This window comes from Saccoglossus kowalevskii, chromosome 7, assembly GCF_978046115.1.
Source record: "Saccoglossus kowalevskii chromosome 7, keSacKowa6.1, whole genome shotgun sequence".
Classification (NCBI taxonomy): Eukaryota; Metazoa; Hemichordata; class Enteropneusta; family Harrimaniidae; genus Saccoglossus; species Saccoglossus kowalevskii.
The window spans coordinates 34,249,906-34,320,305 of record NC_140647.1 but is presented as its reverse complement, the minus strand read 5'-3'; the positions used below and the strand labels follow the sequence as shown (position 1 = coordinate 34,320,305).

Here is a 70,400-nt window from a genome sequence, read left to right as displayed (position 1 = left end):
CGCACAAATGCACTTGGATGCAAATCTGAATCACTCAAACACGTTAAGTCGTTTCGCCGACAAGCATTTGTTTTATTACGCAACGAACATATAAATGGTGTAATCAATATTATGTTTGAAGGACGTGCATATTCTATATATATATATATATATCTAAGGATTAAATGCGTTACTTTCAATGAAACAGACTGGTCATGTTCGCAAAAATTGCCCAAGCAACGTGCATGAAACTATTTGTGACATGACCACCATGAATGAAACCGAAAATGAAAACTCTTTGACAACTTCAAATAACACTTCTATTGTTGATGCTATAATCGACGACATTATATCATGCAGCGTTGACATAGCAACTGAAAAAACAAGCGAAAATGTTGAAATAATAACAGAAACTATCTCTCACCGAAATAAACGTACTAAAACTGGCAAAAAATTACAGGACAATACTGATAAAAACAGTGAACACTTAAAAACCGATCTTAAAATTGTTATGGATACACAGGGCAGTGACAACGACGTCAATGACAATGATACAATGGAAACAACTGAACACATCAGTGCTAACATGAGTAATATAAATTATAATAACAATAATAATATGGAAATACACGACACTATTATAGACCCATTTGAAAAAAATACAAACGTTACTACTGAAGAAGAGAGGGTACGAACCCCTCCTTCAACTCCCGCATACTCCTTTACTCCACCAATCGCGACACTAACAAAAGCAAACTTAATGCGTGTTGGTGGTGACTTGTGTGATTCTGATCATGAAGACGACGCTCGTGTGGCTTAAGAAACTCAATCTATTTCAGATTTATCGGATCTAAATGTTGATTCCGAATCTACTTGTAGACGGGATACAGACACTATACAACTTGACCAACTTATGAAACTGTTGGTAGATATTAAAGGTTCAAAGAAAATCCTAGATCGATGCTTAGACTTTTGTCCCGATGCTAGGAAATTGTACAATTCGTTTAAACAGCTGCGCACCCCTGGCATACCAAGTGCACTACAAAAGTCTCGTATTCAAAAGGTGTTAATCAAATTGCAGAAACACATCAAGTCTATAAATTTAATACATCCAAAACAGTGATGGGTCTCGCATTTCTTCACTATATATATATAATGTTAAACTTATTCCTGGTACAGTCAATACTTTTGGCTACTTGGGAAAATCGCGCGCATCTGCAATAATATTTCTACTCGCAGTCATCTCTTTATTCTGTGCGAATAAGCAAACAGGATCGAACATAACAATCTTGCGTATTATAAGAGTTATAGAGTATACTGATTTTATTAAAAATGAAATGGATTCCATATATACTCACATGAATCTTTATTTTCTAAGAACGTTACATTTACTCGTTTCTATGGTGATTCGGGTTCCCTTGAATATGTGCACGAGTCTTAGTGTGCCAAGTCTATTCACTGTGAACTGTGAAACTGTTATAAAAAACAAAATATACCACACAAACACAGCTGCCAACACACTATATTTATTTATCTCACAATGCTTATACTCGCCTGTTACTATGGTGATATCAAATACTGTTTATTAATCTGATTATACTATGTTTGCTTACTACGGACTCTAACCGCTTTGTAAGCGCTGAAATAAATAACTCGTATTCTCTCATAATTCTATTTCACTTATATGAGATATTTGAGATATATCAGCAAACCCATAATATGCTAATATCGGCATCCACATGCAAAAGTCCGATTACCCCAGGTGTACATATCCTACTAAAACTAAGCCTACGCGCTATTAATATAGCGATACGAGTCTACGGTTACAGTAGCCGTGTCTTTCCAAGTGTGCTCATTGTAGACGCTAAACTCTCTATTCTTATTACAACCATTCATGTATATATTCATACCAATAAACTGTATTTGTTCATCCTATATCAGTTACACCATCATGTCATTAAAATGCCAATACTAGTCTCTAAATACAGTCCGATTTTTCCAAGTCTGCTTACCGCGGACTCTAAACTTTCTGATTCTATTACAATCATTCATGTATATATTTATACCAATAAATTATGTTTATGCATCATATATGAATTGTATTATCATGTTATTAAAATGCCAATATCACTCTCTAAATGCACAAGTCTGATCTTTCCAAGTTTGCTTACCGCGGACTCTAAACTCTCTGATTCTATTACAACCATTCAACTATAATATATTTAGATCAATAAATTGTGTTTGTGCATCTTACTCGAGTTGCACCACCATGTTATTAAGATGCCAATACATTACACAAGTCTGCTAACTGCGGACTCAAAATCCTGTGCTACTATCATAACTATTTATATGTATATTCATATAACCAAATACTTAACAGAGGTACGTTTACATATTACCACTATGTCAACACCAGTATTTAAATACAGTAGTCAGAGGTTTTGCATTCTGCTTACTGCGGTTTCAAAGCAACAACATACTTTTCTATTTTTTACACGTTATATACTCACTCATAATTGCTGAACTTTCTGCTAGTATACCCACCAGTATGCATACCGTGGATTGTAAACGCTTTGCTGTAATATATAAAACAATTAATATATAAAACAATTATGTTTATGATTTTAAGCACACATTACATTTTTATATTATCATCGTCATTACTATTGTGGATTTTAGAGAATATGGGCTCAAATGTCACAGATCTAGACGAGTAATAATGAATGAGTCTGCACTTATTTTCCATTTCTGCCATTATGTCACGTATATCCATAACAACATGGAAAGTTAACGGTTGTCGTGATTCTCTGAAACGTCATGATTTGTTCAACTATCTAACTACCAAATCTGACCTATATTTATTGCAAGAGACTCATTCTCTCCCGGGCGATGAAGCCAGGTGGCAGGTGGTATGGTGCGCGCCATTATACTTTTCACATGGTACCAATACATCCGCTGGTGTAGCAATCATAACACATCCAAATACACAAATTGACGTGCACGCAACACATAGTATTGTTGATGGACATTTATTACATCTACATGTCACAATCAATGAGTCATCATACAACATACTCAATGTATATGCACCGACCTATGGCTCTGAGCGTCTTTGATTCTATAAAATCTTCAAGAAAACAATACACGACCTAGGCAATAATATTCCTATCATCATTGCAGGCGACTTAAATTGCACGCTAAACGCCACAATAGATCGCAATAATGGAACCGAGCCCACCCACAATCTGCTCGTTTTTAAGCCGCTATAAATTGATCGATGCATGGCGTCGTATTCACGCCAACAAAAAAGAGTTTACTTGGGAAAGAGGTAACAGCTGCTCTCGACTAGATACTTTCTTCATCAATAAAATAGTTCTGTCTAAGGTTGTGCAAATATCAATTGATCCGTCTTTTCACTTCTCTGGCCATAAGTTGGTTACTATTATGATATCACAACGGAAAATTAATAACCGCAGTCCCGTGTGGTGTTTTAACACAAGCCTTATTGAAGACGAAATATATTGTGATATAATTGAAGACTTTTGGATAATGTGGCAAAAGCAAAGAGAAATATATAATTCTATACAACTCTGGTGGGATATTGGCAAACACAAAATACAAGAACTAACAAAACAATATTGCTATAACAAGTCAAGTAATTATAAAAAAATGAAAGAAACACTTGTTCAAGAAATATAACGCTTAGAAGGTTCTTCCAACAACTTGAACCAAGCACTAATTAAAGAACTTTCTCTAAAAAAGATGAACTAAAAGGCATAGTAAACAAAGAAGTACGTGGGGCGTCAATTCGATCTCGTCACCAACTTTTTAATGAGTCTGATAATTGCTGTAGTTTTTTTCTCGACTTAGAAAAAATAGAGGTTCACGAATATCAATTGCGCAACTCCGTGACAATGACAACAAACTAACAGAGGATACAAATGCAATATATCACTTAAAAAGACAGTTTTACTCAGATTTGTTTTCACCATCTCCAATTTCCAAGGAAGCTCAAAATACAATTCTTCAGAATCTTCCCCAGCTTGACCCTGAACTGTCTTCTCAATTTTACAATCCCATCTCTTATGAAGAACTCTCTAAATCAGTGTACAATATCTCGAACGGAAGAACCCCTAGCATCGATGGACTACCAGTCGAGTTCTATAAAAATTCTGGTTTTTACTTGGTCATGACCTGCATAATGTTTTTCCACCTCTGTCACTGATGGCGCACTACCACTATCTTGTTGTAGGGCAGTAATAACTCTTCTCCCTAAAAAAAAAGGAGACAACACTCTACTGAAAAACTGGAGACCAGTCAGCCTCCTATGTGCTGATTACAAAATTCTCACCAAAGCCTTATCCTTATGCCTCAAACTAGTACTAAGACAAATCATCCATATTGCTCAGAGCTACACCATCCCTCATAGACAGATATTTGACAACATCCACCTGCTACGTGACTGTGTCACATACTTTAATCAAGCCAACATCCCGCTAGGAATTGTAGCTCTTGACCAAGAAAAAGCCTTTGATAGAGTAAACCACAACTATCTTTTCAATACACTTTCTGCATTCGGCTTTGGTGAGAATTTTATCTCTTATATCAAGTTGATTTATACAGATACTGAAAGTTTAGTACTAGTCAATAGTGTGTTAACTGCACCTGTATCATTCTAACGTGGCATAAGAACTAAAAGTAATATAAAAGGGCTAACTATCCCAAGATCCAACAATCGCAAATGCCAACTTACAGCATTTGCAGACGATTTCAGCTTTTTTGTGACTGAAAATAGAGATTTTCAGAAACTGTTAGAATGGCTTGAAATCTATGAACGTGCAAGTAACGCCCGTGTAAACTATGGTGAATCCAAAGGATTATGGGTAGGAAGTTGGAGAACCTGTATTGACTCACCATTGGGGATTCAGTGGAATAGTACTTGATTGAAAATGCTTGGTACATACATAGGCAATACCACAGGATGCAACCAACAAAACTGGGATGAAGCAATCGAAAAAATTACCTCAAAACTTGAATGGTGGGGGCGCTATGCCCATGCTATCTCATATCAAGGGAGAGTCATTATTGTCAATCAACTTGTCGCAACCAAATTATTCCATCGTCTTGTTTGTCTGTGTCCTCCAAACTCTGTAATCAATGACATTGAAAAGATATTCCTTGAATTCGTGTGGCAAGGGCGCCACTGGAGACCATCCACCCTTTTGTATACACCACTGAAATATGGAGGACAAGGCTTAGTACACCTTTCCAGTCGGATAATATCTTTCCGCTTACAATACATACAGCGATACCTCTATTCTGGTTTAAATCATCCATCCTTTTCCTTTACTGATTACTTTCTAAGCCAAACAAATATATGTAAATACACAAAACAATTGTTTATAAATGACCTTCACAGAACTGATCTGTACTGCAATCAAACATTTTATCATGATCTACTCAACTGCTGGTTCCTCTTCAAAACAATTCGGCGTGATCGACCTGATACAACATCAATTCTCAGTGAACCACTTTTCAATAACAGCTTAATCTTGCACTCTCTACGAAACGAGCCTTTTGTCTTCAAACATTTTGTCGATAGTGGTATATCAAAAAATAGGAACTTAATACACTTCACTAAGAAACGCTGGAAAAATACAGTTGAAATAAAACGACAAGTTCCTGTCTACGCGCTTTCTTGGCAAGTCACTGGCAATCCTGTTTAACTCAATTTCCGAGTCTTTCAAGGAAACCATCGACATGCACTTTGCAGATACACCAACAGAAACAGAGAACATTAATAAGAACGCTGAAGCTAGTTTATATTAACGCAGAGAATGAAACAGTTTTAAATTGCCCGTTATATAAAAAAGAAAAATATATACAAGTGCTTGATACATACACAAATGCTTGAAAAACAGCCCGACCATCTAGACACAGTGTGGAGAGATTTGCTGTCTCTTCCCAATGCAATACGACCTGACTTTAGTGCTTGCTACTTACCTCCTATTTCAAAACAGGAAGGCGACCTTCAGTGGCGTGTCCTACAGGAACATTCCTTTTCAAAAGCAACTATCGTCCCAACTCAAACTGCATATTTTGTCAAGACAAAGATGATCTAATTCATGTTTTTTGCAGTTCACACGCCTTCAACCTTTGTTTAAATTAGTTGCAACAATATGAAAAAACTAGTTGGAGGTAGCTTCATATTACCTTATTGGTGGTTTGTTCTTGGAACACCAATTAACGCCCTCAGAAAAGAGCTTAGACATGTAAGACCGCTGATGAATTACATCCGAACTTCAGCGAAGCTAGCTATTCACATTTCAAGGCGAAACGCCATCAATGATGATTTACCGATAGAATTACAAGAAGTGTTTAAATCAAGACTACGATCAAGAATTTGTGGTGAATACAACTACTTCAAAAACTACATGTACACAGACTACTTTATAAGTCGATGGTGTATCAATGAAGCACTTGCTAAGTGTGAAGAAGGACAATTGATTATTGCAAGTTATATCATGTAAAATGTTGTTAATGTAAAGTGGCATATTCTAATACTATACAGTTTTTAAACAAATGTACACATATAGATTTTTATGACAAAATAATATGTTCCTGGTCTAAGTTTTAAAAACTTGTACTTAACTGAGAGTTAGTATTTGTAATGTTAATGTTAACTAATTGTAAATAAATGTTCATGTTAAAATCTAAATCTAATTTTCAAGAACAAGTTGTTGAGCTGTCGGCACGTAGTGGAATTTACGCTGTTAACACGTACAGAGTTGTTCAAAGTGATTGCAAAGTTGTGAAAAGTTATTGAAAAGTTGGTAGATGTATTTGTATATATGACCTAAGTTGTTGGCATATAGAAACGCGCAGTTGTAAAGTCGAGAAATTCAATAAAAGCCAATTGAAAGCAGCCTATAGATGTTGCCATGAGGTGAGGACAAAATATTTGAAAACACCGTGCAATGTTGGAAAAAACGAAGGAAATGTTGGCGGAGTTGCTTATATATTTAACGTAAGTCATTTTCATGACAACCCCGCAGTTAAATTTATATAAACAGGTCATCACAACAGCCAACCGAACAATCGAGAAGAAACTGCTTACAAAGTTGAAAAAAAAAACGATTGCAAAGTTGGTAGTTTCATTCGGGATTCTTACCTGTGATATCATAATAACAAGTGCAACAGCTAAAAGTTCGAAAATGTGAATAATTGTTTCGTTAATCGGTGTTAAATTATCGTCGTGTTACTCAAAGTGTGTTGAGGTCATAGGTCAATTATAGGAGGAACATGCGAAAGCGATATCGTTTTTGAAGCATTAAAAAGTCTGAAATAGCCGTCAATTCGGCTGAGTTTCAAATAATCAATGCAGCTGTGTGGTTAGGTGTTTGACCAATGTTTAAAGTAAAGCACGTCGAAGCATTGAAACAGGGTACTGCAAAATACCCCATCGATCGATGCGTTATGAAAATCGCTTCCATCCCGGTTGGTACAATGTCATTAAACAAAGATATTATATTCCTCGGTCAGTTGCCCAAAAAATCATCCTGTGTCTGGTACAAATGAAATGGGTCAAGACCAAGGAAACGGCATCACTCGAGACGAATATCCCGAAGTGTACACAATCTTCGCATTTGACCTCACTCCCGACGAATCGGCCAGCGATTATCGCCTCAATTTGATACAAGAAGGAAAGATTGGTCTTGATATTCAGTTCAGACAAGCATTGACTGAGACTGTGTCCGTTTTGATTTATGCTGAATACGACAACGTTATCGAGATTGACAGAGACAGAAACGTATTGACCGATTTCTAGCTGCGATGGACACGAATCAACTGAATCATATTCTGTCGACTAATCCGTACACTAGAAATGTGTTCTTCGGCGTTTATGCTAGAGATCAACTGCCTAAGGCAAAAGTGTTGGAGTATCCCGCAGCGTTCGTATCAAACACCGATGACAATAGCGGAGGCGGGACACATTGGGTGAACGAAGTGAAATTTCTTTTGACACAGTGCAAAATGTGTCAAATCATAGCGCTTTGCATAGAAATCTATCGTAAACTTCTTTACAAAAACAAAACTTTGCACAAACCGCGCGAATAACATGGTTCAAAGGCATATATTTGTCATAATAACCGTTCCACACTGTACACTACCGGTAGTAAATTTCCATTTGCTTGCATGTAAGCGACGTGTTCAATAGCCCACCATGCTCGCTGGTATTGAGAAAATAGGTTGGCTTACATGTAAGCTGACCATATATAGACATGGTTATCTTGCATGTAAGCGACGTGTTAAAACCACTCCACCATGTTCACAGGTATAATGGAAATAGCCTAGCTTACATGTAAGCTGCCTATAGTCAGTGTCTATATAGACATGACCGGCTTGCATGTAAGCAGCGTGTTAAAACCAGTACACAATGCTCACTGGTAATGTGGAAATAGGCTGGCTTACATGTAAGCTGACCATACATATACATGGTTGGCTTACATGTAAGCGGCGTGTTAAAGCCAGTCCACAATGCTCACTGGCAATGTGGAAATAGGCTGGCTTACACGTAAGCTGACCATAGATAGACATGGTTGGCTTACATGTAAGCGGCGTGTTAAAGCCAGTCCATAATGCTCACTGGCAATGTGGAAATAGGCTGGCTTACATGTAAGCTGACCATAGATAGACATGGTTGGCTTACATGTAAGCGGCGTGTTAAAGCCAGTCCACAATGCTCACTGGTAACATGAAAATAGCCTGGCTTACATGTAAGCTGCCGATAGTTTGTGTCCATATAGACATGGTTGGCTTGCATGTAAGCAGTGCGTTAAAACCATTCCATGTTGTTCACTGGCAATATGGAAATAGTATGGCTTACATGTAAGCTGTCTTTAGGCAGTGTCCATATAGACATGACTGGCTTGTATGTAAGCGACGTGTTAGAACCACTCCACCATGTTCACTGGAAACGTGGAGATATCCTGGCTTACATGTAAGCCACCGATAGATAGGTTCCAATTTGATATCCTTGGCTTACAATAAGAAATTCAAGTTTAAAATGAAAGGTCAAACGATTTAGCAACGATTTATATACGCACTTTATTGCAATGCAAGACGTTTGTAAAACATGATTATTGCCGATTGTGGCAACGTGAAACTACTCTGTGGACACATAGCAATTAAAACCATACAAAATACGATACTAAATTTAAATAAAAAAAAAACTTGACAAGGATAGAATAGAAAGCGTCAAATAAATATGGAAAAATAATCACGTCAGTAAAATGTTCACATATGTATCAAAATTGATTGAAATAATGGATTTTAAAATATTATTTAAAAAAAATATTTTCATGTTAAATAGGTAAATAATATGCATAAATGTCAACTAAAAAGTAATGTATATGCATTAACCTAAGAGTGTCTGTAAAATCATTTTATATCATTTCGCTATGTGTTGAGGTTTTTTTTATTAGAACTGAAAAATAATCCATTTGGTTACTACATAATGTGACCAAGGTTTACCGCTTACAATCGTCGGAATGTATTCGTCCGTTTTTGTATACCATTGGATGTCTATAACCTTATCGCGGCACTCCGTCGTTTTTCCGGACCATGTTTGTTTGCCTGTACCACGAATGCGGAAGAAATCACCCACGTGTTTAGTCTGTAAATATAGATGTGTGAAATTTGTGAAAATAAACACTTTATTATTCAACTTAACCAGTTATGACTGTGCCAGCTATGCAAGGGGTCGTTGATTAATTCAAACATTAATACACCAAAGAGAGCTACCGCATGCACTTCCCATCATACATCATGCGACCATGAAAAAAAGTGTTGACAATGATGAAAATGAGTTAGTAAACATTGTGCATGCGATACTGACCATCATAAATTAGACATAAAAATGACAGAGCAAAATATTTACCAGAAAAAAATAGTTATTATGCTTGCCTCAAGCTCTGCATCCAACGGGGTGCCTTTCAATTACAAAAATGAGAGTTTAGTGCCGAAATTAATTCGCATGACAAAAACTCATATTCTCCTTCTGTCATGACTACAGATGAGACTATAGCTGCGACTTACGACTCGGTTAATATGCCCATCCTGATTTCTTCTTCAGTTACGTAAATGTTTTTTCTTCTTCTTTCCATTTCTCTGTACAAAATTCATTATATCCATTATGGACATAGATGACAGGTTCTATAAATAACAAAATGTATTATTTATAATGTGCATGGAGAGATACCGTTCATTGGAAATATGCGGAGGATGGGAAAACATTTTTTACAGAAGCGTGGGTACTGAATCATTATGTTGGAGGGCAGCCAATGAAAAACTGTTAATTCACCATATCTAAGTTATATTGGTTAATATACGTTATACAACATATGCAAGTACAATTTAGTATATATATATATGTGACCTTATACTGTCAATGTAGACTATATGGAGCAGGGTAACACTGTTTTATGTCTTGATGGCATGAGGATAGTTCTCTTCCAGAGCAATAAAAACCTGGGGCATAATACTAGATTTTAAGTTTTCCGCAAAGTTCTCACTGACCTTACTGTCGAACACCGTAGATTATCAACTCAAACATGAGACTTCTGTTAACATCACTGACAGTGCAAAAAATTACCATGGCAAAAATTAATCCAATACCATTCATGTGGGTGGGAACATAAGAGTACCTATTCCTGCTGGTTTATATCATACTACATTGACATGTTATTGGCGTAGCCCCCATTAAGCAACTGAAATTGCCCTTCATAGTTAATAAAGACCACGTTAACTGTTCATTTTGATGCCATTGACCGGCAGCGTAACTTACAAAACATGTGTAGCTCAAGCAGTTCTGTTGGCTGAGAGCATTTTTCAAACCTATGTGTATACAAGAAGCAGTGATATTGCTCACATTATGCCAACACTGCTTTAAAAATACTCGATGCGAGACACAAAAACTATAATCATACATACCGTTACGCTAGGGCGTTAGGTCAATGGTGTTTTTTTTCAAAGCGGGATTAAATTGATAGACATTCAATACATAAGTAAAGTACAGTATTATTTTGCCAAATGTGACTGTAGATCAATTATTTTACTTAATACTTTATCGGTTGATATGAACATTTACCATCGATGTTGGTATTTCATCGAGGTCTTATCCGAGGTAACATTCCACGCATTATTTACATTGTGTGTACTTGTTGCTATGTACGGGAAACGCGATAAAACAAATATCTTTGATCATGTCGGGCTGACTCCTGTGTCAAACACCGCGACACTGTTTCTTATACCAACGCTGTAAAATTAAAATAAATAAAACTTACCAGGTTGCTCGTTTATGCTTTCAATACCACCATCACATATAACATAAAGTTCCTTGCAGACTGAGCTTTTCTTGAAACTCCACTACATTATTTTAAAACTGTTTTCCCGTATCTCATTGGCTACTTTAACAGCGAAGTCAAACATATCCTTCTCTGAAGATAATAAAACACAGTGCAGTAAAGTTGAAATAATAAAAACAAATTCAGTTCAATGTATACGATGTATAGATATATGACACATACATTAAATGATTACCTTAATACTTGTTCTTGGGCGGCAGTAAGATAACTTCTGTATACGAAGAGAGTTCATGAAAATAAGACGGTTGGCGAGATTCTCAGCTGTGATCATTAATTTTATTGGCTGACAGTGCTGTCAATGTAGGCGATTGCGGCTGCCCTTGAAATTGTATTCATCTATACTTGAGAGCTAAGTTTGTTTTGATTATAGTGCCATGTGTTTATTCGGGAAACGCTTCCCAGATAAATCGTCCACTCAGTATCGACGCTTTAGATCAGTTTAAATGAGCGCGAGATTAATTCAAACTTAGCTTAAAAATGTAGATGGCAATGTTTCATACACAATTTGTCATTACGTATATTACTGTATACAAATAATTGACACATGGGTGTAATAATAATGTTCTTTTTAACAAACGACTAAATTGGAAGAATTTTAAAAATGAGGTAGGGTGGCATCATATCAATTAATATATCCGTGCTAAAAATTAATTAATTGTTTTAAAAGTAATTTTTGTTGTTAATGTCAAATGTCTGTATTGTGCAATTATTTTATTGTTCTCCGGCCTATAATTGGGTTGTTTTGCCTGTCAGCTGCAATTTAATAAAATTATTTAATTTGTTGTTCATTTATTCATGTGCAATTGTTTATTTGAGAAAGGTACCTAACATTATAAAAACCGCGATATTTAATATGATATGGTGAAATTAAATACTAAGTATCACATTTATAAGGGAATATGAACATCAAATTAGCAGATCACATTCAACTCATTAGCTCTGGCTACATTGTAACTTTGCAATGTAGAAGGCGATTTTTGAACACCCGAATCACACACTTAGCACTTGTTTGACCTCTGTATGCAGGTTCATATTACAAATATCACATTACAGCGATTGGTCGTTGACTACTAATTGCCATTTTGAGCGGCAATTTTGAAACCGTTATATACCAAGTAGAAATCAGCACACTATAAATACATGTTGTGTCTAGATGAGCGGTGATTCATCACAGTTTGTCCGATTGTGAACACCGGCGTTGATACACAAGATAATTATTCTAGTGATGACCATTCGTATTAACCCTACGATGATAGTGTCTATTTTGAATCGCCCAATACAAGCAAAGATCACCTTATCGACTTGTTTTCCGATGGTAACGACGATCGTATGGATATCACATCATATAATGGTCGAGATACCACTGGTATGCACGATGAAACAAGGTCACTTGCAAACGTGAAATATGACAGTTGCACAAACTCTACACCAGTTTATGAAAGCTTTATAAACATACAGTTCGACACCCACGACAGCAATGCTAACCATAGAGACATCTCGCATCGGAAAACAAACTAACTGCAAATTGGAACTTGCGAAATGGGTAAGTATTCGTCACATACATATATTATGTTCTTCGATCATATCGTAGCGTTGTGACCGTGTCAGTTTGAAAACACGTAGATATATCCGATTTACACCATTTTGTAGTGATGCTGCCAATTTATAAACACAGTAGCACAGCGTTGTGGCCGCACCAGTTTGAAAAGATATTCAATAAAATCGTAATAATAATATTCGTTGTGAAAATAATATTCATTGTTTATTGTCGAGTAAGTGTGTACATGTATAAACAAAATACAGGGTGCTTTAATTGTGTCAATATTTTCAGATCGAAGGCCCAATTGTAAGCGGTGAGCAAACTCTGTTTTGTGGTGATTTTCCTCATCTTCGCCTACAAGCATTATTCATATGACCGTGAGCAAAATGATGCACAGCGTTGATCGCCAAATTAGCTCACCGTAAATTTGGTAATTGGAATTTGTTCGCATTTTACTTACTCTCAAAAAACATTTGTATCTTGAAGGTTTATGAAAGTAAACGGCAATTTGGGAATATTCTGAATTGGTGAAGATGGTACGCCAGTGATATATTTGGTATTCCAAATATTGTTGAAAAGACAAATACCATAAAAAGAGTTAGACGCAGTCGTTTACACCAATGTAAACGAGCGAGATTAGTGAACTATCTCTCTAAAGCACTCCGAGGACTCAAATCAGTGGTGGTATTCATATTGACGGGATGGTGTTATTGCTCGAAGGAAATAGGGCAATATAAAAAGTCATCTGAACTACAAACTTGACTCAGTGCGATTAAATATTATTGAAAATATAAAGTATATATGACAAAGCACAAAAACAAAATTCGCGGGTAAATATAGTTAATACTATTACGTTTCGGATTATTATTTAGTCACGATACCATTTTGACTTAATTGTAGTCACGATGTTAATGTTAGTAATGTCATTAATCATTTTCGTTCATTTTAGATTGTAACCAAACAATGGAGGCATCGAGTTAGAATAGCAGTGACCGTGAAGCCACAGTCGTCAACCGAATTTGGCAAGATCAACTTTCCAGTAATGGATGTATTGACCCAGCAGTATGAGGTCAAATAACCAGACATAAGTCATTATTAAGTTTAAATGAAGATTTATAACCAGCCTGCACAGAGTGTGCGACATCGTTTCGGAATCCTGACAAAGTCACCATCAGCCGTTAAAGCATACTTAACAACACCTTACTAAAATATTTGTTCGGACATATATATTGTATCTATTTGTTAACTACAGCCTTCGTAGTTACGCTGTCTGGGCGTGCGTGTGTGTGTGTGTGTGGGGGGGGTGACTTAGTATTATGATGTCAGCCTAACACACTTTCATCAAGCATGTGTGTACAAAACATATCTGAAAACATTTTTAGGTGTAAAATGAATTACACACTGTTTTTGTTTCACACATACAATAGTTCTAACTGCACTGGTATTACACACCAATTTATTTTAAAGTGTTATGAATATTTGTTTGAATAAAGTTTATTTTTCGTCAGAATATTTGTCACTGGACGAAATAAAACATAAAAATACCGGTCAAATGCAGTGCTAATATAATTAACAGTGATTATGAATTATTTTCTTTTAATATGTTTCATTTCAACACTTAACTAAATGTTTCACTCAGGCTAACTAAAAATGTAAAATTACATGGCGATAGAGCTTGCAAATTTATTTAATATGTGAGTGAATATGAAGACTGCCAGAGACAACATGTTTTTTGTCGTTTAATTGTTATGTACACAGGGAAGCTTATTGGACGAAAAGTATGAGTGAGATGTTTTGTTTATACGAAACAGCATTGACTTGTGAAAATATGGCAAAATGGACGATTTGGGACTGAGAAACCGAATTCACTTACATGCACAGTAAAATGTTCATATTATCATTATGAAAATCATCTGTATGGTCAGCTTACATGTAAGCCAGAATATTTACATGTTACTAGTGAGCATTGTGGACTGGCTTTAACACGCCGCTTACATGTAAGCCAACCATGTCTATCTATGGTCAGCTTACATGTAAGCCAGCCTATTTCCACATTGCCAGTGAGCATTGTGGACTGGCTTTAACACGCCGCTTACATGTAAGCCATCCATGTTTATCTATGGTCAGCTTACACGCAAGCCAGCCTATTTCCACATTACCAGTGAGCATTGTGGACTGGTTTTAACACGCCGCTTACATGCAAGCCAGTCATGTCTATATGGACACTGCCTATGAACAGCTTACATGTAAGCCAGGATATCTCCACGTTACCAGTGAACAATGTGGAATGGTTTTAGCACGCCGCTTACATGCAAGCCAACGAGGTCTATATGGACACTAACTATCGGCAGCTTACATGTAAGCCAGGATATCTCCACACTACCAGTGAGCATTGTGTACTGGTTTTAACATGCCGCTTACATGCAAGCCAACAAAGTATATGGAAACTAACTATCGGCAGCTTACATGTAAGCCAGGATATCTCCACACTACCAGTGAGCATTGTGGACTGGTTTTAACACGCCGCTTACATGCAAGCCAACATGGTATATATGAACGCTGTCTATTGGCAGCTTACATGTAAGCCAGAATGCATTTATACTATGTTATTCGCATGGTTTTGTGGATGATTTTGATATTGTGAAACAGTCTGAGATAGTTTTCCATGGAAATCCTATGATTTGACACATTTTGCACTGTGTCAAAAGAAATTTAACTTCGTTAGTGGCTTTTTATCTAAAGGATCCCCACCGCGGAGAATATTTTGAATCGTACGGTTGTCAACCTTATTACGTGGAATTTAAGAGGTTTCTCGATAAAAATGTTTGTACATGGATCTACAGTCATCAAATAATACAAGCTCCGTTCTCTACAGTGTGTGGTCATTACGTTCTGTACTACTTGCTGCGCAGATGTCAAGGCGAACCTATGAAGTCCGTAACTGACTCTTTTACACGTGATAGACATTTGAATGACATTTATGTGAACAGATATATCGAAAAGGTGACCAGACTCAACCTCCCTATTTATGACAAATATTTGTTTCCTACGCAGTTTTACTAGATGACTTATACTTTTGAAATTCCACATGTATATATAATTTTCGTTTCATTTTCGATGGTTACGCGACAGAAATTCGAACGTTTATTTACCCAAATGTAAACAACGGTTATGCTGTAAAACACGTTGCTAACCCGGCAAGCAATTACGAAAGAAATTCAAATTCGCATACAGTGTGAGAATATTCTAAAATGTTAGTATTCGTTACTACATTATTGTTTGGGCATTTTATTGTTGGGTTACGAGTAACATAACTAGTTTCAATCGTAACTTTAGACAATAACGCTTTTTGTTGAGGTTACCGACGTCAGCAATTGCTGAAAAATTGGATTGAATTATATTTTAGTACAACACATTGTTAAATTAATGTTTATAGTTTACATTATTATCATTTATGTGGGTTAAATACTAGGTTGATGTAGAACATTTTCATCATTTCAGTGCATCTTCATATGCTGATGTCAATACGGCGACAAAGATTCGTACCCCCAAAATGCATCTTTGAAAGTTTTATAAGTTTATTTTGTACATTGAATTATAATCTGCGAGTTCTTTTTGAGAACACTATGATAGTTCAAACAATGTTAGTTTCATTTTATCGAAGTTTGCAGACATTTTACTTTCAGATAGCAATGTTTGCCATCTTTATTCCTTGACTACTGCCGTGTAAGTGGTACAGGAAGTTGTATGGTTTCATAGTGCAGTTTTAATCTTAATATATATATTTTTATTTCAGTGTTCATATTCCTAATAAATCCTAACAATGCTGTATGAACTTGCTACGAAAACAAATTACAGAAAACCCCAAACGATGGAATCGTCTTCGAATGAATATTAATTTTATGCGAATTACGATCGCCGCAACGTCGGCAGCATGCTAATTCCCTTTGTTTTAAATGTTTACCGAGATACGCATTCTAACAAAAGAACCGAGAGAGTTTCCTAACCGTTCTAGTAACCGTGTATAAACCCACACAAGTTGGAATTTCTGCTTCATTTGCCATTGATAAGTTGTTTCTTGTCCTATTCCCAGCCAGTTTATTCAAATTAATGCATTAACTTTTCGATAATATTGTTGTATTAATCACAAATGAGTAACACTGATTCTCTGAGTTAGGAAAGTTGGCAAAAATGAATAAGTGACAGCTGCTTTTGTAATCAACAATTCTTGAAAAGCTTTCAGAGATATAACAAATCAGTATTTAATTTATTTGAATACGATTTGCTGTGTGAAATGTTAACATGCTATCATATTTCCCGCACACTGTCACCAATGACTCACAGACTGTTCTACTAGCGTCTGTAATTGTAAAAGTTAGTTCCATTCTTAAATATTATTGATCTGTCCTCAAAACCAGGCAAGCTGCTTAAACAGAGTGTAATGAATTGTGTAGTTGTTTGTAAAGCCAAATGTATTTGTGTTAAAAATTATAAACTTCTACATGGCCTACTTTACTTTTAGCGATTTTTGTATTATATAAGATTTACTTAAACATTGTTCAGTATCTTATCTTAGTACTTGGTGTCATTAATGAGAAACATCTATAAAGATAAGAGCATAGTAAATGTGTTAGTTGTGCTTTTGATATGTTTACCCAGCTAACCACACAAAGCTACAATCACTGTAATAGGATTCTAGGACACCATATTTAAGCTGTGGAGTACATTGGTTGGTATAAATGTGAACCAAATTGACACGATGGTCTATAGCGTATCTGCAAAATAGTATTTTGCATTGTACGTGTCCTTTATAAATTGTTTGACCTCGTTTTAAATAAATTAAAACCCCCAATGATGAGCAAAGATCAAGTTTGGTGGTAATTGTACATTAGACTGCTAGTATTTGTACCGTAGGCACTAAGGGTTGTCTGAAGGGTTGCCACTGAGGATAAATATATATACTATATAATAGTGCCATATTTTGTAGCATTGATGTCTTTACTGAAGTCATCATTTTGGAAATTAGTGTAACCTGTTAATATCTTCATTTATTAGGTGATGCACATATCACATCTATATGCAATATTTAAGATTGTAGAAAACAACCCGTGTGTAAGTCGTAGCAGCAGAAAGGTTATTTAGACTTCAAGTTAAACCAAGTTTTAATGTATTTTTTTCAAAATTAGTCTACTAACACATGTGTTCACCTTGAGATTATGTAATATCTAAATACGTTACTGGCACGTGTCAATATTCAAATTTGTCTCTTGAAATTGAGCACAACCTGTGTGTAGTCAGTTAGTTAAATCTTAAATTTGCTTCACTGAGCAGTTTTGTTGATGTATGGATTCTCAGCCCCGTTTGTTTTGTTTCCCAAAATTGCTGAATAGTTTGAGGTTTTGTAGATTGAGTAATAGCGTTTTTGATCAACTTAATTATATAAGATTTATAGTTATATAGTTATAAACAAAAAAATTCAAAGCATGTGAATGTTTTTGAATGGGTGAAATAAAAAAAAGACTAGCTGGTGATCAATACAAGAGACCCCTTAGAAATTTAATAGGATCGAAACTGTTGAGCTGCAACAAGTTTCAGAGAAATCAATGCCCAATGGTAAGAGCCATAGAGATGTTTTGACAATTTATAGCACTGTGTGATTGGGACTGTCCCTGTGGTTGCTTACATGGACATATAATAAATAAACAGGAGGTTTGTGTTCTTCAGTATTTCAATATTTTGAGTTTCATGTATAACTAATTTGTATAATAAATCAAACAATTTAAATTGACTTCAGACATTTAATGTCAATCACACAAGGTCTGTGGAACACCTTGTACTGTCTTTTTGATGACTTTCGACTATTTCTGAGGGTTTAGTAGAAAGATTTTCAGTCCCGACTTTGTTAGAGTACACAGGCAAATTGATAGCAATAACAATGTTACTGTGATTGAAAACACTCCTTCCCTTCAGCAATAACAGCAATTTACGAAATATTTATTCACATTTTCGAAATTTAATTATGGAACTTTTTAATATGATATCCCGAATGAAACTACCAACTTTGCAATTGCTTTTCACAACTTTGTAAGCAGTTTGATGTCGATTTTTCGGTTGCCTGTTGTGATATTCTGCTTATATATGAGGTGTTCTCGGAACATTCACTTAATGTTTTCCAAATTTGACTGCGGGGTTGTCATGATAATGACTTAGGTTAAATATACAAGCATCTCCGCCAACATTTCTTTTTTTTTCAACATTGCACGCTGTTCTCTAATATTGTACAGTCGGCTCATGTGAACATTTATAGGCTGCTTTCAAGTGACATTTATTATTTTTTTCGACTTCACAACTGCGTGTTTCTAAGTGCCAACAACTAAGGTCATATATACAAATACTTCTACCGACTTTGCAATCACTTTGAACAACTTTACACGGTGCGGTAATAGCGTAAAGCCAACTACGTGCAGAAAACATCAACAACTTGTTCGTGAAAAGTAAGAGGAAGTTGAAAACTTTCCATTAAATTAAAGGTTACGAAAATGCCACGATTTCCCACTATAAATAATTGACATCGCAGTAAGCAAAAATGCAGGAACGTTGCCTTATATCTTTTCCTTTTGTGTGATGAAACCAACAAAATCAACAAATCGTTTACCCATGCAAGTACTCATCAATCCGAATTGTGCTTTACTTTAAAAATTCGTCGGTCACCTACCCACACAATTGCATTGGTTATTTGAAATTAAGCCGCTATTTCATAATTTTGGATCAAAATCGATATCGCTTGCACAAGTACCTTCTAGAAATGACCTCTACATACTTGGAGTAACACTACGGTAATTTAACTGCGATTTACCAATTTCATTTTACATTTTCGAACTTTTAACTAATGAACTTGTTAATATGATTTCACAGGTAACAATCCCGAATGAAACTACCAACTTTGCAATGGCTTTTCACAACTTTGCAGTCAGTTTATTGTCGATGTTTTGGTTCGCTGTTGTGATAATCTGCTTATATATGAGGTATTTTCGGAACATTTACTTAATGTTTTCAAAAATTAACTGCGGCGTTGTCATGAAATTGACTTAGGTTAAATACAAGCAACTCTGCCAACATTTGTACGGTGTTTTAGAGTCACCTCATGGGAACATCTTTAGGCTGCTTTCAATTGGCTTTTATTAAATTTCTCGATTTTGCAACTGCGCGTTTCTATATGCCAACAACTTAGGTCATACATACAAATACATCTACCAACTTTGTAATAACTTTGCAAAACTTTGCAATCACTTTGAACAACTTTGCACGGAGTGTTAACAGCGTAAATCCCACTACATGCCGACAGCTCAGCAACTTGTTCTTGAAAATTAAAAGGAATTTGAAAACTTTCTATCAATTAAAAGAGTTACACAAATTCCACGATTTTCCACTTTAAATGATCGACATCACAGTAAGAAAGAATGCAGGAACGTTGCCTTATATATTTTCGATATGCGTGATGAAACAACAAAAATAAACTCAACAGCTCATTTACTCAGGCAGTCTCCTATGCAAGAACTAACCACGCCCGTTTGTGCTTTACTTTAAACATTGGTCGATCACCAAATCACACAGCTGCATCGATCATTTGAAATTCAGCCGCATTGACGGCTTTTTCAGATTTTGTAATGTTTCAAAAACGATATCGCTTTCACAGGTACCTCCTATAATTTACCTATGACCTCAACATACTTTGAGTAACACTACGATAATTTAACACCAATTAACGAAACATTTATACACATTTTCTAACTTTTAACTATTGGACTTGATAATGTGATATCACAGGTAACAATCGCGAATGAAACTGCCAACTTTGCAATCGCTTTTTTACAACTTTGTAAGCAGTTTCTTGTCGATTTGTCGGTTGGCTGTTGTGATAATCTGCTTATATATGAGGCATTCTCCGAACATTTACTTAATGTTTTCGAAATTTAACTACGCGGTTGTCATGACAATGACTGAGGTTAAATATATAAGCAACTCCGCCAATATTTCCTTCGCTTTTTCCAACTTTGCACAGTGTTTTCTAACATTTTACCCTCAGCTCATGGGAACATCTTTAGGCTGCTTTCAATTGGCTTTTATTACATTTCTCGATTTTGCAACTGCGCGTTTCTATATGCCAACAACTTAGGTCATACATACAAATACATCTACCAACTTTGCAATAACTTTGAATAACTTTGCAAGGAATGTTAACAGCGTAAATCCCACTACGTGCCGACAGCTCAACAACTTGTTCTTGAAAATTAAAAGGAATTTGAAAACTTTCCATTAATTAAAAGAGTTACAAAAATTCCACGATTTTCCACTATTAATAATCAACATCACAGTAAGAAAGAATGCAGGAACGTTGTCTTATATATTTTCGATATGCGTGATGAAACAAAAAAAATAAACTCAACAGCTCATTTACTCAGGCAGTCTCCCATCCAAGAACTAACCTCGCCAGTGTGTGCTTTACTTTAAACATTGGTCGCGTATGGTGAGAAAGAACGGGAACCGAACAACTGCTTTGGCCCTCATCCAAACGGAACATGAAGACATCATGAAGAAACTGTTCCCTCGAGTAATCAGGCGAGAAAACCTCCGTCTATTTTTGGATACCGATGGTCGGTGTCCGGCTCGACTGTGTGATTATTTTGCTCCGAGTGAAGATATATTCAAAATGCATTTCAGTCATTCTCTGTTAATGCTGGCATCGTTGGTCTGTGTAAGTACCACTTATATATTATAAATATTTCTCATTTTATTACAAAACATGAACATACTGTTATCGTAATTTCCACCACAAAAATAAAATGATGGTAAAAGCTTGAATGTGTTAGCTAGTTTATATTAGTACAGGTTATCACATGAGTCAGTGGATGGTGATGATTGTATAATCTGTAGTTGTTAAAACTAGGTATGTATCAGCTAGTTTGCGTTTTTACAGGTAATCCACTTTTTTCTCTGTCTGCCGGTCTCCAAATATATTATAATTTCAATAATGATGACTATTTTTATTGCAGTTGATTACTCTTTCCAACGGCGATTCAGCGACCAGTAAGTGTAGTATATTCTATCATTGTCCTATTCAGTTACTGTTTGTCATACATTCATTCATATTCAAGTTATTGCAATTCTCCACTCAATTCAATTACTTTCGAAATATCCCCTAAAACAAAATGTTCAACCACCATGTCCAAAGCGTGTGTATCTCTACAGTACAACATATAATAATATATGACTAGCAACGGTCCATTACACATTGGTCAAATACTGCCACTCGTTTATTTGTCAGTGTCATGCTTCCCAAACGAAACTAAATAGTATTTATGTATTGGTGTGACAAACTGCAAAATATGATGAACACGAAGTTCTCGACAATGTAAATGTATGCAGCTATTAATGAACAAAATAAATCCAATGTGTTCAAAACGTATTACTCTCAATACATATATGTCTATGCTCAAATGTTAATCCCTATTTTCTAGTGCAAAAATGCGCCAAATTTTGTTGAAAGAAATGGTATTAATGACATGTGTCTTTGATCCAATAAAACTCCAATATCAATGAAAAAATACAAAGAAATAAAACAAAACAAATAAATGAGATGGGAAACCTTCACTGATCACATGCCATGTTAAATTATATACGTTTCTATTGTAGACACATTCTCTGTCATAATATGCATATTATTTTACATCATACATTTTAAGATTTATCACATGTGCAACTACAATTGTGGTATTACCTTTCTCTAATTATCTAAAGGTATTGTGATAATAGTTTTTTAGGTGTTGTTTTACTGGTACGATATTTTACACTGAAAAATTGATAATGTATATACGTTTGGTTGATATTTAGAACTTAATTTATCAAGATACATTTATCAAATTATACTGGTGCAAACATTTTCACTTTAACAAGATCTTTTTTTATTAATGTAGATGTTTGTGGTGGTGTTTACCGTAAGAAACACTGCAATGACGATGAAATCAAGTCAACTAATCCACACTGCAAACATGATTGTGAATATAACAAAAATCGGAAATGCTGTGTGAAAAGTACGTTTTCACGTTTCCGCATGTTTTATTGATTAATTCATTCATTATCAATCCATTCATTAATGATATATTGTACAAATACAATTTTTGTATTACATTTCTCTTAGATGAAAAGTATCATTTCACACTAAAAGATCGGAGAATGTATATACGTTTGTTTTATATTTAAAACTTAATTTTATCAAGGTACATTTTGTATTTGATATCACATGATACTTGTGTACATGTAATGAGTGTGCAAATGAGTGTGATGGCCAATGCCGTAAAAAATACTGCAATAAAGATGAACTCTTATAAAATAATACAAGCTGCATACAAGATTGTGATGCTAAGAAAGGTCGGATATGCTGTGTGAAAGGTAAATTTCCCACATTCATCGTTATTATTCGTTGATGAAACATAAAATTCAGATTTCTGTCAATAATTTTATTCTGGGAGCATTACACATTGGTTATGACCAGACTTATCACAACCTTGGATTAAATTTCAGTATTACCATATTCTTGATTTGACAGAGAAAAATAAAAATAAAAACCTTATACATGCTCCGACCAAATACATACTCTTTTTTTAACTCTTCCTACAAACTTTGTGTGAATTTAGAATTTACAAAATGTGTATGTGTTTTTTTTTTCTGACAAAGACCAAGAATATGACTGCGAAGCAAACTGTGGCGGTACATGTCATTGCAAACGTGGTGAACAGGATGCGGATCCAGAAGAAGAGTGTGTAGCCAGTTGCCCGGATATATACAGGTGTTGTGTGCCAGCTATGATTTCACACTTTAAAAAGCTACATTTCTTATTACACTGTAACACCGAAAAAAACAAATTTTATTTTAACAAGTTTAACTTTTTGTGTGTAATTTAGATCAGGAAACGTGTAAATATGATTGCAATGGCCAATGCCGTAAAGAACCCTGCAATGATAATGAACACGAGTCGTATGAACCAAGTTGTGTGAAAGATTGTCATGATAAAAAGGAACGGATATGCTGTGTTCCATGGTAAAGTTTCACGCAACCGACACCATTTGAATTTTGCTTCTATTTAGGTAAATATATGTTTTATCATATTATGATTTAATTGTTTGTCAACCTTGTTCGTTGACCAATAATATAGAGGAAACACGTGACACAATCTAAATACATTGCACATCGAAATATGTTATCATGAAATGGTAGGTTTACATTCTTCGACACTTGTTGTTACCGTTCGGGAAATATACACACATTTTCATAAACCATATAACATATAATATTTCTTTTTGAAAACTAATTTTGTAGTGTTTCTGATTAAATTCAATTCCACATACTTTCCAAATTAACGATTTGGTAACTATCAAATATATATATTCATAGCCTTCTAATAACATATATGTAACTGAATATTTTGTCTTCTCCTTTACAGATATCACTGTCTGGTACCATAAGTAACCAACGTGACTTACAATTTGTCTTATGCGAAGAATAAATTTAGATCTTAAATTAGAAATAAAATATGTAAAGGCTTGACTGTAGCGTCGCTATACTTGTGTATTAGGTATTACACATTGTCACGTGTGGAAGAGGCAAGTGATCCCCAAGCCAATCAGATTGATGCAAACAATCGGCAAAAATCAACAAACAAGGGTTACGTATATACAAAAATGAACATTCCCATTTATTGACAACTTCAGGAGAATGTATAAATAGATATATGTGCACTACCAGAGAGACGTATGGTCCGCGTCTATGGGACATCAAACATTGATGATAATACATTCAAAAATTATTCAAATGACAAGCAAATAAGATGCAACATAAACTAGATACATAATCCAGATACGCTGGCACTGTGGTAGTTAGTAGAACTTAGCGTAGACTTAGGTATTATGGATCCAACAAGCACCAGTCAAAGTGACTCTGTAACTTTCGGGTTGTTTAGGTCACCAATGCACAACCTTTTCCTTAGGTGCATTCGATAAATTCCAGTGCACAAAGCTGTTTGACTCTCATATACGCAGAAGGCAAAACCACAATAACTACAAAGTGCACGACGACATGTAACCGTCGAACCACGCCCGAACCATCCAGATGCTGTTCAATTCAAATTCTACCACAGTACTAAAATTCATGGCTGCCCTATTTATACTCGGAGAACTTCCTGGGTGTAGCGAATATTATAGTATGGCTCACAATGTCATTGAATATGCAAATCAGATTAAATGAACCATCGTCACACAAATTGAAAATAACAATACCTGTCACCAATTTACTTCATTACTGTTTTGATTCACTGCGACCCTGCAACTTTAAACAAATCAGGTGATTATGACTGAATTATCTAAACATGACAAAAGTATGTTTTAAGTCAAGTGTTAAGCAAAAGCCACTTATGTGTACAGTATACGTTCGAGTAGTTTGGAAATGCGACATATCTGTGATATCCAATTATACGACTATTACTGCGAAAAAGACTTGCATACAGTATTTTTACCAAGTAAATTATATTTATTATAAGTATTGTTTATACATAAGTTGTTGAGCAAATTTCATAGTTTGTTATTTTGTTCAGCTTTTTTTATTCAAATTCAAGACAAATAAAAGGCAAAAATATATAGAAAATTATATTTTTGCTGTCATATTTTTTGTGTAAACGGTAATTATGACAATTATTTATGCGTGCATAGAAAGTACATTTTGTTGTGAAAAAAAAATATTCTTAATATATATTTCTGAATTAACTTGTCAAAATCATCTTTTTCATTTTTTTTTCTCACAAAAAGTTCCACAATGTCAAAAACGGGAAGTTTGTATAGACGTTGGGTCACATCTGAAGAGCACACTAGTTTTAGCTATATTTTCCCCAGTTAAGACTAACTTGATCTCCAACAATTAATGCCACGAGCCTGTAGAATTGCAAACAGTTATTATCAGTTTTTCACTGCTAAGTTTAAAACCAGTGTCCATATTAACCATTGTTAAACACTTAGCCAACCGACATCACTATACTGTCAGCACAACATAAATATTTTATAAAATCAATGTCAATTTAATCTAACCATTCAATCAAAAAGCACAGTACACAGCGACATCATTTGAAGAATTGTTAATGTCATTCAATCGGGGAATAGAAATTCCTCATTTCAGTTTGAACATTTATACATATTTACAAAATTAATATAAATTAACAGGTGTGTTGTGTATATAGCAGTAAAGAGCATTGTTAAAAGTGTTCGATATTTTTGTATTTAATAAACAACTTATTATCTGCAAGTGCAATCACTGTGCTCAAAATGAAATGGACATTCTGTCGATTGTTGGGCATATAGGAAGCGATAATTTCTAACAAATCTCAATTAGTGATTGGAAAGCTGTAAAATACAGATGCAAAAATGGAAGGGATGTCGAATGAAGCTAATCCTTCTACAATATGACTTGAAGTACTCGAACTAGTATGTATTCGAGTTTATTTATTTTCCTGTTTAATATTGACTTATGCAACCACGGGATACTCATATCTAAACCTCATGTTGACTAATATAATTATAGTTGGAGTGATACGTACGAAAGGTCATATGAAAAGTTATGTCATACAACCCAGACGTACTTTTACCTTAGGATATAAGATTATTATATGCGAGTATGAGGTAATTCTTATTACATTATTAGAGCCTTTGACTGAATTACAATTAGTGATAATACTCACAAACTCAAACTGCACTAATTCAGAAATACACTGAGTAGTGGAATATTCATTATGCTTACTGTGTCCCATGGAAACACAACTATACTTGAATTGAACAACATATGAAAAGAATATAAAGAAATAGAACATAGACATGCCTGTGATATTGGGACAATAGCTGAGAAGTGTAACGACATAAATGTTTAATCTAGTAAGGATAATTCCTCACAGGAGAACAATGAACAAAAAAGGTGTGAGTAGCTTCATAAGAATTGCATACTTACACCTACATACATTTTTTTAATTTTCCCCGTAACCCTACTGTAGATACCCAAGATGTAAGTTAAATATACACTAACATTGCTGAAGAAAAGGCGTGTTTTCAATCACAGTAACAAAAAAACGTTATTGTAAAAAGTTACGATTGAACCTAGTTATGTTATTCGTAACATAACATTAAAATACATATACTAACATTTTAGAACATTCCCACCCGGTAAGAATATTTGAATTTTCGTCGTAACCGCTTGCCGGGTTAGCAACGTGTTTTACAGCATAACCGTTGTTTACATTTGGGTAAAAAACGTTCGAAACAGTCGAAATTGAAACGCCACAAATTTCGAAGTTGTGCGTTTGATGATAACTCCAGCATAAACTCCCAAATTTGTCCGTCGTTTTAGGCTGAATTTAATGGAAACGAGATATCATCATTTAACAAAATTGCCGGATGCATGTCAATCATCTTCAGCATAATAGTCTTCAAAGTAAGTTCAAATATAATCTGGTAGGCTTTACAGCCTTTACTGTATACACACCCTACTCGTAAAACTATGGATTCACCTGCACATTGCTCACTAGTACAGCTCAAGTCACATTTAGTAAAAAATCACTCTTTGTTATAAATTTATGCAGTGAGGGGACAATATCTAGCACGTAAAATTGCCAGAGAGGGTACAGACCTGAATAATTCCCAAATTATACTTTGTGTTCAATGAACGGTAAAATATTAAGCAGATGGTATAAAAATCTGCTTGCCGAGAAGCTCTGCTCAGGATGGATAATCCTTTAGGCGCAGTGATACTGCTTTGGTAAAATGTGTAAAACATGTTAAATGGTAGTACGTTTTTCAGAAACCTGTTGTCTTTTTTTTACCGGAGGACAGCTGTAACTGCTCAGCGACTGAACAGTGGTAAGACGCACTCAGTGATGCTCACTGAAATTATCTCGTGTATATTAAAACCAAGAATTCTGCCATTTGAGACATGTTTGACCGACGTGATCACTTGATTATCACACCTTTCAGCGACGTTAGCTTCAAACTGTGGCACACAGTATTTTATTAAGAATTGGGAATAGGTATTTACAACTGCCAAAATCTCAATAACATAACATTTTGAGAATAGCTCACAACTTTTAGTTTAAATTACTCAAAGAGCCATGAATAAACTGAATTTGAAAGGCTAGCATTTCACTTATTTTCACCTATTTGAGATGAACATGCATACAATAAAACTACATCTCATCCAATCGCAAATGTATATTTAAAGTCACGATACAATGGCACAACACATATCCAACATTCAGTAATGATGATTTTCAACTATTATTTTCACACAGTAAATGAATAATACAGATAGCATTAGGCACCTGTACATATCAGCAAATAACAGTTTTACGAAAATACATGCCAGTTACATGAGTGCATACATAATAATAAATCAGCGGCACTCAAAAAACATCATGCAAACATTGTGGGTTGCAAAGCCGAAGTGTTCTCCACAAGTAGCAGGTCGTGTCTATCGCAGTCATTTCTGCACAATAAAAGGTCCAAATTGCACCAGGAGTCTCCATGTATATTAAACGACAGCTTTCTAAATTGTTTTTGCCAATGAGTGAGAAATCCCAGCTTATTATTTGACGTTTGAATATTGCATTACACTTTTCATCACTCTCTCACTCTTCTTCACATATAAGGTTGCTATCTTCTAATCTTTCTCAATTGTGAGAGAACAGTGACCAACAGCACAGTTGACGGGTTTTAAATAAACCATACTCCAAACATTTCTCTCAAAAGACTTTGAGCAGTAAACACACGCATCTGCATCTGGGAATATCCATCTGGAATACGTATTTCGGTGAAGTCATATTTTCCTCGTTCGAATTGAAGAGAATGGTTGCCACCGTAGTTAGGTGTAATCTAGAGCACTAAATCCCGGAGAAAAAGAACATTAAAATAATCGTTATTTTATTTTGCTTTGGTGAGAGTTCAATAAACATATGATTATAGATTGGCGATAGTTTCAATGGTGTGAAGCGAAAACATGTTCTGCTTTTGTTGGAGTTTATATGAGATACTGTTTGGCGTTCAGAGGGAATCTGGTAAAATTTTTATGTTTTTTTTAATAATCGGTATATCAGTGTATTCTTTCAGGACTAACAAAAAATAGTACTAATGTTATTTTAGATGCAAATTGGAGAGAAAAACCTTTTTTCGGCAAGGTCGTCAAAAAAAGTATTTGGAATCATGAGTGAAGAGAAACTGGTCCGACTGAGTGGGTACAGCCGAAAATTAAACCCTGTTTCAGATGATTTAGAAGACGCAACTTTTGTACGGAGAAGATTGATATGTATAGTGACAGCGACACTAAGGATATCAAACAATAAAAGTGTCGATGGGGAGAATTTTGTTGCCATTTTTCTTGTTTTCCCTTGAGCTTCATAAGTGTATTATTTTTTTAAAGAAATAATAGTATTTATGATAACAATTAGAAAGATAATCACATACAAACGTTCATCGACACTTTATAAGAACCTTTCACAGCGAAATTACTGTGAAAATGGGGCAGAACTTTTTGATTTGTTATTTTGACAGGGTTCAGTTAATCCTTAGTCACATGACCCCTATGTAAACAATCATCGCAAAATATGAATTATCAAATTGCTGAATATTCCAGCTTTCATAAAATATATAGTTTGCTATAAATATGTTTTGATTTGAGTTGCTCAGATCATTTTAACTAAGTGATGGGATTTCCCCTGTTGCTACTTTAAGCAAGTATACGGGAACAATAATAATATCTAACATATTTATAAGAAATGACTAAAATACCATCACAAAGACTAAAGACCGACTGAAAAAGACAGAAAACTTGGAATATACCAAAAATAATAGTAAGTATATTCGAATTATGCAGTAATGGCATTGAGAAATATTAAATAGTGCATTTTATAGGTGATATGCAACAAAAATATAAAACATCAAGACTATTTCAAATAACAACTAAATTACAAAGATTAATCTCACTAGTAAAACATCAGATTGTTTTTAATCTTGCATAGATCACAAAAAAATCAGATTAAACTGAACTACCGACAGCAATGCTTTGTAAAACAGCAAGTTTTCAAGATGATGTCAAGGGGCTACATGCGCTCTGCCTGTGGCAAGTAGCCATTATATAAGTGTAGAAAACTATTATAACCATACCATACCTTGGGTGTTTGCTCAGGCATTTGTGTATATAGTGTAAGCATCAAAACTTCCATTAATGGAAAATACAATATATATCCGCGACCAATTGATCTATAATCATTTCCATATTACACTCAATGGTGAGTTTAGACCAATTCCTTCTTTGTTTTCGCTTTCTTCTTCATCTCTCTGCTTGAGTGCTTTACACATACTTGTGCTTACCATTCAACTCTTCTCATATGTTAGCCATTTTGTTTCTTACCTTGAATGTCAATGATGAACCCCGTTCCGTGACATAAATTGCCTGCTACATCTTTGTATTTCATCCTTTCTTTGATAAACATCCAGTATGTTTACAGAATTTCTTGCAGTCTTGTGTCCAGTTGGCACTATCGTTGTGTACTTGGTAAAATTGTCTTTATCCATGAATGCCGTTGTCATAGACTGTTGGTATTACAGGTGTCTCAATGGCGTCCTTGTGTCCAGTATGGTAGAGTCATTTCTACAATCACATATCCTGCAGTTCAGTACTTCATACTCTACAGTTACTCATGTGTGACTAATACATTTTTCTCTATGTAAGTATAATATGTAATCTTGTCCATTATGTCAGGTTCCACTATGCACTCCGACAAGAGAATCAGGCCGATTACAACTCAAGTAAATTAAGTGAAAGTACTCTTATTCATCACAAGTATGTCCACTGCAATACACTACTCCCTTCTTGAAGCATAAGGCTCATCTACACAGACCTCTTGCTTTTGGTATTTTGTTCAGTCTTTTTTCTGTTTTGTATGGGAACTTCTCAATTTATGAATTCTCCCAACAAACTTGCAGTTTTCTTGGTTTCACTTAGTATAACAATAGCAATTTCACTGCATAAAATATCAAAGCAGAATAAAATTTATCTATGGCATTTTCTTTCTCTGGCTTGAATTCAATAAATATGTCAAAACTGTCCATAGTTTGGGTCTCATCAGTATTGGCATTCTCTCAGGTATGTAACAAATTATCTATGTCCCAAAGTATCTAACGGGGTCGAAACACATTAGAAGCAAAATATCAAAGTGTTGTGTGATGGTAAGTTTCGCTCAAGTTTCATCAATCTCCCACTAGTATATATTCGTGGCCCTAATCACCAACTGTGTTGGCATAGTAGTATTCGCATCAGCATGAAGAACTAATTGGCATTAATTATCAGTATATGTCTTTACCAATTTTGAAATGTCGTCTAATACAGTGGTATTCTATGCACATTTAGTCTTTTCCCTCATATCCTTGGTCGGTCTGTCGGTCATTCATAGAGCAAGCAATCAAAGAGTACCATTATACAAATCATGTGTTGTAGCTAACAAACTCGGGCAAAATGTGGCTTTCATAACTATTCTAGAGTATAAACAGTTTTCCCAATGACGGCGCAAATCCAGTCACGTGTTATTTTGCAATCGAAATCTAGGCTAGTGAGTATACCAACCAGGGTGACCAATATTTAAACTTGTCATAACGGGTACTTTGAAATTCAGTACCCGGACGTCTGTTTTTTTGGAAGCTGTCATATGTTGCTGAGAGTTTTCGCAAAAATGGATAAGATTATTTTTTTACTATTAATGCCTTTGATTTTCTGTTTGCGCTGTTTTTGTGGTCAAAATACCATGAATCCGGTGATCCTCCATGAATTCATAGGACTCACAAAAAGTTAACTTAGTTACACAGATCATAAGTCTATCCATTTAGTTTAGTCCCAGAAGCTCATCATGAATTTAAAAAAAATGCTTCCATGACTTGAGTAATGTTACCAAGTCATATCGGTAGCATAAGCCTCACATCGTTGTCGTACGCCTACTCGCCAGCCTCTACGTAATACGATATACATGGAGGTACTAATATGATGTTGATATTGTTAAGTTTATGGTAGTGTATGATACTATATATTTGTTGTTATTCATATAAAGTATTTGGAATAAAATTGCTAACATTCTAGTAAAAGACAAAACATGCTGCAAAATACACTTGAATTAAATATGCTGTGCTATCTTCTTCTTAAATTTTCAAGGTGAATGTTTCGGTGAAGTATCCCACTATCACCGTGAAGTATTTCGTTAGACTATGTGTATGTGACGTTTCCCTCACAGTTTAGAATCAGTTGCCAACATCCAATCTATTGCTTCTTTCATCAACGCGCTTGGCTAAGCTGTCAAAATGTGCTCTGCGCGAGCTGCTCTGATACGCCGGTCGAAATGCCGGTGAAAATAGCTAAATCGAGAAAGCAGCACAAACTTAACTTTGAAGTAATCCTAAACAACCAAATTTTAATATGTTGCATATGTAGGGTGTAATGTTTGTGAGTCATTAAAGACAAACACTATTGCAACACGTGTGGCCACGTCCAAGCTTTATTCCAGACTCCCCGTACTCCCGTACTCAAAGCTTTCTATTGTTCGCAAACTTTTCTATCGCGCAACAACGTAACATGCATGATTATGAATGGAGTTACCGCACTGGGTTGTGGAGGGATGAATGTCCGGACGGAACAATAACGTGCAGGCGGACGATGTGCTATCTTAGATTCTATGAATATCAGAAAATACTATTTTGGAATAATTTACATGTAAATCAATTTAAATCAACCTTTGATAATAGTTCATTGCTAATCCCAAGCAGGCCAACTATCTACTTATTAAATATACATTATTAATTTGACAACTGGGTTTGTAATTCCTGGCTGAATTGAACATATTTTGCATGCAGCAGTAGTTTCACTCACTGGATAGATGTCAACATTTAGTTTTGGTTTTTTACCAATATTTTCAGATCTTCGGATCTAGACATGCACCCACAGGAGTAATGTTTGTCTTTGTTTCTGGACAATTGACCTCACAAATTCCAAATGCAATCTACACACCTTTGTCAATGACCTTGCCATCGGGGGCAACAAGGAAACCTGGCTAACACCTAATCCGCTCTTAAAACCGATATATCGAAATTAGGACGATACATATGATTAGTATAACTGTATACTTAAATTTGAAAGTGGTTGACTTATGCAATTTGTATTAACTAATGTATTAAAATTACGTTTACGATTACAAATATAATAAAATATAGATTAATTCAACCTTAAAGTTTAGTTTGCTTCCACCACTCACTGCAATCTCCATAATTTAAAGGAATGTACATGTAAACAAGAATTCTGGCAAAAGTAACAACTGATATGTCTACAGAAACATTTATAACAGCCACGACCAGCAGCTTAGATGTTGAGTGTTCTTTAAATTATACAAGGAGTTCGCAAATACGAAACATAAGACATATTAAATGATCTGATTTACCAGCTACACATGTACACTCACCATGTATCACTTATCATTAACCCTGTGGGATCCTTGCATTTACTATAACTATAACTACACTCAGCTTTAAACAAAAAAAATCCACGAATATTTTTTACAATGTCATATAAATATTTTTGTTGATTAAACATTTTCCCCTGTGGAAAAGCTGTTGTTTGACCTTTTTTCTTGATACAAGGTGTCACGCCCAATGGCAAGTTTCATCTGTGTGCGAGAGAAAAGGTTAGGTTTTCAAGGGATATACCGCATCCACACTAAGGGTAAGAAACTGCGTTGACCTTGAGGTGACGTAGATACATATTTCATTTGTCTAATTTGGGTCTTGATTCACAATTTTTTTTTCTTTCATGAAGTGATGTACCCTGTTAAAAATAATCAAACAATTGAAATGTTTGTGTCTTGGAACAGAGAGCAATTTTAAAAATGAATTGTGTCCTCAGACAATAGTATATTTAATGGATAATGAAATAATAGTATTTGTAGTATGTAGTGTAGTATGACTATTTAACAAAGACAATGCAGGTAATAAAATCATATCGTTCAAATTCTAAAAATTCAGAGCAATGAGCTCTGCTTTTGTCATACTATATTTTGTCCGGTCCCCATGACACAGCAACCAAAACATTAATTCATCGTTGCAAGGCAGGCTACATCTACACGCAACTGCATACATAACCCTTTCTGAATTTCTAACTGAAATTGCGCCTTCTTTATGAATTATTTCTTCAATGACACAACGATTTCTGAACCTGTGTCTACAACATCTGGATATCGCACATGCCCCAGAAACTGTACACACTCACATACTTGCATACTTATGGACGTTAACAAATTCAATTGTTCCCCCAAATGTTCTGGATTGATCATAAAATCATCTAAATAAGTCAAACAGATGCTTTTTTTGAGCGCTGTTAAATAATTTGTTCCAAGCAAAACAGGCGTATAATTGTATGCTGGTGTCATAAGAACAATTTATTTCAGCGGTGATATGCAGCAATACGAGTCACTATTATCACAAAATACCGACTTGGGAAGAAACACTTAACGTCCACCACCAGATCACTTAATTGTAGAAGGTGACTATGTGACTATGTCATATAGGATGATACTACCGTACTGTTATGATAACTACAAGTTATCTAACAACTGGTTATTGACTTGTCAGTAACCCCAACTCGGATTAAAATCTTTTGGATGGGGGATTACCTCCAGGGGGAGGATCCCCCATCCCTGGAATAGCGTGTGTACGCTCGCGCAATCCCTCCTTTTTTAAATCCGACCATCATTGTCTAGGATTTTTTTAGGGTATTGTCAGTGACCGCGAAAAATAACGTTACATTTTTTGTCAGACTCTCAGCGATTATCCATCGCATTCTGGGACATTTGTCATTGTTTGGACGACGTTTAAGACCGAAACAACTACTAGGAAGGAATTTCTCACTCATCAGTTCTCTAACCGTTTTCCGGCTCATGAGTGATGGCAGACAACCTTCAAAAAATGGCGGAACTTGCAGCAAAATGTCAATGTGGTTTCACTTTTCCGACGTTTGACAAGCATACGCTGTGTAGTTTATGTGGCAGAGCCTGTTCTAAAGAGAATACCTGGGAGAAGCAGCCTTGGATTCTGGATCGCCTCTACCAGAGACGTTTTTCCATGCGAAGAGAGCTAGAGAAGACCCCATGGTGGTGATTTCACAGTTTATGCAACAATGGGCGTCTACTTTTTGGGGAGAGAGTACAGTGGCTTCGTTGGTAGCTTAATTCCAACAGGGCGAAGCCTTGGCTAACATGTCATACTCACAGCGAATGGTGGATTTGACCAGGGAAACCCTACAGAGCAGGGGGTTTATTGGTTACATGTGTCAGTCGTACAGCGATCCAACCACGAGTTAAAACAACGATCCGTTCATAGAGACGAAAAGCGCTATCGTGGTCAAGTCTTTATTTAATATTCCCGACCCTCCTATGCCGAGTTTTGCTACCATGAATACGTGGAATCAGAGCAATAAGCCATTCATGGAGACTAAAGTTTTACCATGGTCTGCAAGAGTACTTCAGTCGGCTTCTATCGCACAGCGAGTAGTTGAAGGGGGCTCGTGGGGTAATCGGCAGTCCAAAAGTAATTTGGACACGAGCTGTTACTCACAATATGATTTGCTGTACCCAATGAGATATTGGGGTCATAACCGCTACGCAGTCGCCGATCTTACAGGCGATGAGAAGCGCATTCCGTCAAACGTCCCTCCGTCACTCAGTATCGATCCACCTTTATGGGACAGTGATACCAGGGATTTCGTACCATGGAAACGATAGGTTCATTCGGGGCAACAGAACTGTCATTTCGTACCGTTTGATCTACACTGTAGGGCACTGATGCGTATGGAAGACACTATTCACAGTTCCACGCTGGCGCTCTTATCAGGATTGGTTCACATTATTGTTGGATATGTCGGTCAACGAACTGATCAGCGGCGACGACACAAGTGCGGAAGCCCATGCCCTGATCGTGGACAATATTAGAAAGCTCACGGTAGCTAGGGATGTAGCTGACGAGGATTTGTTGCAAGCAAATTTAGCGATGCGTTCAACTTTTTCGCTTTGGAAACGCCATGGTGTTTGGAAAGAAACGGACTTTGCTAGTATCGATTTATCCACTGCTAATGCCGAGCTAAGCAGGGCGGATTTTAGAGCGGACACTCTGTTTGACGGGAAGATGACAGGGACTGTCACCAATTTGAATTCCAAAACATCAAACCAACTTACCAAGAAGACTTTGTTTTCCGGCGCACCGAACAAGAGTAGAGCTTGACAGAACAGTAACTCTTTCAAATATGATTCTGTTGTGAAATCTGCCAAGCAGAAAAATGCATATTATCACTAAAGGGATGAATCGAAGTAATTACCGGCATAGAGGTCGAGGTAATGGTGCCGATGGCAATTTTGAGAAAAGATATAGCGACTCAAAAGTGCCACTGGCTAATAAAGACTCATCCTGACTAAATGTCTTACGAATTATTAAGAATAAATTCAGGAAATGATCATGTTGTTTATTGTGTAAATCATTTATGTGTAACAGGTTTAAATGTACCTCAGGGCTATTTCCAGGCATAAAATCTGTCTGAGCGGAAAATTATTTCCAAGGCGATCTTATGTCAATGTCTCACAATCGATCAAAAACAAAATTGAGGGTGTGGGACATTCGGAAATTTACCTCGATTGAACAAACAAGATGGCGGACTTGCAAAAGAGAAATTGACCTCATTTGGGGCGGGGCGATGAAAAAGGTAACAGCGTATTCAACGCTGATTGGCCAATCGTCGAGTACGCTAATGAGCCCAAGATTGCCGATGGGGGCGCTGTTAGCAAAACAGTCAATATTTCAGAAACCGATTGCTTTCCGCTTAGGGAAGAGATTCTCAGTGTGGAAAAAATTAATAAAGGACGAGTGGGTTTTAAACACAGTCCATTTCGGTTACAAAATCCATTGACCAGGCAACGCAATTTAATTCCCAGTCATAGCTTGTGTACCCCTCTCCCCAGGGACAAGGTCAAACAGTAAGGTCTGTTACAGTTGGAAAACGAGCTTGTGTTGACAGGCGCGGTGTTTCCGGTAAAGAAGCTATCGGAGCCCGGTTCCCACTCCAGAGTATTTCTAGTCGAGAAATCTTCAGGTGGTTATCGGTTGGTGATGAACTTAAAGCCACTCAACAGGTTTGTAATATCAGACAAGTTCAGAATGATAACACCAGCTGCCATACGAGTGAGTCTATGCATGAGTGAATGGCTAACTTCATTGGACCTGAAAAATGCATATCACCATATAGGGATACATCCTCAGAGTCAGAACCTGTTCACAATAGGATGGATAACTTATCAGTACAGATCTCTCCCATTCTGTCTCAAACCGGCTCCATATGTATTCACAAAAATCCTAGGAAGAGTAGTGTCAGTATTACACCGGGGGACAGTGGATCTGAGCCCCTATCTAGACGATTGGCTAATAAAAGCATATCTAAGGGTAGATGCGAAGCAGAATACCCAGTTGACAAGTCAAACCTTACAGAGCCTGGGGTTTTTGATCAACTGGGAGAAGTCCGAATTGACTCAGAAAATGATATTTCTGGGCATGGAAATAGACACGGCAAAAGCCATGTACAAGCCATCTCCAAGATGGTGCAAAGCTATGATTACGATGATAGCATTAGTTCTTAGGGGTCGCACACTTCAGTCAGGGACTTAATGAAACTGATTGGGAGGATGGCGTCAATGAGGGGGCTGATACCACAGGCAGCACTGCGATCTAGACCTATTGAGAGACTGTTGCTGGAAACAATGCGAAAATACCGCGGAATTCACGCAACAGCGCCACCACTCGGCCACCTAGTGAAGATGTTCCCCGCGTGTAGAACGGTCCTACCGTGGTGGGGATGAGAAGAAAACCTAATGATAGGCGATGAAACCTACGATGACGATAATAACAGATGCGTCGGGAACAGGGTGGGGTGCTCATCTGATGGATATGACTGTACAGGGCCTATGGTCATCGACCATGCCAGTCAGCATATAAATTGGCAAGAAATGACTGCCATCAAGTTAGCACTCCAGCATTTTCTCCCCAACGTGAGAGGCAAGTCGGTCATGATCAGATGCGACAACATGACCACAGTGACTTACCTCAACAAGGAGGGGGGCAAGGTCGTCATCACTGAATGCGTTAGCAGTGGAAATACTGATGTGGTGTGTGGAAGAGGAAATTATATTGACAGCCTTACACCTTCCGGGCATTCACAACAGTGTAGCGGATGCGTTTTCAAGGCAACGGCGTTTCAAAGACACCGAATGGCAAATACCTCAGAGAATTGCCAATCTACTGTTCATGATTTGGCCGGACCCATCGGTCGAACTATTTGCGACATACCAAAACAAAAAGAAGCTGATATTCGTGTCACGAGGACCACACGAGTCGGCACTTTGTTGGGACGCACTGACAATGAATTCATGCAGTGTTACGGAATTGCGATCAACTGGGAATGTCAAGTTAACCATGATTGCTCCCAACTGGCCCTCCCAGGTTTGGTTTCCACTTCCTTTGACAATGCTATTGGATTACCCCAGGGAGCTGCCTCACGACCCCCAGTTGCTATCACAACCGGGCTTACATCGTCCAATTTCATCCTGGGAAGCCCCACCTTGTACCAGTTACACGCATGGAGGCTATCAAGCAATTGTACAGACTGCGCGGTTTTTCAGACGAGGTATCAGAACGTATGTGTAGACAAGTCAGAAAATCCACAACTGGGTTGTACCAGAGTCACTGGAGTTCATATAGAGCTTGGTGTTGTGAAAGAAACTTGCATCGACTCTATCTCACTATTCCAGACCTGACAAACTACTTTTCATATTTGTTTGATACAAAGAAGTTGAAAGCAGTCACGATAAGAAATGTCAGGACGTCTCTGAATTCAGTATTGCATATTAGTTTGGGATTAGGCATTTCTGAATTGCCCGAAATTAAAGCTTTCATGAAGGGCTTAACTAGGGAGCAGGCTCCACGGAGCCCAAGAACCCAGCCAGACCGGTCTTTATCCAAGGTGCTGGATTTTTTGTTTGAGACATGCCCCTCCTGAACCGATGAGTAAAGCATCATTGGAGGTGAGGTCTAGAAAGACACTATTTCTATTGGCTTTAGCCTCTGGAAGGAGGGTAAGTGAGCTTGCAGCCCTCTTCTATAATGACAGGCTAACTCGGGTCCTTCTAGGCAAAATCATACTGAGAACGGTGCCGGAATTCAGGGCCAAGAATCATCCATTGCATCAGGAAGCTACTGATATTATCATACCTTTCTTCATGATACAGGTTGAACTCAATAACACATGGGGGTGACAGAGTCCTTACGTTTTAATCAAAGGGCTATGTTTGTGTGTCATTATACGGGCAAAACTAGCATTGCTGCCACTCCTAACACCATATCTCGTTGGTTTAAGGAAACAGTATACAGAGCCTACAACGAAGATAAAACTGACTCAGATAGGGGGATTCAAGCATTCGGAATCCATCAACTGAGGTGGCTAGGTAACTCCGTGGCATTCTCGCACAGGGCTACTTTGGCCAATGTATTGGAGTCAGGATATTGGAAAAGTCCCAATACATTCGTTAATCACTACCTGAAAGACCTCTCCTACCAGTCTGAAGGAGTATTTAGACTGGATAGGTTTGTGGCTGGACAACGTTTAATTGATGATCCATAGTAACAATTTAGTTAAGTGATTAATTGTTATTTTATATACTAGCTTTCAGCCTATACGTTATTAGTCCAGTATTGTATTTCTTGTTGTTTAAATACACTTAGAAGTCATATAGAGCTGCTAGGATGTTCGTTTTGGCATTAAAAGTGTTTCATGTTATGGGTAAAAGATTTCGTTTCATTTCTTTTGCCTAATTTAGCTCGGGACACTAACCAGTTGTTAGATAACTGTTAGTTATCATTATAGTATGGTAGTACCATCCTAAATGACAGTTTGTTAGAAGAACTAATAGGCGGCTTCGCTGCCAGTTCTAACTATGAAGTATAGGATGATACGTCCGCACCCGCCTCCCCAAAAGAAATGACCAATATCAACGATGGTCGGATTTATAAAAGGTGTGATTGCCCGATCGTACACACGCTATTCCAGGGATGGGAGACCCTCCCTCTGGAGGTAACTCCCCATCCAAAAAATTTTAATCCGAGTTGGGGTTACTGACAAGTCAATAACCAGTTGTTAGATAACTTTTAGTTATCATAACAGTACGAAAGTATCATCCTATATTCCATACTTAGAAGAACTAATAGGCGGCTTCGCCTCCAGTTCTAACACCCTAGCACACCGTGAGTAGAGCTTGCCACGAAATATTCATGATTAATTTCACTAATTTATGTGTGTCAACATACCATTTCCTCTGATCATGACACAGCTTGCGGTATATTTCTCACTGTGCATGTATTTACAGTAGTGGTGGCACAGAGGCCATAGGGGCGGTCGCCCCCTTGATACAAATGTTGTGGGGGTGTCACCCCTTCAAAATCAAGCTGAAACCCATTGTGTCAGCAGAATTTGCCCCTAGAAATGCAGGAACTAGCGTTTCAGAGGATATAGCTTTCAACAATGTTAAGGGGGAAAATGCCCATGGACCCTCTAGTACGATTTGTGAGCAGATCACACCGCCTCTGATTTATTACGAGCAACTTATTGCAGAAGTTGTAAGTAGTTTGAGTCAAAGCTGTCCTAAAAGCTAATCTCTGGTACGGCAACAATACATGCAATAAATTCACAAACACAGCTCATATACTTAATTAATTAACTTAAATAAACACTACTTGCTGTGAACTATTTAGGTAACTATTTTGAAAAGACACATGATATGTGAGGGGAATATTAATCCGTCTGATGTAGTCCACAGATTTTTAACAGACACCATTTGATTATTACTCAGACTGATATATGGTGCTCAACTCACTCTCACCTGACAGCAGCTCATGTGTACTATGCAGCCCATATAAATCACTCTTACCGATTTCAGTATGTGGTGTAGCATGTTTGGCAGTTGTTAAGTCATGCCAGTCGTTTGTTATATGTTTTTGGATTTGAGAGTGTCTCTACTTTTAAAATCTACTGTTTGAAATGTTATATCCTCTTTTAATCACTGGGAACCACTCCAGCTACACAAAGTCAATCACTAACTGTCCTCAAAATGAAGATTTGTAATTGAATAGGTTTGTAACGTTAATTGGCTTCTAGCGTATTTTAACATAGTTAAACACTCATTGTGATGCTAGACACGTATTAAGCATTTTCAGATACCGTTTTTGAAATCAGATTGTACACATCAAAAACTCACCGACCAAGACACGCCTTAGGCTATGTACCACTAAACAGCTTTGCACTGTTATATTATGCCTAATCCCATGCGGCACAATATGTGCTAATAATTTGATAACCAAAATTACCACTTTATGATGGACACTAAAATATGTTTAATGGACTAGCCAATACAAATGGATTGAGAGAAAATATTATACTGATTCACACCTGAGTACTTTCAGTTAAACCGTAATCTGATTATGTATGTATAATATTGCTAGTTATTTGTGAAAAATCATTTGTAAACTCGTATGTACCTGCATAATCGCCTCTATATATCTACCGATAATGGGGAATTTTGGTAACTACTTCGGAAATAAAAATATGATAACCGATACGTGCTGAAAATGTAATTTGATCTTCTAATACCAAGCTGACGACACTCGTAGAACAATTGATTGCCTTTGAATTAATAGTTTTAAGTGAGGTGGAGTATGTAATTAAGATTCATTCATAGCACGTTGACAAAATTAAATTGTTAACCCTCGTCGCAAATCCGGACACGTAAGATGCATACTCAGTTACCATTTTTAAAATCCGATTATAAACATCAAAAACTCACCGACCAATACACACCTTAGGCTATGTACCACCAAATAATAAACAGCTCTCCACTGTTATATATGACTCATCTTATGCCGTACAATACGTCCCAGTGATATGCAATTATTATTATTGATACTAAAATTTCCACTTTATGATGACCATTAAATTATCTTTAATAAAGAAGCCAAAACTACTATATGTACTGTATTATACAAATCGTATCAGACTCTAATAGTTTTAGTCAAACACTCTACTGGTTATAAACGTATGGTGTGGGAACCTATAAATACAAATAATTCATGTGCATATCACACATACTGCATAATATCATTGGAATATTCTGCTGATAGTAGTAATTTACATAATGAATGCAAATAATCAATATGAGCTTGGAATATTAATTTTCAATCACCATATACCGTCCCTGTCAGAACCACTGTTCGTGCATATTGGAGTGATGCAAAATGTGTAAACACAGCACGCTGTTGAGTTGGTACATCGGATGAATAACCGCATTAGGGTTTCTTGCAGATATTTTATACACATATGGTAAATACTGTATGTTTCACTGAAACTATGCGCTTTGATGTCCCCGGTGATGTAATATATCAATATAACCTGTGCAGTCTATTAACACAGCAAATACTCGACTGTCTGCGTGTTTATTTTGTTCCAAGTGAAGATATATTCAAAATGCATTTCAGTCATTTTCTGTTAATGCTGGCAGCGTTGGTCTGTGTAAGTACCACTTATATATTATAAATATTCCTCATTTTTATTACAAAACATGAACATACTGTTATTGTAATTTCGACAACAAAAACAACATGATGGTAAAAGCTTGAATGTGTCAGCTATTTTATGTTAGTACAGGTTATCACATGAGTCAGTGGATGTTGATGATTGTATATTCTGTAGTTGTCAAAACTAGGTGTGTATCAGCTTGTTCGGGTTTTTATGTGTAATCTATCTTTTTGTCTGTCTCCAAATATAGTATAATATCAATAACGATTACTATTTTTGTTGCAGTTGATTACTCTTTCCAACAGCAACCCAGCGCACAGTAAGTGTAGTATATTCTATTATTGTCGTGTTCAGCTACTGTCTGTCATAGATTCATTCATAAGTTCAAGTTATTGTAATTCTCCACTCGATTCAATTACTTTCGAAATGTCCCCCTAAAACAAAATGTCCAACTTCCATGTGTATATTTCTACAGTACAACATATAATAATATATGACTAGCAACGGTCCATTACACATTGGTCAAATACTGCCAATCGTTTATTTGTCAGTGACATGCTTCCCAAACGAAACTAAATAGTATTTATGTAATAGTGTGACGAGCTGCAAAATATGATGAACATGAAGTTTTCGACACGGTAAATTTTATGCAGCTTTTAATCAACAAATTAAATCCAATCTGTTGAAAATGAACGAAAGAAGATACATTTATATCCGATGTGTGATTTATTGGTTATCGTATCGTATCATCAGATTGTGGGTTTGACTCCAATGGCCGGTTGCCAAATTAACGATTGGAAAAACAAGCGTAGATACTGACCACTCAGGCTCAGTGCTTTAGTATTCAGAAGAACGGCGTTATTTCGTGAAAATTAAATCTGTCGATTCTGTGTTCTGTTCATGTTTTAGTTTATGTAACAGATTAAATTGTGCTTTGGCAAAAGGAAGCCGGTTTCCGCAAAAAAACTGACGTATTATTCTCAATATATGTATGCTATGTTGAGTGTTGTTTCCTCGTTTCCTAGTTTTTTTTTTTTTTTTTTTTTTTTTTTTTATATTTAGAACTTAATTTATCCAGATACATTTGTGTTTGGTGCAAACATTTTCAGTTTAACAAGATCTGTTTTTGACTAATGTAGATGATTGTGCAAATGTATGTGATGGTGTGTGTCGTAAGAAACACTGCAATGACGATGAAATCGAGTCAACTAATCTACACTGCATACACGATTGTGAAGATAACAAAAATCGGATATGCTGTGTGAAAAGTACGTTTTCAAGAATACGTAGTTTTTATTCATTCACCATCACCATCATCCATCCATTCATTAAATATATATTACACGTACAAAAACAATTTTTGTTTTACATTTCTCTTAGGTGACAATTACGATTTCACACTAAACAATCGGAGAATGTATATACGTTTGTTTTACATTTAGAACTTAATTTTATCAAGGTACATTTTGTATTTGACTATCACATGATAATGGTGTAAACATTCTTCTTTTTAACAACATTGCCTTTTGAATGATGTAGATGTAAATGGTGTAGGTAATGAGTGTGCAAATGAGTGTGATGGCCAATGCCGTAAAAACACTGCAATAAAGATGAAATGTTATCAAATAATCCAAGCTGCATACAAGATTGTGATGCTAAGAAAGGTCGAATATGCTGTGTGAAAGGTAAATTTCCCACATTCATCGTTATTATTCGCTAATTGCTGAAACATAAAATTCAGATTTCTATTCAATAATTTAATTTTGAGAGCATTACACATTGATTATAACAAGATTAAATTTCAGTATTAACATATTCTTGATTTGACAGAGAAAACTAAAACCCTAATACATGCTCCGACAAAATACATTCTCCTAACTTTAACTCTTCCTACAAACTTTGTGTGAATTAGAATTTACAAAATGTGTATGTATATTTTTCTGACAAAGACCAGGAATATGACTGCGAAACAAACTGTGGTGCTGCATGTCGTAAACATTGCAAACGTGGTGAACAGGATGCAGAGCCTGAAGAATAGTGTGTAGGAAGTTGCCCAGATTCATACAGGTGTTGTGTGCCAGATATGATTTTACACTTTCAAAAGCTACATTTCTTATTACACTGTAACACAGTGAAAACAAACTTTATTTTAACAAGTTTAACTTTTTTGTGTAATTTAGATGAGGAAGCGTGTAAATATGATTGTAATGGGCAATGCCGTTAAAAACACTGCAATGACAATGAATACGAGTCATCTGAATCAAGTTGTGTGAAAGATTGTCATGATAAAAAGGAACGGATATGCTGTGTTCCATGGTAAAGTTTCACTCAACCGACACCATTTGAATTTTGCTTTAGGTAAATATATGTTTTATCATATTATGATGTAATTGTTTGTCAGCCTTGTTCGTTGACCGATAATATAGAGGAAACACATGACACAATGTAAATACATTGCACATCAGAATATGTTTTCATGAAATCGTAGATTTACATTCTTCGCCACTTATTTTTACCGTTCGGGAAATATACACACATTTTCATAAACTATATAACATATAATATTTCTTGTTGAAAACTAATTTTGTAGTGTTTCTGATTAAATTAAATTCCACATACTTCAAAATTAAAGATCTAGTAACTATCAAATATATATTCATATCTTTCTAATAAAAAAATATGTAACTGAATATTTTGTCTTCTCCTTCACAGATATCACTGTCTGGTACCATAAGTAACCAACGAGACTTGCAATTTGTCTTATGTTAGGAATAAATTTAGATCTTAAATTAGAAATAAATCATATAAATGCAACGGCTTAACTGTAGTGTCGTTATACGTGTGTATTAGGTATTACACATTGTCACGTTGGGAAGAGACAAGTGAGCCCCCAGTCAATCAGATTGATGAAACCAATCGACAAAAATCAACAATGAAGAGTTATGTATATACGAGAATTGAACATCCCCATTTATATATATATATATATATAGTGTAGATACAATAGTCGATTATTCCAAAACAAAAGTGCTCAATACAAAGTATATGTAGAGCGGGTGAATACGGTGATAGAGGAATTAATACACAACTACATGAATATTGAAACTCGACAGCACTGTTTCGTAAGGTACAAGTACCTCACTCATCAGGAGCTTTATGTTTAATCATTCACTGCACCAAAGAGCATACATTATAAGCTTCGCAAATTAACATATTAATTAAAATTAAATAGAAAGTTTAATTGTTACATATTAGAGCTTTTGATCTGTGTCGGCATGATGACACGAGTTCATTTCTTTTGTTTAATGTGGAGTGGTGGGGGTCTAAAAATTATGATGAATTTTTCTTTCAAACATAAAATACATCGTTTGCTGGAGCTATTATACGGGCTACCGCGAGCAAGAATTTGTCATTGTATTTTATATTCAATATCTTTTTCTTTGAGTGACCAGACGTGTTTACTTAGTTCTGTCGCACTTCTGGAGGCCTGATTGCGAAATGAGGCCGTGTGGTTTCTGTATCTTGTTTTGAACTCATTACCAGTAAGTCCGACGTACGTTTCACTGGTGTGTTTGTCTAAACGCGTAACTTCCGCTTGGTATACGACGCCGGACTGCAAACACTTCCCGTCTAGTGGACATGTTGTTGTTTTCTGGCAATTACACAACTTGTTGGCTTTCGTTTCGTCAGTGGTAGTGTTATTTTCGGTCGCTAGTTAGTGTTTGTTTTTCTTGTTGATGGTATCTTTGATGTTGTTCATACAGCTTTAGCTGACTTTGATTGTATTTCTGTTAAATATTTTCTTGAGGTTGTTGCCGGTAGGAAAGCACTTGTCGATTAGATCCAGGAATCGCTTTCCTATTCTGCTATGGACGCTGCAGCTATATGGTGGGTTGAACCAAAGGACGTTGCTACGCGGCCGTTTATTTTTTTACCCTTCTCTGTGGGGGGCTCAAACTTTAGTTGGTGTTTATAGCCGCTTTTGCGTAGAACTCTTTGGTAGGGTGGTGCCGCGATGTCAAACATCTTCTTATCTGACGACATTGCAGAAAGACGCTTGTTAATCCCGGCCGGGATATTCTTTGTGATGGCGGGTGCGTGATTACTCTCCTTGTGTACATATACCAAGTTGGCATTAGGCTTTATGAAGGGACTGTACGAACTTTCAATGAGGTTTAGCGTGACATCAAGGAAGTTTACGATTTTCTTGTTTGCTTCGATCGTGATCTTTAGGCCGTTGTTTTTAAACACGCGACAGATAGCTTTATTGATTTTTTCAGTCTCTTTGGGTGAGGCGTCTAAGGCGACTAAGCCATCATCTCGGTATAGACCGATGTGAACTTTCTTTTTTAACTGTGCTTTGAGCTGTGAAAGCAAGTTCACAGGTCTCTGCGCCGTCGAAACTTCCCATTGTAACATCAAACGTGTTGGAGCCCCTCTTTTGCCACGGCGATTGATTGTGGATCAACAATGTTTGTTTGGCGTGAGTGATTATGTTTATTTCTTCATCCGGGATATTATCATAAGCCGAGGCAAAACGTAACGCTTTGCTTAATGTTTGTCATCGCGGCACCACCCTCCAGTCTCCCACTGAGAGACCAGTAGTGCAAACAGTTTCAACAGCGTTGATCGAATCCAGAAAAATTATGACACTTCCGTTTGCACGAGAGGCAGCAATAATACAAGCAGGTTTGAGTATAGAAGAAACACTTTTAACATAGGTTTCAATTGAAATCCCATCAATCGACTCACATTTGAGACCGTGTTTACGTGTCAACCCTGCAAAATGGTTGACACGTGTACCCGCCGTGGAGGCCGCCATCTTGGAAAGGCCCCACGACGAGCGAACTGAAAGTGAAAAACAAAATCAAACTAAAACACGGTAGAATTATACCGTAAAATCAAAATAAATAAGCGTACGTATGTAGTAAGTATTAACAAAAAAGATAGTACAAAAATAGTAGTAACTTACTAACTATTTGAGGCAAAACACCGTGTTTTTTGAGGAGCACTCGCAACGCGTGGCAGACATGCGCAGATAGATAGATAGATGGATAGATCCTTTTTGATCAGCGGGTAAATAAAAATCAATAACGACTGGACAGTAGTATACAGAACCAAGAAACCCCGCGGGCAGGCCAACACCAAGTGGCACGGACAATGGGGAATCGAACCCCCCTGCCCTGTGCCATCGGGATAACAGTCATCCGTTTGACACATTTCTCAGTTCAAAATAAAACGATTAAACGATTACAAACGACGGTCTCGAACAAGTAAACAATGAACAAATGACGACGTGAACGACATTAAACGATAAAATTCACAAATGGTAGTATACTCAAATTACAATAGTTGAATGGTAAAAATTGAGTTAAAAATAACAATTCTAAAAATGCTTACAGGTACAATATTATTAAAAGGCAGGTTATTACAGAGTTCAGCCATAGTCTAAAAATTCGGGAATTTTTAACGAGTTGCCATCCAATATGACAATGGCGTCATTTACGCACCACTCTGTTTGAAATACATCTAGAGATTTTGTAAGCAGGTGATAGTTGTATTCATTGGTCACTCGGTACTTAATTTTTGATTTAAAACACTCGAATACATTTGTTTGTACACGATCATTCATCATTTTGTACCGTGTTACGTGAATTGCCGTTTTCATGGTTGCAATTATGTAGCAAAGTAGACGATGTGTAGCAGTTCTTTTACTTGGTGGACCAAGTACGTACCACGATACTGGTATTGTGTCAATATTTAATAGTTTATTGATAATTAGTTTCGATATGTTGAAAAGTTGGGCAAGTCTTGAACAATCAATAAAAATGTGGGTAATATCGTCCCTTTCATCACAAAAGATACGTATCTGTGTTCTGAACTTTGCTTTTTAAAAGAAACCCGCCAGTTGGGTAGGCGCCGTGGAAGATGCGCCAATTAAGGTCGCCGTCTTTCTTTGTGATTGGGGTCACATAGCAATCTTTAAAGACGGGTTTAGCGTTGGGAGACAGACAAAGTAGGTCGTGACATATGGTGTTAAACTGTGAATTGTGATTTGAATAATACTGATACATTATGAGGAATTTGTATATTTCACCCCTCTCAAATTTGTAAAGCGGAGTATTCAGAAGAGTGTCATTATCATCGTCTCGGTAGCAAAGTTCAATATAATATTTGGTTGTAGTTGACTCATCGGTCACATTTTGATTGAGTATAATTCTCTTCCACTCAATAGGTATGGCCCGATGAATCACATCGAGTGCCATCCCGGCTAGCCGCCTAGAGTACACATTTACTTTACTATGTATGGCGTCAACGCCTAACCATGAACCATTATTAAAAAGGTCACCGACCTTTGTGAGGCCAGCCTCACGAAAATGTAAAAGATTCAAAGGTGTATTTTGAATTGGATGAATAACGAGTTGGTTAAAAAATAACGGCTCTTGAGCAACCTCGTGAAGCGTAGTAGGTCTGTCTTTCCTGATTGTTGGAAGGGAAGACCAGACTGTTAGCAAGTCAGAGTAAAACTGTGGTAAGTGAACATTGGGTGTTGGTATGTCAATAATAAATAACTGTTTATCATAGTTCAAATGGTTGAATTCTTTTAAAAAGTAATCTGTAAAAGCAAAACAAGCATGACTGACACTGGAGTAGAGGTAACGTTGGATATACTGAATGCGAAAAGACGCAATGCGAGTAGGTAAATGTATATTCAGGCCGTGGCCGCCATCAGCTGCTGGTAGATAAACTGTCTCAGCAGAAACCCAGTGACGTCCCTGCCAGAAAAAAATCAGAAACAGTTTCTGTAGATTAGTAATAATCTGTTTGGGTGGACTCGTGCACATGCAAGAGTGAAGTAGTTTTGACGCAATTAGTTGGTTTATTACTATAGTGCGCCCTCTATAGGTCATAGCAGGGGCGTAGCGTGACCACCAACCCAACTTGGCCTCAACGTTTCCTATAACACCGTCCCAGTTTTGAGCGACAAAAGTGTCGCTATTACCTAGATAGGTACCAAGAACTTTAAGCCCTTGATTATTCCACCTATATTTAGTGGATTGTCAGTTCTTTCCTTCCACTTGCCTACCCACAATCCTTTTGACTTGCCATAGTTTATACGAGAATTGCTGGCAGACTCGTACACACGTAACCAATGTTCAAGTTTGTTAAAATCACTGTTTTGAGTTAAAAAGAAACTAATGTCGTCTGCATAAGCAGACAGATTAGCAGGTTTGTGACTGTTGTTATGCAAATAAACCCCATGTATTTCACTTTCAGTCCTTATTTTGTGTAAAAGTGGTTCAATGGCCAGCGTGTATATAGCTGCCCAGACAAATAACAGCCCTGACGAATACCACGTTGGAACAATACCGGACTGGTTATAGAGTTATTAACACGAATTAAACTTTGCGTGTTTGAGTAAATTAATTGCATATACTTACAAAACTCGTCCCCATAGCCGAACGCTTTGAGGGTTTTAAAAAGATTGTCATGGTTGATACGGTCGAATGCCTTTTCCTGGTCCAGGGCAACGATCCCAAGTGGCAAGTTATTGATATTAAAATAATCGATGACGTCACGCACCAGATGGATGTTGTCGAAAATCTGTCGCCCTGGAACACAGTAAGTTTGGTCGGGGTGGATGATTTCAGGTAAAGTGGCTTTAAGCCTCATGGAGAGCGCTTTAGTAAGTATTTTATAATCAGAGCAGAGCAAACTAACTGGTCTCCAGTTTTTCAACAAACTGTTGTCACCCTTTTTGGGGAGTAAAGTGATGACGGCGCGTCGACATGACAACGGAAGTTGACCGTCCTTAACTGAGGCGTTAGGGACATCGTGAAGTTCCGGTCCCAACAATGACCAAAAATACCGGAAAAAAATCACCAGGCAAACCGTCAATGCCAGGAGACGTACCTTTTGACAACAATTTGACAGCGGAAGTTAATTCATCAAAAGAGAGGGGCGTCACACATGTCTTTAAGCGCTTCGTCAAGTTGGGGAAGTCCCTTGTGTAGACGAGCTTGACAGTCAGTTGACACAGGGTCAGGTGAGAACAGATTAAAATAAAAATGTTTGGTGAGAGTGCGCATTTCAGCTAGTGACTCGGTAGTAGTAGCATTGGGTCGTTGTAAATGGGACATGACCTTTTTACTCCCCCTCTGTTTCTCAATAGCTGAGAAAAAAGAGGTGGGCGCATTGGTTTCATTCAGAATTTTATGGCGCGATCTAATGGCAGCCCCTTTTGATTCGTTGTGCATTAAAGTTTGAAGTAATGCCTTTTTTTCATTTAATTGTGTTGTGAGTGCATCAGTGGGTCGATCAACTTGTTCAAGGGTGTGTATGTCATCACAAATATTTTGTTTTATGCGCTTATAGTTATTGCTGAGTTTCGTGCTATATTGTTTTGTTAGTTCCTTTATTTTAAGTTTACCCATATCCCACCACATTTGAACGGAGTCAAAGCGATCCTTTTCCTTACGCCATAGCAACCAGAAGTCATTGAGGATATGGCAGTACTCTTCGTCATGCAGTAGACTATTATTGAAGTGCCATATTGGGTTTCTGTTTGTGACGTCTTTGATTAGTATGCATATCGTAACAGGTGCGTGATCAGATAGGTTACAGTGAGTTTCTATTGTGCTACGTTTGATTTTGGGTGAGAAAGCTTTGGATATGTAAAACGTGTCTATGCGGGACTTGCTGTCATTTCTGACCCATGTATAGTCTCGCATGTTTGAGTTAAAATAGCAGCCATGTATCAACAAGTTTAAAACGCGTGGCTATGTTAGATGACGACATAGCTGATTGTGCATGTGGTTCCGGGCTGCCAGCTCTGTCTAAGTCGGGGTTAAGGGTGCAGTTAAAATCACCGCCAATAATGATTGGGTCTTGATTAAGATCATTGAGCGTTTTCTTAAGTATTTTAAAAAATTCAAGCCGATCCACCCCAACGGTGGGCGCATAAACATTTAGCAGGTGAACGGGCGACCCGTGTATCTCCAGATGTACGTGAAGCAAACGCCCCGGAAAAACACATTCAACACTTTGATGTTTATAGTGGTATTTTTATTGACTAAAATAGCCACACCAGCAGATTGTGAGTTACCATGGGAAAATAAAATGGAGGAACGCCATACAATTTGCCATTGGGCTTCATCAGCTTGAACAGTGTGAGTTTCCTGAAGAAAATAAAAGTCGCTGGAATGATTTAATTTAAGGAATTCAAAGAGCTGGTATCGCTTCAGTGAATCGCGACACCTGCGCACATTCCATGTAACAGCAGAGAAGCTCATGATTATAATATAAAAAGTTAAAACAGTAAAATATGGAATATAAATTTTATTATACATGATGAGCAATTAAATTATACTGTATTGCAATAAAATAACTATTTTATATTTGCGACGTCAGTAGCTGGTGATGGTTGAATACCACGTTTTTTCTTTAAAATTCCTTCTTTTAAGGTGTCGCGCTTTTCGACCACAAAAGTAGGGTCTTTCATTTTTCTGATATGTTTTATTATTTTAGTAGCAACCCGTTGAATGCGCACTTTTTCGTTGCTTGGTAGGTCCGGGGTTTTACGCACCTCATTGAGCGAGCGTGCTAGCAACCTTAGATCGGGACAAAAATGAATGGCCACATCAATGATTTTTCTTGAATAGAAAGATTCAACCAAGAAAATGTTTAAAGCTTCGCGGGATAGCAGTTTTACTTTCTCGCTCGAGACAGAGAGCTCCATGGCTTCTGAAAATAAGGTCAATATTTCAGAACAGTCAGACACAACAGACTCCGCATCATCCCTGTCCTCAGACAGACCCACAGGGATAGTATGCTTTGTCGTGTCAAATGGGTCACATGACTCTCCTGGTAAAATAGGGGAGTAAAGGGGTGGGTTAGTACCACCTCTTCATCATTTACATTAACATTTGTTGTTTTGTTATCAGTTGACATTGTATTATTTGTATCGGTTTTGCTCGTACCAGGAGCGTGTGTTATCAAGTTTTCATTTTCATTAATGTCATTATCGTTTATAACCTTGTCACTCATTTCATTTTCTTCGTTTTTGTCGTTATTGTCACATTATCATTTAATGTGTCACCATTATCGTGATCCACATTTTCGGGTAGATTTTCAGTTTCCATAGTTTCATTATTGTCAACTGTTTTATCAAGGGAGGGGCTATTTTCATCAACAGTGTGATCAGTAGGTAGAGGTTCGGGGTCGGGGTGTGTATCAGTATTTTGCACGGAATGGCCACGAACAGGGTAACCCGAAGTTGACAGTACAGTAGACAAGTAAATTATATTGTCTCTCCTCAAATGTGACATTAATAACACCGTCAAGTGTATTACCATCACATAGCATATAAACTTGGCGGCGAAAAGATTTAACATATTTCAACTCGGGTTGTTTACACCCGAGCGGAATTAAACGCAGATTACTCACGACACGGCCATACCGTGACAATTCAGTTTCGAGTCGAGAGCATGATTGGGTATGAAGGGTGGAACACCTGAAAGAATCACTTTAGTGGCGGGTTTTACGAGTGGTTGTACATGAATTAAGCAGTCTCCCATTGAGAGACCAGTAGTGCAAACAGTTTCAACAGCGTTGATCGAATCCAGAAAAATTATGACACTTCCGTTTGCACGAGAGGCAGCAATAATACAAGCAGGTTTGAGTATAGAAGAAACACTTTTAACATAGGTTTCAATTGAAATCCCATCAATCGACTCACATTTGAGACCGTGTTTACGTGTCAACCCTGCAAAATGGTTGACACGTGTACCCGCCGTGGAGGCCGCCATCTTGGAAAGGCCCCACGACGAGCGAACTGAAAGTGAAAAAACAAAATCAAACTAAAACACCGTAGAATTATACCGTAAAATCAAAATAAATAAGCGTACGTATGTAGTAAGTATTAACAAAAAAGATAGTACAAAAATAGTAGTAACTTACTAACTATTTGAGGCAAAAAAACGTGTTTTTTGAGGAGCACTCGCAACGCGTGGCAGACATGCGCAGATAGATAGATAGATAGATTGATTGATTAATTAATTAATCTGCATTAAGTTTTTGGTTATTGTTGCAATCTAAAGTCTTGGTGCCGGAGTTCGTGTTCCTAATTTTGTTTTGTTCTTCTAGCATCTTAAATCCGTGTTCACAATATGCATCAAGCCATTCGCGAAACTGCAATTATAAATCGAATTGATTAATTAAATAAACACTATATCAGGGATTCGTGTATGTTAATCGTACATGTCGGCGCATAAAGTCTTTGACAAAACGATTGCTCTCTAAAATATCACATGTATACGAATTCTGACAGAGATAAGACATATAACACGAAATCTACCTGTTTTGTGACCGTAGCGGCGTAACGAGACATTGGCACAATAGATTATACAGTTCCTTGTGTCTGTTTAGTTTAATAAGTGTTCATGTCGCCTGCTTAAACTTGATTGGTCATATTATAACTGGAAATTATTTGTATCGTCTTACCTCTGGACTGACGTCAATTTTCGGGATAATATTTAAATTATGCACAGATTTGGAAGTAGGTGGTTTAGGTAGTTCGGCTGAAAAAAAAGAATCACAATTAATGTAACAGTAATGTCGTAAGTGCTAACGGCTAAAGGCGTTATTTCACCATCACTAGTTATAATAACCCAATGCAATATTGTTATAACGATGAAGAAACTGCGAAAAGTTGGGGGCGTGGATGGATTACGTAATATGTATTTACCTTCCTTTATCTCCCTCATTCTCCGATGGTATTCCTTGGTGTCCATCTTAAGTATCGTAAATGCCGCTAACCACCTAGTCATCTTTGATCTCTTTCGAGATGAAAAGTACAATGACTTTTTCTGCCAGAGATTGAAAAAAATATACTTTGTAATTTTCTTCGCGTTATGTAAATAAAGGTAGTGACAGCAGAATGAAACTAATAGTTTTCCAATCGTAGAAGTAAACTCACCTTTGAGACGAGTGCAAACATGTTTGATTTTTTCGGAGCCACCGTAGGCAGATTCGGTTTGGTCACTATTTCATAGTCTTCAAGTGTGATGAGTTGATCGGATAAACTACCCTGAAATAGTAATTAATTGAAATGAATAACAATGAATTCAAAATCACAATACTTCACGAGTCTTAGACGAAGGGTAGGCAAAACGTTACCTTTCTGCGCACGGTAAGAAAGAACGGGAACCGAACAACAGCCTTGGCCCTCACCCAAACGGGACATGAAGACGTCATGTAAGAAACTGTTCCCTCGAGTAATCTGACGAGAAAGCCTCCGTCTATCTTGGATACCGATGGTCGGTTCATTTCTCGCAACTGAAATATAATGAAAACCTGTTATAAATGGGAATGGAACGTGGCAAAAAACGGCAGTAGTGCTGGCATAATGCGACGGCGAGTCGTAGTGGTGACGTGTGTTCAGTCGAGTTTATTGAATATTTGGAAGTGGCGAAAAGTCACGTTCAAACGAACCGAAATACTTACAAACTCTGTAATATAACTTTCCAGTACTTTATCCGCCATTTTATGTAGGTTTTATGATTCTTGCTTCAGGATGCACCGCAAAACACTCGTTAAACGCTGGACAATTTGACTTCTACGTCCGTACTATACGAAGTGAGTTTGAGAGTGGAACGCATCTTGCGCTGGTTGCTGTCAGCGACGCTCATTGATGACGCCACAGACGCTGTTCTACGCGTTCTATCACGGACTACGCCAAGTCACGCGAGAATAAGCGGTGAACAGCCGATGCGTGTTCTGCTGGTTTAGCCGTGATATGTTATGCTTTCAGTATTATTATACAGCTAAATATGAGCAAATGCATCGATGACGTGTGTTATTACAGGTGATCGGCGTCAAGTTTTGAGATTCGCTGGTTCCCGGCGTCCTTTGCGAATGGCAGGTAGGACGCAGGTAACTAGTAATCGCCATATTGTTCCATTTGGGCCGGTTTTCCGGCCGGAAGGAACGCGACTGGGTGACGTAATTTGAAAACATTCCAAGTTCCGTTTTGCGTAAACGTGTCTGTAATGCTATTATAAAGCAATGCTCATACATTCTGCCTGCTTAGATTTACAGATTTGATATGTTCTGTGCAAATTTATAACAAAAGAAACAGTTTTTTTTTATTCGCCCAACTTTCGAAAGTAAAAGGAAACCCCTGAACGGCCACGAGCGTAAGCGCTGACGTCAGGCAACTAAGGGAAATGGAACAAGCAACGAGAAAGTGATGTACCAATCAGAATGCCGGAACCGTTACTAGTTACCAGCCTCTTGTGGCTTGGTACGCCATGACACTTGAGGCGGGAACCAGCCAAGTTTTGAGACAGGCCCCGCATCAAGTGCGATGTTGATTGCGGCCACAGATGGCGCCCTTCTCCAGTGGTGTTTGCCGGCCGACTCGGATGTTGATGAACGCTGCAGTGATTTGTCTAAATTGAGTATGGTATTTAATTTGATAAATTAATATAATTTAAGATCTTGTCGTTGAACGTGTTAAAACAAAACACAAATCAATTAAACCTTAATTTATGTGCCTTCAATATTGGGGTTATAAATAAATGACAATTTGTTGTTGATCACCGAATTTCAACTGATTCAAGTTGGCTACACCGAAGGAGAGACACTCAATCTAATCTAATTAGATTCGGTAATTTCAACATTTTTTAAAGCCGCCGCTTTTGTCTTGAAATTACTGGAATCAATTTCCATTAAAATATATGAATGTTGGATGAGTGTTTCAATTGGGACACTAATCGTGCTTATCTCTCGCAGAATCGTGTTGTAATTTTTGATATTATCAACCAAAGGCTGAGTAAAATAAAGATGTGATCTTTGCATTCATACTGCTTTAGTGGTTATTTTTATTGGTGTTCATCCCACGAAATTGGTTGGGGTTATTTTTGTGAAATTGCTGACGTTGTGGGACATATTTGCGATTTGTTAAATTCACCCACACTCTGACGATCTTATTAGGTGGCGTTACGTCATCACCAGGGGTAACATTATGTGACACTCATACTATATATATATACATACAGTAATAAAAGACGAACATATTTCGAAAATTTACGTATAAGGCCCTCGGCCGATAAAGCCTGCCATGATTTGCCGCCGTTTGTATCCACAAAATTGCCAAAATGTCGGATGAGGCAAAGTTTGGTATATTGGTAATAGTACATTGAAAATTAAGTTCTGCTGAAAACAACAGCCGAATTGAAACAGTTTCGTTGTATCTTTGGAAATGAAAAACTGGTTAATTTGGTCCGTGAGACACACCGACCCGTTGTTTACATAGTGTGTGTACACGAGAGCTGTACACAGATTAATCTAACGAATATAAAGACTGTAAGATTTGAAAGTACTACTGATGACGCTACGTGTTGATAAACGGTAATATGTATTTTGTTAAAATTATTTAAAAATACAAAAAATATAAAAATACATGTAGTAAGAAAAGTAAGCAGTATCTAGTGTTCTATATCAGGCGAGAATGAGATCCGTCTACATAGTAATGTATGCCACCATCTTCTCTGGTGACGTGATTGTGAATTACTGTAACCTTCGAAGTCATCTGCCTGGCAACTGTCCCCAGCACCGTCTGTCAATCCTATATCTTCACTAGCTTCCGCGTCGGTGGTGGCGCTTTCGATCACTGTCGTACGAATGCGTTCAAGATCAGGTTGTTCGAAGCCATTGTGACCGAGGTATTCCGTTACAGGCGTCTGCGCAAGATAAATAAATAAATTAATTAATTAATTAATCAATCAATCAATCAATCAATCAATCAATCAATCTGATTAAAATCTGATGTAGTGTACGGGCTTTAATTATTTTGACTATAAACTTATTTTTAATTTTTTTTTTATTACTTTTGTTATTAATGCCCTTTTATTTTATTATTTTACTTTGATTTTGATTTCGTGATTTTTTTTTAATTCTGCCCTACCTACATCTGATCCGACGCCTATGTAAGTCCCGTTCAAATCTCGCGTAAGTAACAGCCAATCACAGTCCCCCTTTTATACAGGCTGTCGGTTGCTTACTTTTCAGTGTAGTGATACTCTACGGGCAATCTTTCTGTACATTATATTTTGCCCACTTGAATAAACGATTAATAGAAAATTGCTAGTATATTTTTATTTGCAAAAGAAATTCCACAGCATTTTACAATTTTTGTCATTACATTGAATATTTTTTTCACTTCCAACAAATATGTACACTTCCAGATACATCTTCGCCAGCCAAGGTTCGTTCATTCAGTCATCGCTTCAATTTTACATCACTGAGCATAATAGAATGGAAGCAAAAAAATAAGTAAATCGTAATGATTAGAACACTGTAAACAGCTATAGTAAACAATGCAAACTGATTTTAAATTGTATAACGGTCACCGGCCCACGGCATCGACGCAGAAAATTGGAGCAAACAAATATTTCCTGATCAATTGCGATGTGTTCCAAATAAAAAATATTTTATTCCAGTCCAAATCAGCTCAATTACTTTAATAAAGAGTTATTGCATAATGTACAAAATGTTGATACAATTTGATGAATATTTACAGCTACGGCTTCAATACCGTAGACGATGTTGGCCCGATCTTCAACAAAACATCACCCGTCTCCAGGGCATGGCAGGCGACTGGAAAAAGACACTAGTGTTCGGTCGAAACGGTGGAAACAAAATCGTCACTCCCAGAATAACTATGCAAAATAACGATCTAAAGTCGAACCATTCGAGCCACAATATTAACATCAAAATGACTTTCGTTGCATTTGACAATGATAAACTTACCGTAAAGCCGTGTTATTCTCGGTCGCTAACGTCGGTGTAATCCACCATTTTATTTGAGTGTTTGCCACCCGACTCCGCCCGGTGACGTCATCATGTGCGCCATAGAAGGAGGTCTGTGATTCGTTGACTAAAATCGTCGATAGTGGGTCTCGTTGAAATCTCGTTACATAGGCATCGGCTCAGATGTAGGTAGGGCGGAATTAAAAAAATCACAAAATCAAAATCAAAGTAAAATAATAAAATAAAATAAAATAAAAGGGCATTAATAACAAAAGTAATAAAAAATAAAATTAAAATAAGTTTATAGCCAAAATAATTAAAGCCCGTACACTACATCAGATTTTAATCAGATTGTCAATCAATGTAATCCACTATAACGTAGTACAAAATACATATGAAACATCGTCACGAATCATAGCCTCATGTTTAATGATGGCTCATCAGTATGACCTAACTTTTTCCCCATACTAACCTGTGTCATAGAAGCTGCATTAAGTTTTTGGTTATTGTTGCAATCTAATGTCTTGGTGCCGGAGTTCGTGTTCCTAATTTTGTTTTGTTCTTCTAGCATCTTAAATCCGTGTTCACAATATGCATCAAGCCATTCGCGAAACTGCAATTATAAATCGAATTGATTAATTAAATAAACACTATATCAGGGATTCGTGTATGTTAATCGTACATGTCGGCGCATAAAGTCTTTGACAAAACGATTGCTCTCTAAAATATCACATGTATACGAATTCTGACAGAGATAAGACATATAACACGAAATCTACCTGTTTTGTGACCGTAGCGGCGTAACGAGACATTGGCACAATAGATTATACAGTTCCTTGTGTCTGTTTAGTTTAATAAGTGTTCATGTCGCCTGCTTAAACTTGATTGGTCATATTATAACTGGAAATTATTTGTATCGTCTTACCTCTGGACTGCCGTCAATTTTCGGGATAATATTTAAATTATGCACAGATTTGGAAGTAGGTGGTTTAGGTAGTTCGGCTGAAAAAAAAGAATCACAATTAATGTAACAGTAATGTCGTAAGTGCTAACGGCTAAAGGCGTTATTTCACCATCACTAGTTATAATAACCCAATGCAATATTGTTATAACGATGAAGAAACTGCGAAAAGTTGGGGGCGTGGATGGATTACGTAATATGTATTTACCTTCCTTTATCTCCCTCATTCTCCGATGGTATTCCTTGGTGTCCATCTTAAGTATCGTAAATGCCGCTAACCACCTAGTCATCTTTGATCTCTTTCGAGATGAAAAGTACAATGACTTTTTCTGCCAGAGATTGAAAAAAATATACTTTGTAATTTTCTTCGCGTTATGTAAATAAAGGTAGTGACAGCAGAATGAAACTAATAGTTTTCCAATCGTAGAAGTAAACTCACCTTTGAGACGAGTGCAAACATGTTTGATTTTTTCGGAGCCACCGTAGGCAGATTCGGTTTGGTCACTATTTCATAGTCTTCAAGTGTGATGAGTTGATCGGATAAACTACCCTGAAATAGTAATTAATTGAAATGAATAACAATGAATTCAAAATCACAATACTTCACGAGTCTTAGACGAAGGGTAGGCAAAACGTTACCTTTCTGCGCACGGTAAGAAAGAACGGGAACCGAACAACAGCCTTGGCCCTCACCCAAACGGGACATGAAGACGTCATGTAAGAAACTGTTCCCTCGAGTAATCTGACGAGAAAGCCTCCGTCTATCTTGGATACCGATGGTCGGTTCATTTCTCGCAACTGAAATATAATGAAAACCTGTTATAAATGGGAATGGAACGTGGCAAACAAACGGCAGTAGTGCTGGCATAATGCGACGGCGAGTCGTAGTGGTGACGTGTGTTCAGTCGAGTTTATTGAATATTTGGAAGTGGCGAAAAGTCACGTTCAAACGAACCGAAATACTTACAAACTCTGTAATATAACTTTCCAGTACTTTATCCGCCATTTTATGTAGGTTTTATGATTCTTGCTTCAGGATGCACCGCAAAACACTCGTTAAACGCTGGACAATTTGACTTCTACGTCCGTACTATACGAAGTGAGTTTGAGAGTGGAACGCATCTTGCGCTGGTTGCTGTCAGCGACGCTCATTGATGACGCCACAGACGCTGTTCTACGCGTTCTATCACGGACTACGCCAAGTCACGCGAGAATAAGCGGTGAACAGCCGATGCGTGTTCTGCTGGTTTAGCCGTGATATGTTATGCTTTCAGTATTATTATACAGCTAAATATGAGCAAATGCATCGATGACGTGTGTTATTACAGGTGATCGGCGTCAAGTTTTGAGATTCGCTGGTTCCCGGCGTCCTTTGCGAATGGCAGGTAGGACGCAGGTAACTAGTAATCGCCATATTGTTCCATTTGGGCCGGTTTTCCGGCCGGAAGGAACGCGACTGGGTGACGTAATTTGAAAACATTCCAAGTTCCGTTTTGCGTAAACGTGTCTGTAATGCTATTATAAAGCAATGCTCATACATTCTGCCTGCTTAGATTTACAGATTTGATATGTTCTGTGCAAATTTATAACAAAAGAAACAGTTTTTTTTTATTCGCCCAACTTTCGAAAGTAAAAGGAAACCCCTGAACGGCCACGAGCGTAAGCGCTGACGTCAGGCAACTAAGGGAAATGGAACAAGCAACGAGAAAGTGATGTACCAATCAGAATGCCGGAACCGTTACTAGTTACCAGCCTCTTGTGGCTTGGTACGCCATGACACTTGAGGCGGGAACCAGCCAAGTTTTGAGACAGGCCCCGCATCAAGTGCGATGTTGATTGCGGCCACAGATGGCGCCCTTCTCCAGTGGTGTTTGCCGGCCGACTCGGATGTTGATGAACGCTGCAGTGATTTGTCTAAATTGAGTATGGTATTTAATTTGATAAATTAATATAATTTAAGATCTTGTCGTTGAACATGTTAAAACAAAACACAAATCAATTAAACCTTAATTTATGTGCCTTCAATATTGGGGTTATAAATAAATGACAATTTGTTGTTGATCACCGAATTTCAACTGATTCAAGTTGGCTACACCGAAGGAGAGACACTCAATCTAATCTAATTAGATTCGGTAATTTCAACATTTTTTAAAGCCGCCGCTTTTGTCTTGAAATTACTGGAATCAATTTCCATTAAAATATATGAATGTTGGATGAGTGTTTCAATTGGGACACTAATCGTGCTTATCTCTCGCAGAATCGTGTTGTAATTTTTGATATTATCAACCAAAGGCTGAGTAAAATAAAGATGTGATCTTTGCATTCATACTGCTTTAGTGGTTATTTTTATTGGTGTTCATCCCACGAAATTGGTTGGGGTTATTTTTGTGAAATTGCTGACGTTGTGGGACATATTTGCGATTTGTTAAATTCGCCCACACTCTGACGATCTTATTAGGTGGCGTTACGTCATCACCAGGGGTAACATTATGTGACACTCATACTATATATATATACATACAGTAATAAAAGACGAACATATTTCGAAAATTTACGTATAAGGCCCTCGGCCGATAAAGCCTGCCATGATTTGCCGCCGTTTGTATCCACAAAATTGCCAAAATGTCGGATGAGGCAAAGTTTGGTATATTGGTAATAGTACATTGAAAATTAAGTTCTGCTGAAAACAACAGCCGAATTGAAACAGTTTCGTTGTATCTTTGGAAATGAAAAACTGGTTAATTTGGTCCGTGAGACACACCGACCCGTTGTTTACATAGTGTGTGTACACGAGAGCTGTACACAGATTAATCTAACGAATATAAAGACTGTAAGATTTGAAAGTACTACTGATGACGCTACGTGTTGATAAACGGTAATATGTATTTTGTTAAAATTATTTAAAAATACAAAAAATATAAAAATACATGTAGTAAGAAAAGTAAGCAGTATCTAGTGTTCTATATCAGGCGAGAATGAGATCCGTCTACATAGTAATGTATGCCACCATCTTCTCCGATGACGTGATTGTGAATTACTGTAACCTTCGAAGTCATCTGCCTGGCAACTGTCCCCAGCACCGTCTGTCAATCCTATATCTTCACTAGCTTCCGCGTCGGTGGTGGCGCTTTCGATCACTGTCGTACGAATGCGTTCAAGATCAGGTTGTTCGAAGCCATTGTGACCGAGGTATTCCGTTACAGGCGTCTGCGCAAGATAAATAAATAAATTAATTAATTAATTAATTAATCAATCAATCAATCAATCAATCAATGTAATCCACTATAACGTAGTACAAAATACATATGAAACATCGTCACGAATCATAGCCTCATGTTTAATGATGGCTCATCAGTATGACCTAACTTTTTCCCCATACTAACCTGTGTCATAGAAGCTGCATTAAGTTTTTGGTTATTGTTGCAATCTAATGTCTTGGTGCCGGAGTTCGTGTTCCTAATTTTGTTTTGTTCTTCTAGCATCTTAAATCCGTGTTCACAATATGCATCAAGCCATTCGCGAAACTGCAATTATAAATCGAATTGATTAATTAAATAAACACTATATCAGGGATTCGTGTATGTTAATCGTACATGTCGGCGCATAAAGTCTTTGACAAAATGATTGCTCTCTAAAATATCACATGTATACGAATTCTGACAGAGATAAGACATATAACACGAAATCTACCTGTTTTGTGACCGTAGCGGCGCAACGAGACATTGGCACAATAGATTATACAGTTCCTTGTGTCTGTTTAGTTTAATAAGTGTTCATGTCGCCTGCTTAAACGTGATTGGTCATATTATAACTGGAAATTATTTGTATCGTCTTACCTCTGGACTGCCGTCAATTTTCGGGATAATATTTAAATTATGCACAGATTTGGAAGTAGGTGGTTTAGGTAGTTCGGCTGGAAAAAAAAAAGAATCACAATTAATGTAACAGTAATGTCGTAAGTGCTAACGGCTAAAGGCGTTATTTCACCGTCACTAGTTATAATAACCCAATGCAATATTGTTATAACGATGAAGAAACTGCGAAAAGTTGGGGGCGTGGATGGATTACGTAATATGTATTTACCTTTCTTTATCTCCCTCATTCTCCGATGGTATTCCTTGGTGTCCATCTTAAGTATCGTAAATGCCGCTAACCACCTAGTCATCTTTGATCTCTTTCGAGATGAAAAGTACAATGACTTTTTCTGCCAGAGATTGAAAAAAATATACTTTGTAATTTTCTTCGCGTTATGTAAATAAAGGTAGTGACAGCAGAATGAAACTAATAGTTTTCCAATCGTAGAAGTAAACTCACCTTTGAGACGAGTGCAAACATGTTTGATTTTTTCGGAGCCACCGTAGGCAGTTTCGGTTTGGTCACTATTTCATAGTCTTCAAGTGTGATGAGTTGATCGGATAAACTACCCTGAAATAGTAATTAATTGAAATGAATAACAATGAATACAAAATCACAATACTTCACGAGTCTTAGACGAAGGGTAGACAAAACGTTACCTTTCTGCGCACGGTAAGAAAGAACGGGAACCGAACAACAGCTTTGGCCCTCATCCAAACGGGACATGAAGACGTCATGTAAGAAACTGTTCCCTCGAGTAATCTGACGAGAAAGCCTCCGTCTATCTTGGATACCGATGGTCGGTACATTTCTCGCAACTGAAATATAATGAAAAGCTGTTATAAATGGGAATGGAACGTGGCAAAAAAAGGCAGTAGTGCTGGCATAATGCGACGGCGAGTCGTAGTGTTGACGTGTGTTCAGTCGAATTTATTGAATATTTGGAAGTGGCGAAAAGTCACGTTCAAACGAACCGAAATACTTACAAACTCTGTAATATAACTTTCCAGTACTTTATCCGCCATTTTATGTAGGTTTTATGATTCTTGCTTCAGAATGCACCGCAAAACACTCGTTAAACGCTGGACAATTTGACTTCTACGTCCGTACTATACGAAGTGAGTTTGAGAATGGAACGCATCTTGCGCTGGTTGCTGTCAGCGACGCTCATTGATGACGCCACAGACGCTGTTCTACGCGTTCTATCACGGACTACGCCAAGTCACGCGAGAATAAGCGGTGAACAGCCGATGCGTGTTCTGCTGGTTTAGCCGTGATATGTTATGCTTTCAGTATTATTATACAGCTAAATATGAGCAGATGCATCGATGACATGTGTTATTACAGGTGATCGGCGTCAAGTTTTGAGACAGGCCCCGCATCAAGTGCGATGTTGATTGCGGCCACAGATGGCGCCCTTCTCCAGTGGTGTTTGCCGGCCTACTCGGATGTTGATGAACGCTGCAGTGATTTGTCTAAATTGAGTATGGTATTCAATTTGATAAATTAATATAATTTAAGATCTTGTCGTTGAACGTGTGAAAACAAAACACAAATCAATTAAACCTTAATTTATGTGCCTTCAATATTGGGGTTATAAATAAATGACAATTTGTTGTTGATCCCGAATTTCAACTGATTCAAGTTGGCTACACCGAAGGAGAGACACTCAATCTAATCTAATTAGATTCGGTAATTTCAACATTTTTTAAAGCCGCCGCTTTTATCTTGAAATTACTGGAATCAATTTCCATTAAAATATATGAATGTTGGATGAGTGTTTCAATTGGGACACTAATCGTGCTTATCTCGCAGAATCGTGTTGTAATTTTTGATATTATCAACCAAAGGCTGAGTAAAATAAAGATGTGATCTTTGCATTCATACTGCTTTAGTGGCTAGTTTTATTGGTGTTCATCCCACGAAATTGGTTGGGGTTATTTTTGTGAAATTGCTGACGTTGTGGGACATATTTGCGATTTGGTTAAATTCGCCCACACTCTGACGATCTTATTAGGTGGCGTTACGTCATCACCAGGGGTAACATTATGTGACACTCATACTATATATATATACATACAGTAATAAAAGACGAACATATTTCGAAAATTTACGTATAAGGCCCTCGGCCGATAAAGCCTGCCATGATTTGCCGCCGTTTGTATCCACACAATTGCCAAAATGTCGGATGAGGCAAAGTTTGGTATATTGGTAATAGTACATTGAAAATTAAGTTCTGCTGAAAACAACAGCCGAATTGAAACAGTTTCGTTGTATCTTTGGAAATGAAAAACTGGTTAATTTGGTCCGTGAGACACACCGACCCGTTGTTTACATAGTGTGTGTACACGAGAGCTGTACACAGATTAATCTAACAAATATTAAGACAGTAAGATTTGAAAGTAGTACTGATGACGCTACGTGTTGATAAACGGTAATATGTATTTTGTTAAAATTATTTAAAAATACAAAAAATATAAAAATACATGTAGTAAGAAAAGTAAGCAGTATCTAGTGTTCTATATCAGGCGAGAATGAGATCCGTCTACATAGTAATGTATGCCACCAACTTCTCCGATGACGTGATTGTGAATTACTGTAACCTTCCAAGTCATCTGCCTGGCAACTGTCCCCAGCACCGTCTGTCAATCCTATATCTTCACTAGCTTCCGCGTCGGTGGTGGCGCTTTCGATCACTGTCGTACGAATGCGTTCAAGATCAGGTTGTTCGAAGCCATTGTGACCGAGGTATTCCGTTACAGGCGTCTGCGCAAGATAAATAAATAAATTAATTAATTAATTAATCAATCAATCAATCAATCAATCAATCAATGTAATCCACTATAACGTAGTACAAAATACATATGAAACATCGTCACGAATCATAGCCTCATGTTTAATGATGACTCATCAGTATGACCTAACTTTTTCCCCATACTAACCTCTGTCATAGAAGCTGCATTTAGTTTTTGGTTATTGTTGCAATCTAATGTCTTGGTGCCGGAGTTCGTGTTCCTAATTTTGTTTTGTTCTTCTAGCATCTTAAATCCGTGTTCACAATATGCATCAAGCCATTCGCGAAACTGCAATTATAAATCGAATTGATTAATTAAATAAACACTATATCAGGGATTCGTGTATGTTAATCGTACATGTCGGCGCATAAAGTCTTTGACAAAATGATTGCTCTCTAAAATATCACATGTATACGAATTCTGACAGAGATAAGACATATAACACGAAATCTACCTGTTTTGTGACCGTAGCGGCGCAACGAGACATTGGCACAATAGATTATACAGTTCCTTGTGTCTGTTTAGTTTAATAAGTGTTCATGTCGCCTGCTTAAACGTGATTGGTCATATTATAACTGGAAATTATTTGTATCGTCTTACCTCTGGACTGCCGTCAATTTTCGGGATAATATTTAAATTATGCACAGATTTGGAAGTAGGTGGTTTAGGTAGTTCGGCTGGAAAAAAAAAAGAATCACAATTAATGTAACAGTAATGTCGTAAGTGCTAACGGCTAAAGGCGTTATTTCACCGTCACTAGTTATAATAACCCAATGCAATATTGTTATAACGATGAAGAAACTGCGAAAAGTTGGGGGCGTGGATGGATTACGTAATATGTATTTACCTTTCTTTATCTCCCTCATTCTCCGATGGTATTCCTTGGTGTCCATCTTAAGTATCGTAAATGCCGCTAACCACCTAGTCATCTTTGATCTCTTTCGAGTTGAAAAGTACAATGACTTTTTCTGCCAGAGATTGAAAAAAATATACTTTGTAATTTTCTTCGCGTTATGTAAATAAAGGTAGTGACAGCAGAATGAAACTAATAGTTTTCCAATCGTAGAAGTAAACTCACCTTTGAGACGAGTGCAAACATGTTTGATTTTTTCGGAGCCACCGTAGGCAGTTTCGGTTTGGTCACTATTTCATAGTCTTCAAGTGTGATGAGTTGATCAGATAAACTACCCTGAAATAGTAATTAATTGAAATGAATAACAATGAATACAAAATCACAATACTTCACGGGTCTTAGACGAAGGGTAGACAAAACGTTACCTTTCTGCGCACGGTAAGAAAGAACGGGAACCGAACAACAGCTTTGGCCCTCATCCAAACGGGACATGAAGACGTCATGTAAGAAACTGTTCCCTCGAGTAATCTGACGAGAAAGCCTCCGTCTATCTTGGATACCGATGGTCGGTACATTTCTCGCAACTGAAATATAATGAAAAGCTGTTATAAATGGGAATGGAACGTGGCAAAAAACGGCAGTAGTGCTGGCATAATGCGACGGCGAGTCGTAGTGTTGACGTGTGTTCAGTCGAATTTATTGAATATTTGGAAGTGGCGAAAAGTCACGTTCAAACGAACCGAAATACTTACAAACTCTGTAATATAACTTTCCAGTACTTTATCCGCCATTTTATGTAGGTTTTATGATTCTTGCTTCAGAATGCACCGCAAAACACTCGTTAAACGCTGGACAATTTGACTTCTACGTCCGTACTATACGAAGTGAGTTTGAGAATGGAACGCATCTTGCGCTGGTTGCTGTCAGCGACGCTCATTGATGACGCCACAGACGCTGTTCTACGCGTTCTATCACGGACTACGCCAAGTCACGCGAGAATAAGCGGTGAACAGCCGATGCGTGTTCTGCTGGTTTAGCCGTGATATGTTATGCTTTCAGTATTATTATACAGCTAAATATGAGCAGATGCATCGATGACATGTGTTATTACAGGTGATCGGCGTCAAGTTTTGAGACAGGCCCCGCATCAAGTGCGATGTTGATTGCGGCCACAGATGGCGTCCTTCTCCAGTGGTGTTTGCCGGCCTACTCGGATGTTGATGAACGCTGCAGTGATTTGTCTAAATTGAGTATGGTATTCAATTTGATAAATTAATATAATTTAAGATCTTGTCGTTGAACGTGTTAAAACAAAACACAAATCAATTAAACCTTAATTTATGTGCCTTCAATATTGGGGTTATAAATAAATGACAATTTGTTGTTGATCACCGAATTTCAACTGATTCAAGTTGGCTACACCGAAGAAGAGACACTCAATCTAATCTAATTAGATTCGGTAATTTCAACATTTTTTAAAGCCGCCGCTTTTATCTTGAAATTACTGGAATCAATTTCCATTAAAATATATGAATGTTGGATGAGTGTTTCAATTGGGACACTAATCGTGCTTATCTCGCAGAATCGTGTTGTAATTTTTGATATTATCAACCAAAGGCTGAGTAAAATAAAGATGTGATCTTTGCATTCATACTGCTTTAGTGGCTAGTTTTATTGGTGTTCATCCCACGAAATTGGTTGGGGTTATTTTTGTGAAATTGCTGACGTTGTGGGACATATTTGCGATTTGTTAAATTCGCCCACACTCTGACGATCTTATTAGGTGGCGTTACGTCATCACCAGGGGTAACATTATGTGACACTCATACTATATATATATACATACAGTAATAAAAGACGAACATATTTCGAAAATTTACGTATAAGGCCCTCGGCCGATAAAGCCTGCCATGATTTGCCGCCGTTTGTATCCACAAAATTGCCAAAATGTCGGATGAGGCAAAGTTTGGTATATTGGTAATAGTACATTGAAAATTAAGTTCTGCTGAAAACAACAGCCGAATTGAAACAGTTTCGTTGTATCTTTGGAAATGAAAAACTGGTTAATTTGGTCCGTGAGACACACCGACCCGTTGTTTACATAGTGTGTGTACACGAGAGCTGTACACAGATTAATCTAACAAATATTAATACTGTAAGATTTGAAAGTAGTACTGATGACGCTACGTGTTGATAAACGGTAATATGTATTTTGTTAAAATTATTTAAAAATACAAAAAATATAAAAATACATGTAGTAAGAAAAGTAAGCAGTATCTAGTGTTCTATATCAGGCGAGAATGAGATCCGTCTACATAGTAATGTATGCCACCATCTTCTCCGATGACGTGATTGTGAATTACTGTAACCTTCCAAGTCATCTGCCTGGCAACTGTCCCCAGCACCGTCTGTCAATCCTATATCTTCACTAGCTTCCGCGTCGGTGGTGGCGCTTTCGATCACTGTCGTACGAATGCGTTCAAGGTCAGGTTGTTCGAAGCCATTGTGACCGAGGTATTCCGTTACAGGCGTCTGCGCAAGATAAATAAATAAATTAATTAATTAATTAATCAATCAATCAATCAATCAATCAATGTAATCCACTATAACGTAGTACAAAATACATATGAAACATCGTCACGAATCATAGCCTCATGTTTAATGATGGCTCATCAGTATGACCTAACTTTTTCCCCATACTAACCTGTGTCATAGAAGCTGCATTAAGTTTTTGGTTATTGTTGCAATCTAATGTCTTGGTGCCGGAGTTCGTGTTCCTAATTTTGTTTTGTTCTTCTAGCATCTTAAATCCGTGTTCACAATATGCATCAAGCCATTCGCGAAACTGCAATTATAAATCGAATTGATTAATTAAATAAACACTATATCAGGGATTCGTGTATGTTAATCGTACATGTCGGCGCATAAAGTCTTTGACAAAATGATTGCTCTCTAAAATATCACATGTATACGAATTCTGACAGAGATAAGACATATAACACGAAATCTACCTGTTTTGTGACCGTAGCGGCGCAACGAGACATTGGCACAATAGATTATACAGTTCCTTGTGTCTGTTTAGTTTAATAAGTGTTCATGTCGCCTGCTTAAACGTGATTGGTCATATTATAACTGGAAATTATTTGTATCGTCTTACCTCTGGACTGCCGTCAATTTTCGGGATAATATTTAAATTATGCACAGATTTGGAAGTAGGTGGTTTAGGTAGTTCGGCTGGAAAAAAAAAAGAATCACAATTAATGTAACAGTAATGTCGTAAGTGCTAACGGCTAAAGGCGTTATTTCACCGTCACTAGTTATAATAACCCAATGCAATATTGTTATAACGATGAAGAAACTGCGAAAAGTTGGGGGCGTGGATGGATTACGTAATATGTATTTACCTTTC

The 70,400-nt window shown here is 37.1% G+C and overlaps 1 protein-coding gene and 1 long non-coding RNA gene across 2 annotated transcripts; one reads left to right on the top strand and one right to left on the bottom strand.

The window, feature by feature from the left end:
• The first annotated feature begins 42,513 nt into the window (after positions 1-42,513).
• LOC144344958 (uncharacterized) lies at positions 42,514-45,528 on the top strand. The gene is made up of 7 exons (XM_085501752.1): positions 42,514-42,708; positions 43,000-43,033; positions 43,854-43,982; positions 44,254-44,399; positions 44,664-44,781; positions 44,895-45,072; positions 45,427-45,528. The coding sequence occupies exons 1-4, from the start codon at positions 42,517-42,519 to the stop codon at positions 44,394-44,396; spliced, it is 498 nt and encodes a 165-aa protein (XP_085357878.1). The 5' UTR covers positions 42,514-42,516; the 3' UTR covers positions 44,397-44,399; positions 44,664-44,781; positions 44,895-45,072; positions 45,427-45,528.
• A 12,077-nt stretch (positions 45,529-57,605) lies between these two features.
• Positions 57,606-58,884, bottom strand: LOC146740952 (uncharacterized). Its single transcript, XR_014930027.1, has 2 exons — positions 58,528-58,884; positions 57,606-58,018 (listed from the first exon to the last, which is right to left on the bottom strand). It is a non-coding gene; the product is annotated as an uncharacterized LOC146740952 (long non-coding RNA).
• Between the last annotated feature and the right edge of the window lie 11,516 nt (positions 58,885-70,400).

Bases quoted from the DNA above. Each gene is read 5' to 3' on its own strand.
- LOC144344958 (XM_085501752.1), top strand. From the start codon at position 42,517: ATGGTAAATACTGTATGTTTCACTGAAACTATGCGCTTTGATGTCCCC. The intron at 43,034-43,853 runs GTAAGTGTAGTA...TGACTAATGTAG, and splicing joins CAACAGCAACCCAGCGCACA to ATGATTGTGCAAATGTATGT. The intron at 43,983-44,253 runs GTACGTTTTCAA...TGAATGATGTAG, and splicing joins TCGGATATGCTGTGTGAAAA to ATGTAAATGGTGTAGGTAAT.